The sequence below is a fragment of the Rattus norvegicus genome, chromosome 3 (assembly GCF_036323735.1).
Source record: "Rattus norvegicus strain BN/NHsdMcwi chromosome 3, GRCr8, whole genome shotgun sequence".
NCBI classification, from domain to species: Eukaryota; Metazoa; Chordata; class Mammalia; order Rodentia; family Muridae; genus Rattus; species Rattus norvegicus.
The window spans coordinates 155,050,946-155,122,745 of record NC_086021.1 but is presented as its reverse complement, the minus strand read 5'-3'; the positions used below and the strand labels follow the sequence as shown (position 1 = coordinate 155,122,745).

Below are 71,800 nucleotides of genomic sequence, written 5' to 3'. Positions count from 1 at the left end.
ATAGACCCAAGACTCCACCCTATGGGAGACCCTTGAGGAACATTCTAGAACCAGCCTTCATGTTATTCACTTGCAGAACCAGAGGATACCACCTCTTCCAAACCAATGCAGGCTTCCTTCTTACCATGCTTCTTTGCTTGGCTGTTACCCTCCATGCCCTGAGCAGCCCCACAGCTGTGCTAGGGTAAGGAAAATCCCTACAACCTGGGAGAAATCTCTGCTCTTAGAAAAGGATGCATCACCACAGGGCTGGCAAGACCTAACTGAAGAGTGCAGACATAGTGGGATTCAGAAGACCACACAGCCCGATGCAAGGCAGGTGCTCTACTGTCTGTCCCATGAGAAGCCCTCAGCCTAAATCCTGGCATTTGCTTTTATCCTGGGCCATGTCCAGCAGGAATGTCAGCATGCCACTGTGCCTAGACATGAGTCTACTGATCATAACATCAATTATAAATTGACCCCAGCACTTAGTAGACTAGGGAAAGGGATCACAAGTTCAAAGCCAGCCTGGGCCATGTAATAACACTCTGTCTCAAACAACCAAATAGGAAAAAAGATTAATTATGAACAACAGTCAGGCACCATGAAGAAAACAAGAGAATAAAAATTAGTAATATTGGCTTTACATTAAAAAAAAAAGCAAGATCAGTCACTTGAGTCAAATTAGCTAGTTTCAGGGTCAGTGGGAGATCTTGTCTCAAAAAGGCGGCTAGGGTGTTAAAGAAGAAACCTGGGACTAAACTTTGGTTTCTACACATACATACACATACGAACACACCTACATGTATACATACACCAACACATAAACATGCATATATGCATAAAGTTATAGTCACATATACCTGTAACTTTATCTCTAGGGATCAAACCCCTCTTACCTCTGTGTGCAGTAACACACGTGTGGTATGTACTCACAGACACACAAATATACACATGATTAAAAAAAAGAAACGATGAAGGGTTTGACTGATCTGCTGATTGTCCTGACTTAATCATTGACAGCCTCTGACCAGGAGAAAAGGAAGATGTAACACTAGGTCAGAGGATACAGCGATGTATCAGGAAAGAGGAAGCAGAAGAGGGGAACTGGAAAAGGGCCCCCATGATACCCCAGGGTAAGGCAGTAGTAACCCATGTTCTGGAAGAAAGGAAAAGCCAGGAAGGGCTCAAGAGAACCCAGGACGGGGAGGAGGAGCCTTGGAGGTATTACCAGGCCCAGTTCTCACAAAGAGAAAAGAGTTATCCAGGTGACAGTTTTAGAAGCACAGAGCCCAGGACAGTCATTCTGTGAGCCCATGATGATGGCAGGGCATGTGTGTCATAGCCAACCATCACATACCAAGGCATGAAGCAGAAGGAAGAGACAGATTAGGAGAGAACTGAAAGACATCCCCCTAAATTCACCTCCCATTCCACTAGCTCCATGGAGGACTTTGGGGAGCATGCCTTTGGGGTTCAGATCATAATCAGTCCACAGCGCTTTCCACGTCTTCACGCCCTTTCTGTGTTCACGGGCAGCCAGGATAGTCTCTAAGGACGTTCTGCCCTCCAAATACTTGTAGCCCTCAACTTGTCTTGCACACTGAAGCTCCATAACCCAGGAAAACGTCAGCCGCTTGTCATTATGGTGGGAGAACGGAAGGGAAGAGGCAACCCTGGCCATTGCCACATCTCCTGAGTCAAAAGCCAGTTAAGTAAGCAGAGAAGGAAGACTGAACAGCATGTAGCAGTGCACTGGATAATCTCGGAGCTCAAGAGGAACAGGCAGAAGGATCAAGGCCAGCCTCTGCTATGTAGAGAGTTCAAGATCAGCCTAGACTATATGAGGACTGATGGGAGGTTGGGAAGTGGAGTAGAGGGTGATTGCGCTGGCAATAGGAAGAGGGTGGCTGAACCAGTGAAGTGCCTGCAGTCCAAGCATGGCGACCTGAGTTTGAATACCATTCACATAAAAATTGCATATAGGGGCGTATATCTGGACCCCTGACAGTGGGGGAATGGAGACAGTAAGCGCCTAGGTCTTGCTGGCTAGTTAGCTAACCTAGCTCTAATCAGTAGTAGAACTCTGAGTACAATGAGGGAGCCTGACCACAAAAATCAAGATGAAGAGTGATAGAGGAAGATACTAGACATCGACCTCCGCCCTCTGCCCACCCATGTGCTCACATGAACACATGAACACACACCTGGGGAGGGGTGGCAATAAAGATAAGGGAGTCTGACAGAATGTTGTTCAATGCATGGAGTCTTTCTGAAAGCTCCGTTCTCAGAAGTGGATATAGTCACTTCTGTGTCTTTGTGTACTGTGTGTAAAGCTAAAAGTCATCTTAATATGTGGCTTCGGGCTAGTATGCCGGAGTGAGCTATCTACAGTGGTGGTCATGGAGTGTCTGTAACCTAATTTATTCTCAACCAGCCATTATTGCCAACGACACGAAGAAAGAGACATGCCCTGGGCTCACAAAAACTCAAGCGGTGTCTTCTTTATTTCTGTCTCCTATACTCAACTCTTGTCACCACAGTGAGAGCCAGCCACTACATGTGCCCTTTCAACAAGCTCTTACTCCAAACATGGCAGAGTCAGGCCAAGAGTCCTCACGAATCCCATAAGTTCCTCCTTTAAGAACAGGAGACATGGAGGAAACAGAAAAGGCCACCAGCCTCCCTCCAAAGTATAGGTAGGCTTCAGGGCCACCATGGGTAACCAATCCTGGCTCCTGCCAAGATGTAAACATAGATGTTCGCCTGCCTGAGCTGGACCAACACCAGAGTGACAGACGAGTCTTACCCTGAAGTCAGCTGCCTCACAGAGATACCAACACACACACACACACACACACACACACACACACACACACCCCGTGGATCCCACATCCTCTTCCTGGGAAAATGCCGGGCGTTTCCGTTGGAGTCACTAAGCATATGCACCTGAGAGGCTAGGCAGGAAACACAGACTTTATTTTATTTTATTCTGCAATTCTTGGATTTCAAAACCACAGAGAGTACTAGGAAAAGCAGAAACTCCGTTGGAGCAGCTTAAACTTTAAAGGCCATATTATCCAAGAAATAGCCTTCTTGGGGGAAGAAAACAAGGGCAAAACCACAGCAGATGAAACTCACGCGGACGAGATGCTTTCATAGACTCGCAGTCGCTGGCATTGTTCAGCCTGAATTGCCCATGTTTTCGCATTCACCGCAGACAATGAGTTCCTGTGACATTCTGGCATACATTATAGTGGGGGGGAATTTCAACCGGCTTTGTTTGTTCCATTTTCTGCTTTTAGACGTAATGGAAACGTTAGCGTGCTTAACACCCGTGGCCTCTCCTAGAGCCTCATTTCACTTTTCATAGTTATCCTGAGTCCTGGGGAGGGGAGACCATGCTTCCAGGCAAGAGGCGGTGCACGCTAAGGCATCAGCAAAGCTGGCCCGTGGCAGGTCCTCCGCGGGCTCACTCCTCCTCTGTGCTTTTCAAGACTTCCACAGCATATAGCCTCATTATGGTTACAATGATCTCAACTGTCCTTCAGAAAAGAATGCGAGGCTGTTGATGACGGGAACCAGTTCAAGGAAAGCCTCCCAGGAGTCCAGGACATAAAGATCACCTTGTTGAACCCCTTTTATATGCATTCAGTTACACCTGGTTTTAGAGCCCGCTCGCTCAGCTCCCTGGATGGGTTTCTCGTGCATTAACTGATAACTCGGTAAGTGTTTAATTTAGAGTTCATACCTTAGGTGAGAGCCACATAAATAAACTATTTCAACCCCGTGGAAAAAGAAAGAGGAGGTAGAAACACGGCTGCTTTTGAAAGCCCAGCGTGCAGGTCTAGAATGTGCACCCTGATGACCGTTCATGCTGCCTCTGTTGCCTGTTTTTCCCAAGAGGAACATGGGATTTTATAAGTCCTAAAGCTGCATTTTCCCTCCATGGACATTTATCCATTGTTTGTGTTGGTTAGCTCTGTCTCACTGTGCAAGAGCTGAGCAGAACGGTTTAGAAGGGTTAGAGGTGTGTTAGGCTCACAGTTTCGGAGAGTTCAGTCCACGATTGGCTGGTTAGTTTACCCTGGAATCTGTGATGAGGCAGGATATCATGGCCCAGAGTAAGTGGTGAAGCTATGTACCCTGTGGTAGCTGGTAGCCAGGAGGGAGGGAGGACGAGAAGGAAAGAGGGAGGGAGGGACGGAAGGAGGGAGGGAAAAGCTATCAGACATCAGTATCAATAACTTCTCATTGAGAAGGCCTTTCTTTAAAAGTCCCACCAGCTCCCAATAGCACCATTGTCTGGGAATCAAACTTCAATACATAAGCTGTTGAGGGACACAAAATCCAAGCCACAACACCTGTTAACAGAACCAAGACCTGCTCTGTTCCCCTTCTGTTAGTGTCAGCCATTTTTGTGTCCTAACAAATCCAACTAGAACCCCAAAAGGGAGGAGAGCCTTGAGAACCCTGAGACATTGATGTGTCTTCTGCTAAATCTAAGAGGAAAGAGAAGGGGGAAGGGAGAACAAAGCCCTCCTGATCTCCTGTGGGGACCTGAGATGCATGGATATAGACATGATGTAGGGCCACAGAACCCCAGGCTATACATACATACATACATACATACATACACACACACACATATATACATACATACATACATACATACACACATACACACATACACACATATATACATACATACACACATACATACACACATATATACATACATACATACATACACACATACACACATATATATATACATACATACATACATACATACATACATACATACATACGATAGTAGTCAAAAGAGATGGACCTTTACACCAAGCACTCATACTATTTTGATGTTAAAACACATTAAGCACAGATCATAAAATCTAGTCACATGAAATAAAATTAGTGGGCTGAAGAGATGGATCAGGAGTTAAGAGAGCTTGCTGCTCAATCATTAGGAACTGGAGTTCGAATCCCAACATCCATATTAAATGGCTCACAAACACCTGTCTTGCCAGCTCCAAGAGATCCTTTACTGGCCTTCACAGGCAGCCACACATATGTATGGATACACTTACACAAACCTATGTGTAGACACCACATAAACTTTTACATTAAAAATAAACAAATAAAAAAAATGCTCTACTCAGATGACACAAAAGTTTTGAGTGGCTCTCTGGCTTCTGAGAAGGACAGAATACACAATTCTCCCTTTGAATAGTGGTGAGGTAAGGCTTCCCGGGGTGGTAATGTGTCTGTAAAAGCCTTGGAAATGTACAGAGACTAACTTAAATCTGCTAGCCTCGTGGGAATCTTCATTGTAGCATTATAACAAGAAAATTATCATTTGTTTTGCATCTCTGCCACCAAGCACAGCACCTGACACAAAGTAAGTGCTCAATAATGCTTATAATTAAAATGCTTATTGTTTGTAATTATTATATTATACTGCATAAATTTATATATTAAAATTATAATTATATAATTAATATTAAATTATGTTATGTTGATATATAATATGTGATTAATTAGATAATCTTATATAGTAAATATAATTACAAAATTATAATTATATTGTTTAAAGTGTTTAGTGTTTATAATTAAAATGTTACTTACACATTATGTATTTATGTGCATATATACATGCTTGTGTGTGTGTGCATGTGTGCATGTGTGTGTGTGTGTGTGTACACAGACTTGTGACAGAAGTTAAAAATAGCTTGCCATGGACCCAGTCTATTGTCTTCACTGTTGTAGCAAATTTTTTTTCAGACTCCAGTCTCACTCTGTAGCCCAAGGCTAGCCTCAAATTCAAAATCCTCCTGCCTCAGCTTCTGAATCTGGACTTACAGGCACACACCATAACAGCAGGAGCTGTGTTGACGATACTAATGTTCCAAAGAAAAGCAGGTGCAGATACTCTGATTTCCAGGCAGTTTCCTGAACACACCTCCTGTGCCCTCACTAGGAGGATCTTACCAGATGGGTAAACCAGAGAGGTTTACGTGACTTGTGAAGGGCAATTAAACTTGAAGAATACTCTTTTAATTTGTTCAGGGTTCTGAAGAGAGTCTTGAGTAGCCCAGGCTAGCATCAAACTCCCTATGTAACTGAGAATGACTTCGAGTTCCTGATCCTCCCTCCTCCAACTCCCAACTGCTAGAATCACAGACCGAAGGCTACCACACCCAACTTCTTTCAGATCTTAGAAAAACAGATGTTGCTTTCAGATAACATCTCAACTATGGTACTAGACTTATTGCTATTGTAATAAAATACGTGAGATAACCAAGAGAGAAAGTGTGAGTTTGGGCTCCTTGAGTGCCAGGATTTCAGGCCATGGTTGTTTACCCCATTGCCGTGGCAAGAAAGCACACAGCTGTTGAGGCTCATGGTTCAGGAAAGCCATCCACCTTCTTCACCAGGTGCAAAAGACAAGGGAAAAGGCCAACCTCCCCAGTCCCTTCCAGGCACACTTGCAACACGTAAGGTCTCCCATTGATCCCCACCTCCCTCTGGTTCCACCACCTTCTGTAGTACCATGCTGAGAGCCAGGCCTTTCCTACACTGACAGTGGGCATTCAATATCCAAAGTGTAGCAGCTCCAGCCTCCCACAGCCTGAGAGCCAGCTTCCACCACGTCTCCCTGAACCAGCTGCAACCCTCAAGATGCAAATAGTGCGTGCAAAGGCCCTCTTTCTGGTTTCTTCTGGTATGCATTTCTTTCTTGGAGATGAGGTAGGAACGTGCCTCCCCGCACCCCACCCCCACCCCCAGTGCTGCCACAGATGTGTGTCCATGCCTCCTGATTCCCTTCCCTCTCTCTGCATCATGAGCTACTTGGCCTTGCCATCCTCTGCACTTAATTTGAGAATATTTGTTCAATTTGAGTGTGTTTTTGACCTGCCAGGTATCTGTGAAACAAAATAACTCCTACTGATAGCTTCTTATCAAGAGTAATTTAAAAACATCCATCATCGACCGCTGGATGTCAGAAGAAAGGTTGAGAGAAATTCCTCTTTCCCTAAATATGTTTTCTTTCTGACTCCTGTCAGCATCGTCGTCAATCCTGAAATTATAGTGTGCTATGGGAGACCTCAGAAATTGAGGCTTCAGAAATTGCTACAATGAGAACATACAAATCAGCCTGTGGTTCCCAGAAGCCCAGGACAAAATCAGCCCGGTAGATAGATAGATAGATAGAAGCCCCAGCTTGTGTGGGCAGCACTGCAGGCTTTGAGGGTTCATTAGCATTGGAGCACAAAATGAGTACCCTGGGGAGGCAGGGGCCCCTCCCTGCCAACCTAGCTTGAAGTTTAGCTGTAAATTAGTGACTCCTGGGCTCCATTGACATGCGGGCTGTTCTACCTGGCTCCTGACAATGATTAAGCAGGATGAGGGAGAAAGGGACAAACGGGCATTAATAACACCTGCTATTTAAACAACCCTGGGATTTTCATTAAGGGGAAGTTGAGGTTGTGTATTTTTAGTCCTTTCTGTCACTGAGCTAACAACTGGAGTCGCTAGTACACCTGTCAACAGAGAGCCAGGAGACAGAGATTGGAGGAAGTGGTGTGAGCATAGAGCACCAGCCCTAAAGGGAGGCTTGTGGTACACGGGTGGGCACTCTGCAGCAGGTAAAGGAAGAGTGGAGCATTTCTCTCTTGCACAAAAGCTCTCCTATTCTCCACCCACCATTCCCATCTTTGACATCCTAGTCTAGGAAGAAAGGGCTATAAATTAGTCTACCTGCTGCTGCTATAACACAGTATCTGAGGCAGGATAATGCATAAGAAAAAGAAGTTTGTTTAGCTCACAATTTTGGGAAAGGAAAGTCCAAATGGCATTGCATGGGTTCTGATGATGGGTGCCGAAAATGGCATGAGAGTTGTGGGAGCACCTGCTGAGGGAGCACCTTCTGAGGAAGAGGTCACATAGTAGACAAATCCAGGAGGGCACAGAGGGGTTGGTATTCCTCTTTCACAGCAACCATCTCTTGAGAACCAATCTGGGTTGTAAACGTAGCACATTAATCCCCCAATAACCTAATTACTGTAGATTTGACATTCCACCAACTCAACATTGCCACTCTGGGACCAAGCTCCCGTGAACCTTTTGGATCCCACTCGAGCCATATCTAGACAATAACAGAACCTAACAAACTCTGAAAAACTTGGAAGTGGATGGCAGGCATGGGCCAGCAAGTCTGATAAGTGACCAGGAGCTCTCCCCTGCCATGAGGTGGTACTACATGTCCAGATACTCCAGAGACAGTGGAGAGTGGGGACATTGTGTGATTTTTTCACCCAAGCAAGAAGGTTCTGAGATAAAGTTCCACCAAGAAGAGGAAGGAGGAGGAGGGGGGAGGAAGAAGAAAGGGAGAATAGGGATGAAGAAAAGAAGGGGAGAAGGAAGAAGATGAAGATGAGTATAAGAGGAGAGGGTAGGAAATCAAGGGAAGAATCCAACCCCACTCCTATTTATTCAAGCCTTCTTGTTATGTGAAAGGAAAAAACCCTAGTACAACTTCTGTGTTAGTTGCTGTTAAGTTGCTGTAATAAAACACCATGACCAAAGGCAACTTAAGGAATGGAGAGCTTATTTTGGCTTATGGTTCTAAAGGGATAAGGGTATATCATGGCAGAGAAACAAGGCATCAAGTAGCAAGCATGCGGTCAATGTAAGACCCTGGAGGCTCACATCCTCGACGGCAAACACAAAGCAGAGAGAGTGAACAAGGTGCGTGTGTTCCGCCTCTCAACCCCCAGTGATGGGCTTTTCCACAGTGTCTCCCCAAACCACCAGGTTGGAACCAAGTGTTTAAATACTCTAGACTTTGGGGGACAGTTCTCACTCAAACCACCGATATCTTCCTCTGAAACCAAGTATTGTAATTCTCACCTAAATTAAACCCTGGTGGGTCTACCAACATGCTTCAGTTAGACAACTAATGGAAGAATAACGAAGCCATTGAAAGAAATCTCCACGGTGACCACCATGAGACTGTCTTGTGTCCTCAACTGTAAGCACTTTCAACCAAAGGAAGGGGATTTGCAATTTCTAAGGGTGAAAGCAGGTGACATGGCCAGTAACAACAGGAGGGTTGTGATGACTGCCGGGTGGAATTTAAGACCCTGAGGTGAGTGGGTTCCTCCTTCACTGTGCCTGAAATAAAAGCAAGCCCTCTGGTTTGATGGAGGAGCCTGCTAATTGAAGCACCCTGTGGACAGTATAGACGTCAGGAGAGAGTCCTAAGGTAAAAAGAGGGCCCTCGCTCTCAAAATACTACTCAAGTTCTTCAGAAGGGCGTCCTGCTTCCATTCTCACTGAGGATCAAGGATGGCCAAGCTAGTATGGATGCAGAGGAATCCATAGACATGAGCCAACCTTCAGAAGACCTCTGAGACAGGGCATCATAGAGTTTTAAAAATATAGTTTTTTAAGTAAAAGATTTTTTATTGTTTAATTTGTAGTTGTTAGTGGTTTAAAAAAACTGCAGCATGAAGTTTAGTCTAACTGTGTTAGCAGTGAACAGCTCAGGGCGATGACGAAATCTACTGTGTTTTGCAGAAGACCTTCAGATTCTAGAAGGCTGAAACTCTGAGCCCATTCCCCCCCAACTCAACTCACAGCCACCATTCTGCCTTCTGCTCCTCCGAACTTAACTCCACTGGGCCCCTCAGGGAAATGGTGTGGCTTATCATATAGTTAAATGTCTTTGAGGTTTATCTTCTAGTAAACAATAAAATTTCCTTCTTGGCTTTAAAGACAGAATAATATTCCATTGAATTTATGGTTTCTCTCTTTTTTTTAAGGCCCAGTCTTACTACATACTCCTACTGCTCTCAAACTGATGATCCTTCTGACTGAACCTCCCCCTATACCTGGCTATATGCCATAGTTCCTATAAAGCTGTTACTTTGATCAAATCTAGAACTCTCTTACTTGATAAAAAGAAAAACAAGAACAACTATAGGCCTTCATCTAATTCTTCTGCTCAGGCATAATCATTCACAAGGAAAATACCTGGATACTCAACCAGACTCAACATTATATTTTAGTCATCACAGACCCAAGGTAGGGTGAGTACGGTAGTGAGAATACTGTGTTTGACAGCTATGAGGATGCTACACAACCCACCAGAGATCCCACAGCAATCAGCCAGCATTCCAAGGCCATATTTGAGATCACTAATGCCAACACTGTTTTCTATCCTTTCCATCAGGTTAAATGGATGCTGGCTATAGAAGATAGCTTTAAGAACATAGATGTAGGGCTGGAGAGATGGCTCAGTGATTAAGAGCACTGACTGCTCTTCCAGAGGTCCTGAGTTCAATTCCCAGCAACCACATGGTGGCTCACAACCATCTGTAATGGGATTTGATTCTCTCTTCTTGTGTGTCTGAAGACAGCTACAGTGTAATCATAAAACAAATAAATTTATTACAAAAGAACATGGATGTAATATCTAGAGGCCACAGGAAAGGTGCGGTCTGTTTCCCCATCCCTTAAGACAGCATAGTTTTTGTTTCCATTTGTGTGTAGTGTGTATGTATGTGTGAGTATCTCACATGTTTGAGAGTATATGTGTATTCATGTATGTGCACATGTACATGATGGGGGAGGGGCTGAGGTATTGGATGGCTCTTACATGTTATTCACTGAGGCATGATCTGTAGTCAGACACAGTGAGAGGTATATCCTAAATAGCTTGCTCTGAGGATCCCATGTCTCTGCCTGCTGAAATTGCAGGTGGGTTACCATACCCACCAAGCACTTACATGGGCTCTGGGGATCCAAACCGCAGTCCCCATGATGTTCTGAAAGCACTTTAATCACACAAGAGACCTTTCCTTCCTTGCCCACTCCAGGAATGCCCAAGATGTGGCCAGAATTTGTCACGGAGGGTAAGAGGTTGAAAGCTAGGTGGAGGAAGACACCGCAGCCAAAGAAAATGCCAAGAACAGCCATGGAAATGGGGTCATCTTGGACCTCACAGTCCAACTAATCCAGAGATGAATGCAGTATTAGTGCTTAAGAAAAAACAGCCAAGACCCTCAGGGGTAACCCCAAGAAGTGACAAATCCCTGAGGTCTTGCGTCGTCATGCATACATTAACATTTTACAGATTTATTTTAGTTTCCATTATGTGACTGTGTGTAGGTATGTACACATGGCTGTGAATACCCCTGGAGCTGAAGTTATAGGCAGTTGTGAGCTGCCCAGCGTGGATGCTGGAACTGATCTCAAGTCGTCAGCTAGAGCAGTCCACCCCTTTAACCGCTGGTCCAGCTCTCCAGATCACTGCGTTACATTTGTCGTGTGTATTACATATATTATATTACATAAAATCATATGTGTGGTAATTTGGGGGGGTTGGAAAGATGGAAAGCCATAAGCTGACCTTTACCAAGAAATGTAGTGAGCATCTTGTCACTAGTTTCTCTTCCTTCTACACTTGATTTACTTTTTACTTTAGTTGTGATATGTAACCCACGCAAGAAACCTGTTCTCTCAAAATGAATGTTAACATTTTGTCATTAATACTAACATGTGTGAATGCACATGTACCCTCATACACGTGACACATACACATGCACACAAGACACAGATTGAAACAAATATGCATAGTGCATTTCCCGCTTTGGCTAAGAAACACCAAACACAGAGCAGAAAAACCTGTTCTGCAGACACGAGCCTCTCTGCTTCGTTTGATTTGTGTGGTTGATCCGTACGTACCAGGCATGCGCTAGTTTAAAGAGTAAAGTGAGAGGTGGAGCTGAGTGGGAGAACCAGCTGCGTTACACACAAAACACCGAGCTCAACTTGTCGCATCACAAGACTAATTAATTAATTAACCAATTAATTAAACATGGAAAAGTGCCACTTAGCCTCCCACTTCAGAATCGGATCAAACTAGACCCACGAGGGGAGAGACCCACGCAGCCCCCACCTCTCCCTCAGGAGCTTTTGGCAGTTAAAAGCTTGCTGAAGGGACCCCCGTTGAAGGAATCAGAGAAAGAACTGGAAGAGCTTGAAGGGGCTCGAGACCCCATATGAACAACAATGCCAAGGAACCAGAGCTTCCAGGGACTAAGCCACTATCTAAAGATTATACATGGACTGACCCTGGACTCTGACCTCATAGGTAGCAATGAATATCCTAGTAAGAGCACCAGTGGAAGGGGAAGCCCTGGGTCCTGCTAAGACTGAACCCCCAGTGAACGTGATTGTTGGGGGGAGGGTGGCAATGGGGGGAGGATGGGGAGGGGAACACCCATACAGAAGGGGAGGGGGAGGGGCTAGGGGGATGTTGGCCCAGAAACCGGGAAAGGGAATAACACTCGAAATGTAAATAAGAAATACTCAAGTTAAAAAAAAAAAAAAAGCTTGCTGAAGGAGGGAGAGACGGTTGCTTTCCTGGTGGGATCGCTGGTAAGTTGCCCACCTCCCTGTAATGGCCCCTAATGATATTAGCGACCCTACTGAAGCTCACTGGGTATCAAAAGAAAAAAGACACAGAAGTAGAGGAAAGGGAGTCGGTGGGAGTGGGAAAGAGGAGAGGGTAGTAAAGGGATGAATGTGATCAAACTGCATTGCATACATGTGTATGTGAAAGCGTCATAAGGAAGTAGTTATTATGTATAATTAAAATATGCTAGCAGGGACCAGGGAGAAGTCTCAGCAGGTAAAGGTGCTTCCTATCAAGCTGACAGATGGCCTGAGTTTGATCCTCCTGACCCACATGGTAGAAGGAGAGAGCAGGCCCTCGAAAGCTGTTTTCTGTCTTCTACACGCAAACCATGACAAACACAGCCCATCTCACACACACACACACACACACACACACACACACACACACACAACCTGTGTTGGAGGAGGAGTGGACTGGATTCCTCTTACATTAAAATATCCCCTGGTCTCTCCAGAGGAGTCGTTCTATGTGTCTCCCTGGATCTTACTGACCAGTGTTTCTCTGACGCTCTTCTCTCTCTGGATGCTACTTCATTTTGTAACCAGCATGCTTTGTTTGTTTCGTGTCCTTTTCTTCCCTAGAGTGTGCATTTCATTTCCCCTTCACAAGAATGGCCCCGCTGACCTCAGAACACCTTGTCCTTGCCTCTCTTTCTGTCTCTGTGTGGTGCGTGCTGTCCCTCCTCACATCTGTAACTGGAGGGCCAGAAGATGGGTAGAACGTCCAGGCTGCCCTCTGCCCTCAGTTGTTAGCAGCTTTGTGATAAGACTTTACAAACTATGGACTCTGGATCAATGTTCAATCTGCTGCAAATTGAGAAAAATGCAGGCAAGGGAAGAAAAATAAATTCTTTCCATCTAAAGGAGAATTCGTGTGTTGTTAACTGCCCTTGTCCTTATTTTTAGTGCTTTTGATTGTAAAATAAAAAGTGCTGACCCTCAAAAGAAAAAAACATAAATCCATTGTACTGACCAAAGTCTCAGTGTCCTCATCCCATCAAAGGGACAAGATCGTGATACGGGAAGAACTGTTCAAGTGGCAACTGTGATGGGGGAGGGGAGAGAGAGGGAGGAGGGGAGGCACAGCCATGGAACAGAACACGCTTTGGGTAAAGAATGTCCCATACAGTATGGAGACCCACGCAAGGGAAAACATGTCCACCACCGTATGCAATCAACTTCCTTAACACAAAGCTGGCGTGTATCCTAGTCGACTTTTCTGTGATTTGGTGCTAGTCATATTAGCTTCTGCCTATATAGTCAGTGTTTGTAGGGCAGAGGCAGGAGAATTACTGCAAGTTCAGGGCTGGGTTGACCATAGTGAGTTCAAGGCTAGCTATAGCAGCATAGAAAGTCCCAGGCCAGCCAGCACTCTTTTAAAAAATTAAAAGGGTAAATTAGACTATTTATTACACATGCTATTATATTACTATATGTCTCATTTCAAACTTTGATTCTGAATAATGCATCTAGGGACTATGTTGTCCCCTGTGGGAGTCATTCTAGCATTTTCTAATGGAACGTCTCATGATAAGGGACATGTTGAGCATCTAACATGCACTGGACCGCAGAGACAGCTCAGCCATGAAGAACTGAGCTGTTCTTCCTATGGATGGAGGTCAGTCAGTCAGCTCACAGCCCATTGTAACTCCAGCTCAGGAATTACAGGATCTGACACCCGCCTCAGTCCTCCATAGGCTCTTGCACACATGTGACTTGCATACATACACATAAATATTTTCATTTTATAAAATAAATCTTGAATGTGCGTGGCTATTAACTCTTTGATATATAACCATTGCAACCGAGGAAACTACTCTTTAATTATTTTATTTGTAATCACTTGGGGTTTTCTTATTATCTGTTTATGTATTGAGACATGGTCTCAAACTGTTTATGTTTGAGTGGGGCTCAAACTAGCACACTCAAGAGATTTTCCCATCACGAACTCCGAAATGCTGTGGTACCAACACGTCCCACTGCACCCAGCTCAGGCTAGACTCAGTGATTTCCTGGCTTGTGGTTTTGCACTTGTCAGCACTGGACACTGATGGCAATGGCCCCTCCCACATTCTTCATCAGGCTCTGGTTCTTTAAATATTGTGAATATGTAATTGTCATTCAAAAAGGGATACCATATTCAGAATAAATAGAGAAACCAAAGCATCTCCAAAGCTCACACAATGTCATTCAGCGTGCGTCCAGCCCAGGAGATTCCACATCCATAAATGATGGGCAGGTATACTTTCCGAGCATGGAGCACTGTGGGACTTTGACTTCTTCTGTTCTAGATACCAGACACAAGTTTCCATGAGTGAAAGATAGGAAAACAATTTATCTTTTCCATCCCAACCCCTCTCCCTTACCCTCTTTTCTCTCTGTCACTCTCTCTCTCTTCTTCCTCACTCTCCTTCTTTCTGTGTCTCTATCTCTGTGTATGTCTCTGTGTCTGTGTGTCTATTTGTCTCTCTCCCTCCCTCTTGAGTTATCTCTGTCTGTTTCTATCTCTCTGTCTGCCTCTGCCTCTGTCTCTTCTGTCTCTCTGTGTTTATTTGTTTCTTTTCTGTGTGTGTGTCTCTGTCTCTCCCCCTCCCCATTCCTCCCTCTCTCCTCCCCCTCTCTCCTTTGGGAGAAGCACATGCTGATTATTACTGGTCTTGTTGTAAAGTCTCTTCCCTGCACACCATCCCGTATACACATGCTGTATTTTTATGACTACCCAAATGCAGGCCTTGACATGAACTCTGGGCTTGGACCAGATCTCTAGCCAGCACCTTAGGATTCCAAGTCATCTGAAACCCCACCTGGTAGGACAATGGCGTCTTCTATGCAGCACGTGGGAAACTACCTAAGATGAAGGTCTGGGTTCTTCATCATTCCAGTCTGCCTGTAAGAGAATAAAAATAATTATCAGAAAAACACAGTGAAAATGACAAAAGTTTTCTACTTGTATTTTTCACTTATTCTCCCATACGTTACATCCCAACCACAATTCCACTCCTTCCAGCCACACCCCCATCCCCTCTCCCAACAATCCACTCCTGTGTCCTGTTAGAGAAGGGCAGGCTTCCCAGAGATATCATCCAAACATGTCATATCAAGTTCCAGTAAAACTAGGCACCTCCCCTCATAATAAGGCTAGACAAGGCAACCCAATAGGAGGAAAGGGTCTCAAAAGCAGGCAAAATAATCAGAGATGCCCCCCCTTCACTGTTAGGAACCCCACAAGAAGACCAAGCTACACAACCATAATGAATATGCAGAGGACTTAGGTCAGACCCATGCAGGCTGAGTCTCTGTGAGGCCCCTGTGATGCCAGGTTAGTTAATTGTGTGGGTGTCCTTGTGTCCATGACTTCCGGCTCCTTGCTTCCGGTATTTGCTTCTATCAGTTGCTTGATGAAGCTCCTGCCTACAGGTTTAGCAGAATAACATTAGGAATCATTTCATTGGCTTGATTGATTGATTGATTGATTGATTGATTTCTGATTGTGTATACCCTACATCTCTGGGCTATCCAGCCTCTGGTTCCTGGCCCTCTAGGCAGTGTCAGAGGTGGGATCCCTCTGGTGGCATAGGTCTCAAGATGAACCACTCATTGCTTGGCCACTTTGACTAGTTTTCTACCTCACCCCCAAAATACCCAATTCCAGTTGTGTCTCCTAGTAAATACTCTCTCCCTCCATCTTCCCCAGCCCCACATGATCCCTCCTGCTCCCATCCCCACCTGCCTGCCCCCAGTCCACCCACAGTATCTATTCTATTTCCCCTTCCCAGGGAGATTCATGCATTTCCCTGTTTGGTCCCTCCTTGTTACTTAGCTTCTCTGGGTCTGTGGGTTGTAGCATGGCGATCCCTTACTTTCAGCTACTATCCACTTATCAGTGAGTACATACCGTGTTTGTCTTCCTGGGTCTGGGTTACCTCACTCATGATTAGTTCCATCCATTTACCTGCAAATGTCATGATGTCACTTTTTTAACAGCTGAGTGGTACTCCATTGTGTATATATGTGTGTGTATATTTTTATCTGTATGCATTTGTGGGGATATGAGTTAATGAGTACATAGTAGATGAAGTCTTCAGTGGATGTGTATTGTTTCAATGGACCCAGCCGTATCAAGGACTGATGTTTGAAGCCTACAGGAGAAACAAAGCCTTCAACTGGGATGAAGCTCAGAGGGTTGGCAAAGCCTTCTGTCTAAATGCAAATGCCTATAGCATAAGAACAAGTTTTTTTGCAAATGATTGGCCAATGTGTAAAAAAAATCTAACAATTAGCAGCCTCTTCCTCCCAGATCCTTACAGCCTGGTCTCCCACAAAGACTTCCTGCTATGACTAGCTAGCTACTCTGTCCTGTAGCAGACTAGCTAACCCTTCTCCCTGTGCTATACATAAAAGTCTGGCTGAGGTTCCAGGGTGTTGTGTAGTTGGTGCTGCCCCATCAGACTGTGCACAGCCCAACTTCTTCCAGTGTTTCTGTATGCGTGTCTCTGTGTCTGTCCTTTCTTCCTTCTCTTGCAACCTCAGTCATGTCTCCAGGTCTCAGGCCATGCAGGAGGCAGGATTAGTGTTTTGCCTACACATGTGTAAATACATTGCCTGTGTGCTTGGCGCCCTCAGAGGCCAAAGAAGTTTGATAGTTGTGAGCCACCATGTGAATGCTGGGAATTGAACCCCAGTCCTCTTCACGAGTAGCAAGTGCTTTTAACAGATGCATCAACTCTCCAGCCCGATTAAAGTTTTAGTTTTGGATTGATCAAGCAGAACATCACTGTTAGATACGTGCAGTACAAGTGAACCATGGGAAATCAAGAACTATAAAATTGGGCATGTTATTTTGCAGGTTTATAGAGATTACATAAACTTGTACTCATTCATTTGTTTCTGCAGCCAAACAAACAAACAAACAAACAGATGTGCATTCACTTAGTCTGCTAACTTTGTAATTCAGTAATAGAGAGCCTGGTATGTTTGAACCCCAGTTTTAAACTCCACTTCCACAGAAATAGATAATAATTAAATACTAATCAATACATTAACCATAGGAGTGGCTTTGGAGCTGGCTAGTGAGTGAACAGAAACAGAAGCAAAATAGAAAGAACTCAAACAAGTGAGCCGTAGAAATGTTGACTCTGAGGACTGTGCCAGTGAGAACTGACACAAAGAAAGGAAGGAAGGAGGGAAGAAGGTGCTCCCAGCAGCATGGAGAAGTGCTCCGGGAAGCTGGAGCATGGCATTCTTAGGTGGTAGCAGAAAGTCTAGTTCAGCTGTCAGTGGTGAAGTTGTACAGAAAGTGAGGTGTATGCATAAATGAACGTGGTCATCTCCAAAGACTTTCTAGCATGGAGGAAGGTAGCACTCAGTCTCTTCCTGCTTCTAGCAAAATGAGAGAAGAGGGCAGGGAGTGAGAGGAGGACTAAGGTGTGTGGCTCCTCCCTTACAAAGCCAGAGGTGGGTGGAACGATTCCTGTATGAGCTTAATGAAGACTTAGCCTCTGAGTTCTCCTTTTCACAAAACATTAAATTTAGTAAATGGTTTTTAGCACCTTGATAGGCTAGGAAATTTTCCTATCAGGATTTCTGAATTACCCTCCACAAAACGGGGTTTCCCTATAATATTTTTTAAGATTAAAAAAGATTTTAATTAAGGCTGCTAATTTGGTGACATGGCCCCTGGGCTAACCTTCCGATGAGACGGCTCTGTTCATAGATTCACCCCGTTATTCACTAGTGTTTAATGTCCTGCTATACAATCTGGACTTTTTGTAAATAATGAGTGTTTACCTTGTGTACTAGGGAATTTGTGTGTTGAGGTTTCGTTCATGATTTTAAAATGCGGTATATGTTTTATTGTAACTATGCAAGTGGCTGAAGAGAAATGAATTTTGATGGGCACATAGAACGAATGCAGTTCACTGCACTTGCCATACATGAAGTCACCTCAAGTCAGTCACTAGCAAAACTTATACTTTTATTTTTAAGAACAAAACTACACAAATTTGAAAGAATGGTATCAACAAACTTCCAGGTGCTCTCAATTTGATATTTTGCTAGTGCATATACATGTATACATATATTAAACCATGCATGTGTGCATACGTGGGCTTGCATATTTGTGTGCATGCATGTATACCTGCATGTGCATGCATGAGTATATGCATGTATGTGTATATGCCATGCATGTGTACATATCTGAATATACTTGTTTGTGGATATGTGAGTGCATGCATGTGTATGCACATGTTTATGCCATGAATGTACACATAGGTGGAGATATGCATGTATGGATGTGTGTATACATTTGCACATCACTGCATTAGTGTATGATGGATATGTATGCATGTGTATATGTTATACATGTGTGCATGTGTGTGGATGTTGCTTGCATGTATGTGTTCATACATATGAGAATATCATCTCAGAGGAAGACATAACTATAATGACCTTTGGCCCCTAGAGTGTCCACTGTGTGTTCCCTAAGCTCAAGAATCATCACAGTAATACAGGAAACAAATCTTCGATTTAGAAAATTGAATATTGATAGAGTAGTGTTCTGTGTAACAATATTAAATATATCTAATATTCTCTTCACCCTCCACCAGTTGCCCAACACTCTTTCCCAAAGTAATATTTTTTTGAATCCAGGATTGTATTTTTGTCCATGTTAATCTGGACAACTGAGAGCGTAGGATGCCTTGTGTGGGGCTGTGCCCCTTGAGTGTCCTTGCACTCTCCCTGTGCCTTGTCCTCTCTGCTCCACGGCCCCACCAACACACTGCACCGGACCTTCCTTGGCAATGAAAAGTATCCCAGAGGGCTCATCTCCTGCCTTAAGGACCCTGGGGATAAAGCCAGGTCCAAGTAGCACCCAGACTAGGAAGCCTGCTCCGTGGTGACTGAGCTCATCGCCCTCCCTTAGAGGATCCCAGAGATCCCGGGGCCTTGAGCTTCGATTCTGGAGCAGAAATTACTTCTTGGGATAAATTCTTAGTAAGCTATTTCCTGCTTAGTAGGATAAAAAAGATCCTGTTTAAACGATTAAAAAAGTAAATTAAAGCAAGATAAATCAAACAGAAACAAAGGCAGCTAATTGGATTTCAAATGAATAACAGAATCACACTGGAGAAAAGAAAATCCTCAAATTTAAAAAAAAATAAGCAAGTAAATAAAGCCAGGCATGGTGGCACACACCTGAAAACCCGGTACTCAGGAGACTCAGGCAAGAAGATAATGAATTTGAGGCCAGGACCCTGGAGACAGTTCAGAGGATAGAACTGCCAAGCTTGACAAACTAAGTTTAATCCCTGGGAGAAATGGGTGGAAGAAGAGAACTCACTCCAGAAAGACGTCCTCTACCTCCACACATGCACTGTGGTGCAGATGTACTCACATGCACATGTGTGCCTGTGCAGACATACAAAATGGATCAGCTAACTAATTAAAAATGTAATTTTTAAGACCTTTAAAAAAAGAGTTTGTGGAAGCCGAGAATATGTTATCAGACTCTACTTCTAAAAGCAGATATGCAAATGAATTAAACCCAGGAGCCACATGCAGTGTTTCATTCTTAGGCTGAAAGCGGCACAACAGGGAGGCTGAGGGTGTAGGCAGTGACGCATGCCCTTAGCCTCACGACGAAGGCCTTGGGTGGCGGTGTGCACTGCTGTCTTGAGGCCCAAGAGCAGAACAGAGGGTGAAGTGAGAAACAGTCAGCTCGGGTGGTGGTGTCAGAAAGAGAATGCGCCATCCAGAATGAACTTCACTCTTTTCATGGATGGATGGATGGGGAGGAGGGAGTTTACTGCTTGAAAGGACCTAGAAGCTACAGGTTTCCAGTACCTAGGACTGTCTAGATAGATGCCTTTGTGCAGGAAAACACAGGGACTTGTATATGCTGTCCTCTCCTGGGAAAGTATGAAAGGGTTGTGAGTACTGTGCCAGGACACACAAAGGAATGCTCAAAAAATATTGGGGGTGGGGCTAGAGAGATGTCTCAGTGATTACGAGAGCACATTGCTCTTCTGGAGGACCTAAGTTAATATCCAGCACCCACAACATCATGTAATCCCAGCTCCAGAGAATCCAGTGCTCTAGCATGCACACACACACATACACACACACACACACCACAACATACACACACACACACACACATGTTTAATAATAAGTCTTTTTAATTTTTTTTTTAAGTCAAGGATTGGGGAGAGGAATGACGGTCAATGCCAAAAGGCATATTCCTGAAAACAATCTCAGGCAATTGAAGTGACAATGTCCGTGTTAGGTTCTAATCCCTCAGATAAATTAGGATTCATGAGCTCACATACACACTGGTTAATTACATCTTAGAAAAGGTGCTGTCAATAAAATAGCCCACAAGTCCCTACAGAAGGGCCCTTCAGGTAGAAGACTTCCCTAAGCTGTGAGGAACAGCAAAAGCTTTTCTTTCCCAATGGGTCCCGTGTGGGACAGGATGGAGAACCACAGTGTACAGCCTGAGACCAGGGTTCACACTACAGCCTGCCTCATTTCTGGTACAGAGGATACCAGGATCCATTGCCTGGGAACAAGAAAGAGGCAAGCCCAGAGTGTGTTGTCTCTGCACACCATGCCTGTCAGTTTTCTGCTGCTGACTGGTCGGTCACCAGTGAGTGAAGGAACAAGACAGATAATCCGGGTGCAAGTGAGTGGATCCTCCACTTAGGGTCAACACAGGACGCCATTCCCCAAGAGCTCATGGTCTTCTGGGCTCACTAGCACTGGGCAATAGGGATTCCTTGTGGTTATAGGATTGAAGCCTCCAACCAGGGTCTTCCACGGAGGCCTCCACTCCTTCTGGAAGCTCTTGGTTCCTGGCTACATGGTCCTCCATATGCTTGTACCAGCCGCTCCTGACCAGCTCCAGAGTATTTCCAAATGTACCACTCGCTCTCAGATCATGTGAGTAGGTCAGACCTGCTCACATAATCTGCCAATGATAACGTCAAGGTTAGACAACTGGAGAGTGAATCACAGGAGTTCACAACCCTCCCCACAGTCACATACAATGTGGCAGCCACTGTGATGCTGCTACCACCACCGGGATGACAGGAAGAATTCAGTCCTGCTATGGATAACTCCAGTATAGACAATGAGAGTGACCTATGCTCTAAAACTTTAATCTGTTGCTTAAAATTCATTTAAACAATTGAAAACAGCAACAGGATTTTCAGACATTTGTCTCAAGAATATATATTTAAAAACTACATGCTGATATATACATAATGGGTAATGTCTGCAATGCCAATCATAAAATTCAAGACCAACTAAACACCTCACATTTAGGGAAGTGGAGGAGTAAGTTACAGAGTTAAGTTACGTGTAATGCTAGACCTGTATTGCTTACACAGAAAGGCACCCTAAAGTCAGACAGAAAAGTGGCTACAGTGCAATGCTACGGAATGGCCTCCCTTCGTTATATTTAAATTATAAATAAGTATACCCGTGCATTTAAAATGCCAAAGCTGCACAAGTCAAGCCGTCGCTGGTTTAGATCTCTCTGGGCAAGTATTATAGAGGTAGGTACCTTCACCACAGTGTTCTAATTACTTCCAACATTTAATTGTCTTCTAATGACTTGCAGAATATTATCTTCCTTATGCTTTGAGAAAGAGCAGGGAAGCCCAGAGCAGAGCCCATCAGTTGAGCGTCTTTCAATCAGGCTTTGGGCTCTAGGCTCAACCGGAGCACCTAGAAAGAAAAGAGTAGGGGACCTTTTCTCTTTCTGTCATTAAAATGGCACTGCAATCCTTTTTCTCTCCATCTTCAACTTTTCATAGCAAGGGGGAAAAAAAACATTTCACGCCCCCTTGTCTAATAATACTAAATTGAATGTCTTTTGGGAAAAGAAAATTTGAGTTGCCTGCTGATGAGTGACAAGTCCAGAAACTTAAAAGGCACAGAGCTTTGGGACACGTGGAATCCGGCAAAGTAGAGCCAGAGAGCGTAATATGCATTTCTAGAACAATACAGCAATAACCGCGGGTTAAAGCACCACCGTTCACGCGCCACAAATGTATTACTCGCATATTAGTTTCTGATTCATTTACTTTCAAAATTTGCTTATTCCTTCTGTTAAGACATTGCAGAAAACCATCAGCCAGCTCATCTTTAAGAAAATGCACACTGGCTCTTGTGTCAGACTGATTTCTCCATGTGTCATTGCGGTTAAGTTATTCTACACCCAACAGCTAATACTCTGAAATAATAACAGATTTCAGCCTTGCTAGAGTATTAGCTTCCAACATGTGGCTGTCTTTGCATGTTGAGAATTAATACAACCACCAGGAGCCTCTCGTTTGTTCGCCTCCCAAGTTCTCACGCACAGGCTTAGGTGCCTGTCAATCAGCCGCACTTCATCCAAATAATTCCACGTCGTAGTCATATTTTAGAAATGCCAACTTGAAGAAAGAAAGGATGTTCTTCATGGCTGCTGCAAGCAACAGGAAGTGAAATTCAGGCAAGCTTCGGGGAGCTCCTCACAGGAAGCCCAGTCATTGTCTCTGCTGCTGCCTACCCAGGAACTCATCACTGAAGGTCACTGTGGGAACCGAGCCTTCTGGAAAAACTTGGGACTTCTCTCAACTCCACCAAGATGGTGAAGTGCTTTCTTGGAACTGCAGTAGTCCATAGGCCATCCCTGACAATGGTGTGTGCCATTCAGCCAGATTGGAAAGTAACAACAGTCCCTGGGCACCATCGGTGCCACCCAGACCTGTGTGCTCTGGGCTCTGCTCTGCTCTGCTCAGGGTGGGTATAAAGGGCTGGTGGCCCAGCTTACAACTGGTGTTGTGTGCACAGTGCCTTCTGAGAAGTTTGAGAACAATGAGATTTCCTGCTTCTCCCTGTGTCTGTCTGTGTCTGTGTCTGTGTCTGTGTCTGTCTGTCTGTCTGTCTGTCTCTCTCTCTCTCTCTCTCTCTCTCTCTCTCTCTCTCTCTCTGTGTGTGTGTGTGTGTGTGTGTGTGTATGTGTGTGTGTGTGTGTGTGTTTGTGTATACCCAGAGTTTAACTGTTTGGCTGGGCTGGCTTGCCTTCAAGTTCTGTTCCAGCTCAGAGATTATAGGCACACACCACTAGGCCCAGTCTACATGGGTGCTGGAGATCTGAATTCAAGTCTTTATTTTCACTTTGCCAACTGATCTATGTCCCAATCCTCCTGCCTGTTTCTGCTGTGTACCGTCCCATTTTGCACATCTGTGTTGTCCATGCCTGAAACAAGCACCAGTTTCAGCTGAAATTTCTGAGTTTGGGGCTGACGATGGCTTAGTCAGCACATGGATTAAAAAAAAAGTCAGAGAATTCAGAAATGCCATTCATCTCTAGAACATATGGCCTTGACAATATGAACCCACCTTGCAAAAAAGCCAGGTCTTCATCAGGCTAGTGAACTTCCAGCCAGTTTGAGAAACCATTTGGAAACCAGAAAATCTCCAAGGGTCTCGAGCAGGATTTTCACCTGAAGCCTGTCTGGGCAGCGGATGACCGACGTGGTTGAATTTGAGACCAACAGATCACATTCTTCATCTTATAATGGCCAAGATGGGTATGTCAGTTGACTGTTAAGCCATTAAAGAAAGGGAGTCCTCAGCCCCCATGTAGAAATGAGAATGAAAGACATATGAAGCACATGACCGTAAACATCTTGGTCTCGGTGACTAGAACCAGCAAGGTGTACATTCCCTTGACTGCTCACATTTTGATCCTTACCCTCTGACGAATATGGATGGCTGCCATCAAAAATAGTGTTCTCATGAGACCTTTTAACAGACAGAAGAGACACCCTTGGCTGGCTTGGAGCGTGGCTGGTGAGAAGCTGTACCTACATCCATGAAATTGTAAACACTTGGTCCCTGGTAGGGAAAGCTGCCATCAGGCATCCCCTGGGCAATAAGCAGTTTCTTTTGTGTGTTTGGGAGCTGCCGCAGTGTGAGGATCCAAATTCACAAATGATGCTGTGGGCTAGCTTAGCGGCGGGGCATGCGCCTTACAAGTGAGTTAAATACGCCGTACTGCATTAGCTTTCCGAGAAAACCCCTTGGTGGGGACACATGGGCACACAGCACACTTCTGGAAAGTCTGAGACTGGCCATCAGTGACCTGAGAGAGCAGCATTGAGCAGAGGACCCATGAACTCAGAGCAAACAGATGAAATGGCTCTCAGGTCGCATGCTGTCACTCAGCTCTGGGCGTGGTCATTCCTACTGTCTCTTGGGATTCCTCTTCTGTGCACTGCCCCACCTGCTTAGTTCTTCTACAGATTCCCTGCTTTCAAATCAGCTCTTCTCCTTCAGGTCCACAGCTCTGTCTTATATCACGGGGCCTCCCCAGATCTTACAGTACCCAGGCCAGCTCTTGCCTCATCTAAATGTAAATTCCCTCCTGTATCCCATGGTCAAAGTATCCCCACTTGAGCTTAATCCTGAGGGGCCTGTGTCCACAATAAACACACACACACACACACACACACACACACACACACACACACACACACGATGCTGTTCTTTTGAGAAAAATTCAGAGAAATGGCATACTAATGCTGATGATAAAAAAAAAGGCTCCCCCTGTAAAACTCTAAAGAGCCTAGCTGTTGTGAGACAGTGCCAAGCAGGCACTGGCAGAAGGCAGAGAGAGAGTGGTCAACCTTCCTCTTCTGCAGATGCCTGTGGTTCTAAGTGCGGACTCAGTGCGAGGCCAGGGATTGCCGGCTGTGGGAGGCAGCTCTTGCAAAGGCTATGAAAAGGCTTTGGAACTCTGTAAGACATGCTGGTTCACCTCTTGGAAGATCACTTTCAAAGTGCGTGGCTGACCAGCAGTGGGTAAACCCAAAGGCTCTGTACTTTTGTGTGGAAGTGCTATAAGCAAAGGATTTTAATCCCGTAGCTCTTCTGAGAAACAAAGAAGAACTCTCCTAAGGGTTCAGAAATTGGAACTTGGGTACTTTGCTAGTACAGTATTTATTGGGATAAAATTTGGGGAACAACTTAATGGCCATTATCAGAAGTCAAGAAAATTTAAAGTCCAGTCACGGTGGCACTCAGAACTCAGGAAGCAGAGACCTTCTAGTTCAAGGCCAGCCCAATCTGCATAGGGATTTCCAGGGTAATCAGGGCTACATAGAGAAAACTCACCTCAAAAAAAGTCAATTAATTACAATTACAAAAAAAGAAGAAAGGTTATGGTGCATTGAGAAGAAGAATGGGAGGAGGAGGAGAGGGACAATAAGAAGGTAAAAGCCACAGAAAGATCTTCACGATCTTCATCTAGCCCTAAATGAAAGAGCCATCCAAGAACTGGGGACAGCTCTGCGGTGCATGAGCAAGGGGCTTAGAGTCAACACCGAGAGAGGGAAGAGGAGGAAGGGAGAGGGAGGAGGAGAGAAGTTAAGAAAGAAGGAAGAAAAGAGGGAAGAAAGGGTATCATACAACATGTGTACAGTATGATAAGTCTATCATATAGAGAGAATATATTATATAGTCAATGTATATGAACATATATACATTATGTGTTTAGTTATAGATTCAATGTTATTCATGCAGGATTTTGCAGAAAGAGGAAAGCGATCTGTTGCGTGTAGTTTTAAAAGCTTCCACCTTAGCCCAGGACCTCAGCCGCACCACAACCCATTTCCAGCTCCCTTTTGTTCCACTCGGCTTAGCTCCGGATCGATAGCCACCAGCCCTAACCCGGTTTCCCTTTGACTCTGTGGATAAAAAACACACAGACAGCTTTGTTACTGTAACTTGCCTGCTAGGCACAATTGCTGGGCGCAGATCTCTCCTGCCTGGAAATTCGTGCTCTTACCAATTTATTATCTTCATCTCCCTTCGCCCTAAACTTAGTGGCTTATATCAGCTATCCCCTGCCATTGACCTGTAGTGAAGGCCTCAGGCCCTAGCTGCCCCCAAGGCCTTACATGATTGCTGCCTTCTCCTTCCTGCAAAACGTAGCAGAAAAAGGCACTTCTCTTTCCCTATGTCTCCCTTTCCTCTTGGGACCTGGAAGTCCTTCCTGTACTTTCCACCCAACAATGGGCTCCTGGCCTTCTTTATTGACAAATCAAGGACCAGTTAGGGAACTAGACCTTAGTATCAGAAACTCCCCTTACAGCTATCGATTTGGGGAGGGAAAGTAATAGATAAAAAAAAGTCTGAAAATATCTAAACAGACAATTTTATTTCTTCCAAAGACCAATTGGGAAGAGACATCCTAGGTATGTCTGGCTCCAGCAGGACTCTAACCAACTGTAACTAAATTAACCAGAAGTCCATCCAGTTGCAGGACACCATCTCTAAGAGGACAGCAAAGGTCCTGCCATAAAGCTGCACTTGTACCCTTTGGGGAAAACCCAGGCCCCTCCCTGACATCAGGATACTGCAGGTGCCATGTTCTTCTTATCCATGGAGCCTACAGTCACTGCAGAAATTGTAAGCAACTGGCACCTCTTACCCCCACTCCTGTTCCCCTTCCTACTCCTTCTTCCTTTTCTTCTGTACCCACTCCTCTTTTTCTGCCCTCTTCCTTCATTGTCTTCCAGATCGGGACTCACTTGCAGCTCATGCTGGTCTTGAACTTGTACTAACAGCCTCCCAGCTCCTAGGATTACAGAAGTGCACCATCACTCAGCTCCTAGACTACTTCTCTAAATGTTCTAGGTTTTTTTTTTTTTTCAGAGCTGGGGACCGAACCCAGGGCCTTGCGCTTCCTAGGCAAGCGCTCTACCACTGAGCTAAATCCCCAACAATGTTCTAGGTTTTTTAGTACACACACACACACACACACACACACACACACACATACACACACACGGTAATGTAAAATAAATAAATAAATACTAAAAGAATATTACCAAAATGGAATAAAGTGAATTTTTAATCCAAAATTCCACTATAGTTATTATTTGTGGGTTTTTAAAATATTATTTGTTTATGTGTATATGTCTATGTAAGCGTATACCCTGTACATGGGCAATCATAAATGCCAGCTAATATTATAGCATTTATGGGCTGTCCAATGTGGGTGCTGAGAAGTGAACTCTGGTCCTCTGGAAAAGGAGGAAGCTCTCATAACTACCAAACCATCATTTTAGCCCTCTTCTTTTGTGGTCCTGATTGATAAAGGAAAAATTTTCAAGATGCTGAACATTTAAAACTAGTTTATGCTCATAAGCTTCAGAAAATACAAGGATGACATTTAATTTTTTACTTATTAATGTTTTGTTTTTAAGATGGGATCTCCTTAAATTGCCCAGGCTAGGCATAACTTGGAGTCCTCCCACTTCAATCTCCTGAGAAACCGGGACTCCCAGTTACTGACAATAAATAGATTTTAAAAGACTATCCAAATTAGGCACAGATACCTGTAATCAAGCCTAAGACTTGGGAGGCAGAGACAGGAAGATCAGAAGTTCAAGGCCAACTTCTCTTGAGACCAATCTGCAAAAGGAATGGGCAGAGAAGGAAGTGAATGATGAAGAAAGAAAAGGGGAGCTGGGTAGGGAAGAAGGAAGAAAGAAGGAAAGAAAGAAAATCAGAGATGAGGAAAGGGGGGAAAAAGGAATATAGCTTGCGTAGCATGCACAAGGCCCCGGGTTCAATTCCCAGCACTGCACAAACCAGGCACAGTAACTGATGCCCATAATCCTAGCACACAGGATCTGGAAGCAGAAGGATCAGTGTCTGTCAAGCAGCCCTCAAATGAGTGGCCTTTCCTTCTAACCTCACCTGAAGGAGCAACTAAGTCGTACTCTCTTCCTGCTTATACTTACTAAAAAAAAGTACTCAAAACTTACTAGTTACCCTACCCTACCCCCCCACACACAAAAAAAACCACCCACAGGGAAAGGGGAAAGTAAATGCATTTCAAGCGTCTTCAAAAGCTCAAGATAGAGTCAACTAGCACCATCCTTCTTAGTACAAGTAAAACAAACTCTCCAGTTCAGTTAAGGACCAGAGTGTGAGTCTATCAGTAGGGATAGATACTGCATTCACAAAACCCAGCAGCATTCTTGTCCCCTCCAGCACACCATATGTAACCACTTCTGGGAGTCCAAGTAGAAGAATTCTAGATAATGGTGTGTGTCATGCTCTTGTTGTACATAGGGCTCATCTGTTCTTGGCCACAAGTGCCTGTGGGAAGTCAGTGACTGTCACGAGACTGCTTTCGTGTAAACACCATTGGCTCGCACCTAAACCTAGACCTCTTGATTCCATAGACGTGGGCCAAGGGAAGAGGTGTGTTCAACATCTGGCTGCAGACAACTGCAGGGCTCTGACAATGAAGTGGTATTTCCCCCAGAATGGAAACACGTGCTCTGGAGAATAAACAAACCTCTGAATGCTATCTGTAACAGCTCCATCTGCTGGTTCCCAGATAATGTTACAGATCTGACAGGTGGCCATCGATCATATTGATCCAATAATAAACACTGCATTATAATGGAAGGTCTGTCGTTTTTCTTCTCGATTCAGCCAGAACTGTGCCTGGGCCAGACACCAGCCAGCATACACAAACAGTGACTGAGGATGCCAAAATAGAAAAGAAGGGCTGCTTTGGGGGATGCTCTAGATAAATATAGAACTCTCCAGAATAAACGGCATCATAAAGGGACAGTGAGGCCCCTTCTGTCCCCCATTGTGGCATTAGACAATAGTCCTTCCTCTTCTGTCCCTCAGGTTTTCCTCCCACACGATGAGAGTAATGACACTTGTAACTCTGGTCCAAGTGTTGCTAAGAGGATTACTGTAATGAGCCCTTGCTTGGTATGCTATGAGCTCCTGAGAGCTACGAGCCTATCAAGACGAAGACAGAGCTTTGTAATTACATCTCAATATTCAATTGGAGGTTACTAGTAAGCCTAAAATTTTCCATTAATTCAGTGAGAAATATATATCTATCACAGTGTGGGCAGAGCTCTAACAGGCCCAGTCCACAGCTGGGAGCACAGTACCAGGCAACTTTGTTGTTGTCTCCAAGCTGTCGCTAAACATGTGCCTATTTTCCTGATGGAATTTGTCTGACTCAGCTGTCTGTCAGTTTAACTAATACCCAAGAAAAATGATCTTACAGAGAGAAAAGTTTTAGAAGTTGCCAACTGTGGTCCCACAGACAGACCCATTGCTGGGCAGGGCACTGGATGGCCATGTTGGAAACAGAAGTCAACTGCTCACCTAATGGCTGTGAAGTAATTGTAGGCAAAATGGAAGAAGAGGAAGGGGCTATGTTCCCACCGACCCCTTCCAGGACACACTGCAATGGCCTGAAGACCTCTCCACAGGCCCCGCCTCTTTTCTTCTATCTCATTTCATCTTCTTGTTATAGTTATTTTGCTCAGCCCATAGGATGAGTTTTGTTGTAATATTTTCATATATATTGTTACACTGTTATTTGTTCTGCTCTTTCCCCACCATTCCACCTCTACCCATCTCCTCTGTCCCCTTCTCTCTCCCAAGCAATCCCCCTGCTTTCATAACACTCATATTCCATACCCACTTTTATCCCTCATGTCTCCCTTTAAATGTTTTCTTCCCCTCCTGAAGCTCCATGTTTAACTTTCAGGGGGTGCAGAACAGAAGTCAACATCAGATGTCTTCACATATGAGAAAAACATGTGACTGTTTTTCTTTCTGAACTTGGCCTATTTGATTGACATGATTTCTATGTTTGGTTTTTTTGTTTGTTTTTTTGTTTTGTTTTGTTTTTTTTTTTGCAAATGTCAAAACTTCACTCTTCTGTGAAAATGAATGAAAGTCTGTTGTGCATGTGCACCACACTGTCCTTATCCTCCAGCTCTTGTTGGAAATCTAGGCTGAAGTCCATAGTTTTGCTGTTATGACTAGTAAGCTATAAGCATATTTTGTAAGTGTCTCTGTGGTATACTAAGGTCAGATACTTAGGGTACATACCAGGAGTCTAATTCCTATTAGTTTTTTGAGGAACCAACATACTGATTCCAAGCCCCATTACCTTAAAGATCCACTTCTCAATGGTGCCACTACAGGGAACAAATCTTCAGCACCTGAACATCTGGGGGACAATGAAGATCCAAAACAGGTCAAGCATGGTGATGCACATCTGTAATGCCAGCACTTGGGAGGCTGAGATACGAAGATGGTGAATTCAAGACTACCATAGACTACATAATGTGGTGCTGTCTCAAAAAGACACAACTTAAAAAACAGAAAATCCAAATCAGTGGTTCTCAATCTGTGGGTCATAACCACTTTGGGGTCACATAATTTTATGGTTGGGAGGTCACCACAACCTAAGATATGAAAGTGTTGCAGCATTAGGAAGGTTGAGAATCGCTGATCCAAACAACAGTAAGATTACCATCTTCCATTACTAAGGAGAGACACCATGACCAAGGCAACTCTTATAAAGGACACATTTAATTGGGGGTTGGCTCACAGGTTCAGAGGTTCAGTCCATTATCATCATGGCAGGAAGCATGACAGTGTCCAGGCAGATATGGTGCTGGGGAAGAAGCCAAAAGATCTACATCTTGATCTAAAGGCAGCCAGGAAGAAGACTGTCTTCCAGGCAGCTTGGAGAAGGATCTCAAAGTTCATCCCCACAGTGGCACGCTTTCTTAGACAAAGCCACACCTTCTCCAACAAAGCTACATTTCCTAACAGTGCCACTCCCTGTGACAAGCATACCCAAAACACCATAATTAATATGCAAATTCTTTCATCCACTTAAAAGTTGTAGCTTTCTAAATGCATATGGAATACTGTACAGACAAACCCAAAACCTTTACACTCAGAGGCCAGCACTGACATTAGACTAAATATGACATTTTACACTCCATGATCCTTAACACTTTCATCCCATCCAAAGCATTTTAGGTTGAACTGTGGCCCCTAGAGAGAGATAGGCTGGAGTCCCTATCCCTGAGCTTTGGGACACAACCTTACAGAGGTAAACAAGTGGGATGTTACCAAGATGAGTGTGATGGATCTCTTTACTTGGAAAAGCAGAAGGGCCGAGCTGAAGCTTAGCTCTGGAGCACCTGGTTAGCATGCAGAAGGCCCTGGGTTTGATCACCAGTGCCTCAATTCCAGGGTCTGGGAAAGGGGACCATTCAGATGTGCCAAGTGGAAGAGACATGGGAAGAACACAGTCATTTGTAAGCTAAAGACAGAATCCTGAAACAGACTCTTCCCTTCTTGCATTCAGAAGGAACCAACCTGCTAGCATATGGGTTTGGGGCTTTCAGCCTTCAGACTATAAATGATTGTTTAAGCCGCTCAATTTATGGTATACGTTACTCAGTTCTAGCAAACTCATAGACCAAGTAAGCACAAAACCTTAGTAAAAATAATTTCTGAAGCTAATGACTGGGTTATCTTTTCAAGAGACAAGATCAAAGACACTGTCGTTCCTCTACAACTGTCCAAATGACCTATTTCTTCACAGGCAAAGTCCTTAACCATACAAACACTTCATCCATGATGCCAGTAGTGTGGCTCAGTGGTAGAACGTGCATATGGTTGCTGTATCAACACGCCGCCCTGCAGTAAAGAAAAACAGTCCAAACAATTTAAAGTCTTAAACTCAACAAGATTTACAAATGTTCTGATGATCTCTAAATCGACAAGAGACGAGAGTGGCGGAAGAAACCTTTTCTTCACTGCCAAGCCTTTTATCAAATTCGCCTCCATGGTTTCCCATTGAAATTGAAAACTGTCAAAGAATCACTGAGATTTATGATGAGGGTTCTTCCCCCCCAACAGCAGCATCAGCACCAGCTACAATTTGACAACCATGATCTAGATGACAATTTTGTGATTGGTCCCAAATGTAATTTTTTTTCTTCCTCTGATGCTGTAATTGCTCAGACCTTATCATTTCCTTTATTGTGATATCAGCTATGATATTCCCACATACACACACCCAAAAAAATATCACTCAAAACGCTAAACTCACTAGGGTCAGATAAATATAACTTCACCAAGAAAACCCTAGGGGGCTCAAAAGCTAACTTATAATTCAACCAGTAGATTGCCCATCACCTGTGGGAAGCTCTCTGGATGAAGTGTAATGATGTTTAATTTCCTACCTTCTTCCCCTCATCCCTTACATATAAAAGGATCAGGGGCTGTAAACAGATGATTGTTTCAGAAAACACCCATTGCACTTGGTCCCTGTGCCTTTCTGTATTTTGCTTCCAATGATACAAGGATGGCCAGATGCCTTCAAAGGAACATAGGCTGCTTCTTTCTCTCTGATTTATAAATGCCAGGCAATATGCCTTCCTTTGGTAAGGTCTCCCTTGGTGGGGAACACTCCCCAGGCCCCACCCACCCTCACCTTCCCTCACCTCATTGCCACAAGATGAACAAATGACAGAGGAGTGAGCAGGGTGTTGTTTATGGTTCATGAAGTGAGGAAGGTACACAGTGCACCTGAGGGCAACCATTGTTGTAAGAAACAAGACCCAATCTCTAGACTACTCTGAGCCTAGAACACCTAACTGTGGGACTCCTGCCCTGTTACCTCTTGTCTGTCAGAGAACTATGCTATCCAGACAGAAATTTCTGAGCAGAAACCAAGGAATAAGGCTGGTCTTTAGTATGCAAATATTAAATATGCAATGCTTCTACGGCTGAGGGGATGGCTCAAAGGTAGAGCATGTGCTAAGTACGAACATGGTGTTCAGTTGCAATAACCCTGTAAGCCGGAGGCACTGAAAATGATGTGACTGCCCGTTTTAGAGCTCACATTCCTACTCCATGCACCTTTTTACTAGAAAACAATAAAGTGTCTCATGGAACAGGACTTTCTTTAGTCCTGAATGCTGAGACAATGTCCCCCACTGCTGTCAAAAGAATGCATTGAAGAAAACTACAGGAGAAAACAAAATGAAAAGGAACGGGAGATAGCCGGGCATGGTGGTCCACAGCTTTAATCCCAGCACTCAGGAGATAGGGAGGGGCAAGGGGAGTTCTGGGAGCTTCGGGGCACCCTGGTCCAGAAAGTGAATTCCAGGATAGCCATGGCTGTTACACACGGAAACCCTGTTTCAAATGAGAGGGGGTCTGGGGGGTGAGGAGTTTAGTATAGCTCGACAAGCCTGCGATCACATCATAAAGAAGGCTGATCAGTAGTTCAAGGCCAGCCTAGGCTACATAGATCTCTTTTTAAGAGGTAGGGAAAGGGAGAGATGTGAGTGGTGGAGGGTAGGGAGAGGTAAAGAAACAGGAATGGAGGCATGCTGAAAAGCAGTGTGGAAGCAGTTGATGGTTCTAGAACATCTACACAGAGGCAAAGAGCACTGGCCCAACAGCATGGAGTCATTCACTTAAATGAATTACTCAGGGATCACTAACTCCCATGGGCTGGCGTGGCAGCCAGCTATAGATAGAAGTGACTTGCCTCCTTTCGAGACATTGTGGTGCCCCACCTGAGGTGTCCTTACACCATATGTGGAGCATGCTTGTATTCATGCTTTGGGACTGACGCTCAGCTTGTGGCTGTACAGAGGGAGCATAGTAATACAACTGGGAGAAGCAATCTAACAAGGCCAGAGTATAGCATAGTCTACCAATGCCCTGGGTTCTCCAAAGTCAATGACAAGTTGGATAGGAGAAAAGCAGTCGGCAAGGAAATAGTGTAACACGTTTAAAAAGAATAAAGACATTAACAAAGCTTTCAGGCCTGGTACATAGCTCGGGGCTGTAAACCTACTATATAGCCTAGAAGCACAACGTCCTATGGTCAATACCTAGTATCAGTTAAAAACAAAAGCTCAAACACAAGAAGTTTTAACAAAAGTTAAAAACAAGAGCTCAAAATTGAGCTCTGTGGTAGATGTGGTGGATGGTTCAATGCCCAGCACCAGGAAAGGCTCCACTACAGTACACAACCCTGGAGTAAGTCCTAGATCTGAGAAAACTTGACTGTTATAAAAATAGATTTCGTTTTCAGTAAAATGTAGGCGCTGTAAATAAGGAATAAATATCAGACAATACTATGCCGTTGATACTATTGATGTTCTGAAGTGTGGTACTACTACTGTGGCTTTCTCTTGAAGAAGATCCATTTTTGGGATCCAGTGGGGAATATGCAGGACACCTGAAATTTTAATGCTGAGTAGTTCTGCAAAGATAAGGTGCATTTAGGATAGTAAGTGTTTATGGCAACATTTTAATAGAGGTTGACTCCAGCAGGGAAGCAGACAGGTGGGCATCCTGCTAGAGTTTCAACTTCCTGTGTTCTTGAAAGCATTTGGAATAAGTGGACTAGGAGGCTTTGAGGCAGGAAGATTATAACTCCGGGATCATCATGGGCCACATGGTGAAACTTTGTTTCAAAACTAGTCAGAATAAAGGTGGGAAGATGATAAACTATGTTCAGAATCCCTTGTTCTCCCCCAGCCTCTACCGGCTCCTCGTATTTTCTATCCCAGGTGAAGAAAAGAGATGTTGACCTTTTTAAGCATCTTTGTTAAGACAAAATTCGTGAACCCTACATTCTATCTGTGCTGTGTGTGCAGTTTGTCAGCTGTGATAGATTTGCAGCATTCTGCACCCATCACCAGAGTCCATTTTAGGAATGTTAGGTCACATCTACAATTCTCCATCCCATTATAGCTCACCACTAACCTAGCTCCATTTCCAAATGCACTGGAATTTTACTTTTCGAAAACTTGGCACATGCTCCCAACTCTTTCACTCAACAACCCATTTTGTGCTGCGTTTGATTCCTATGGTTCTCTGCAGGAAATAAGGGAGAGCCGGGACCCTGCTTGACCTCTGGAGCCTAGGAGCCTCCTAAGAATGACTTCTGCCTTCTGCTTCCTAACTCTGCTAAAAGATCTGTGGGAGGAAAAGAAGCAGGTATGCCCTCAGAGAACTCCAGTGTGTTTGTGAACTGAGATAATACCTTTGGACTTAAAATAAAGAAAAAAAAACGACAATTGTATAGCTAAATGTGGTGGTGTGATTCCCACAGGAGGCTCAAGTCCACCCTGGGCTACATCAGACTATGCCTCAAGAAGAAACAAAACCCACAGAACCAACCAGCCAGCCAAATATTACTAACCATGGTTCTCTCAGTGAGATATGTTTGCTCTTCCCAGGCATTGAATTGCTACACCGCCAGTCTCACCAAGGAAGGGTGCCTTGTGTGGGCAACAGAAATGGTGTCCAGAGATGCTCTCATGGAGGTGAAGGGTCTGAGAAAGACTCAGGAGTCAGGAGGTACAACAGATGTACCTGCAAAGTCAAGGATGCACAACGGGTGAATGTTCTCTTGTAAATTCTGAGAACTGTTCCCTCCCAGAGAACTATATGAGGTCTCAGGACTGACACTTTAGAGAATTTTGTGGGAAAGAACTTCTCCAATATGAAAATTCTGTGAAGTTCAAGTCCTTGGATCAGACAGGAACATTTCCAAAATCATAAGAGCATTAGAAAGTTCAGACTTTGGCCAAAGTTTCTGGTGGTCCATGCCTTTAATCCCAACACTCGGGAGACACAGGCAGGAGGTTTTCTATGAATTGGAGGCCAGCCTAGTCTACAGAATGAGTTCTGAGATGGCTATGGCTACAGATAGAAACCCTGTCTCAGGGGGCAGGGAAGGGGATCAGAAGTGGGTGAATCCTGCTTAGTGAAGCTATGCTTTCAATGGTTTCTGAAGAAGCACAGGACCCTTGAGGGGGAAGCAAGGAAGCAGTGGTATTTCATCTGCAGCCCACCCCTCGCCGCATCTTTTCTGTAGCAAACTCTTTGTCAACAATTACGTGGGTGGTGCTTTGGTGCATTGGCTATTTCTAAATGGGGCTTGCCACTGTGGGGATAAGATGAAGCCTGGCTGATAAACTTGGTGCCGCATGTCTCTCAGCCTGACTTCTTCACGGAGCCCAACAAACACCAAGCTTCTAAGTTCCCCTGTACACAGCCTCGGAAGACAGCCTCACAGATGATACTGGTGGGAGAGACTTATCACAGCACACACCCATCCCCACAAGGCATCTGATGAAAAGGCCTGCTGTCAACCCCTTTTATCAAATGTTGGACATACCGCAGGAAGTTCACCCAAAGAAATAATTCATCACAAATTCTAGGGTCTATATGCTGGAAGGTGGTGAAAAAAACAAAGATTCTGTATTTCAGTTTTTAAACATGAGTAGCAACTTCAAATCCAAGGAGACTGACTACATCCCAGTGGTACAGTGCTGGCCTCCTAGTTTAGGCAAGACCTGGATTAGACACTCAAAATGATTTTTTAAAATTTAAAAATTAATCACAGTACTAATTTTCTAACCTCAACTATCCCTGAAGGCCTGACAGTCCATTTAGATTTTTTTCTACAGTAACTAGAGAGTTCAGGATGCTAAGGCCCAAGGGTATTATCAATGTTTGTGTCCAGGTGGGTTTTCTAGTTCCCTTGTGACCTGTTGAATGATACACACACACACACACACACACACCCTTTCTTTCTCTCCCTCCCACCCCCTTTCAGTAGCATCATTTCCCACCCTTAACAGCCACCTAAGGATAGTTATCGGGGAACACAATGGCGGGGTACCTTGTAATAGTGAAGTCAGATGTTTATGTTTTTCCCTGCAGTAGGGTAACATTTCTCATCTCTTATTTTCTGTGGCCAGGAGGAAGATGCCATTCAGAGAACCCCAGGTGTTTTGAAGATGAGAAGGAAGGTGGGAGGCCTGGCTCAGTGCTTATTAACCACAGAGAGAGCTGGGTTCACCTCAAGAAAGATTCAAATAATGGCCAGGAGAGACAATGACTCTTAATGAATCCATGTGAGGGAAGTGTGAGGTGACCAGCTTGGGGACAGCAGTCTGCAAACTGCCTCCTGAAGGAGAAAAGCAAGACAATTGTTTTCTATTATGGTCCAATAGTACAATATATTCTTGCCTTTCCTGAAGCACACGAAGCTGGCTGGATTTCACATGCAGCTGCCTGTGTGGCTTCCTAGGAGGGCCTTAGCTGCCTGGACTTTAAATACAGCCTGGACTTGAGACACTGCAGTCCATGAGGAAGGAGGAGTCTCAGTTCTCCCTCCAGGTGAGCTGCCCCTTCCTAGGCTTCAGATCCTGATTCCCACCCCCTAACCAATTTCTCCCTAGGTCTGGGACCCTCACACTTATTCCATCTACGTGAGGGAGTGAGCAAGCCCAACTTTCCTAAGTCAGACCTAGGTGTCATGGACTTTCTGGAAGGAAAAAAAACAAAAAACAAAAAAACAGAAAAACTCCCAGACTTGAGGGATGGGGAGGGGGACAAGAGAGAGGAAACAGAAGGGGGTTTCTGAGGAGGGTTGGGGAGTGAGATTGACTAATCCTGCACAGGTGGCACCTTGGCACAAATACTTCCTGGGCTGCAGAGAGCTGAACACCTTTCCCGGGAAGACTTAACACTCCTTAATCTGGGCAGGGTAGTGCACCAGGGGAGGAGACAGGAGCGGAGGGCCAGAGGTCTGTGACCTCCTACGAAGTGCTATCTGCCTTGGACCCGCGTATCTAGAGTAAATGCGCTTTCACACATAAATAACGTGCCACATCTGGCTCTTTGGTTTTATGGCGTCTTAGCGACCAAGCAATTTATAGATTGTTAACCAGCAGCCAGGGCTCGCCAGGAGCTACACCGCGCCGGGCACTGATGGGTACAGAGGAGGGGCGAGTACAAGGAAAGACTGTGGGCCCGGGTCTCCAGAAGGACGCCACGGAGAAATCCCACCTCGGATTGGGGTAGAAGGGGCCATCGCAGGGTGGAAGGTGGAAACCCCCTCCCTCCCAAACCGGCCATGTGGCAGCTGAAAGAGCCATCGAAGCCCAAGTGTGTTTGCGCTCATACCCAATTTATTACCGCTGAACATATGGCCAATATTTTGACTCACGTCAGTCGGGCTAGAAAAACAAACAGAGCGCTGCGCGGGGGAGCGGCCCCTCCGCTGAGGCTGCGACGGCCGCGGGGCCCGGAGCGGGCGAGTGAGCGCGGCTGGAGCCCCAGCCCGAAGCTGGGAGGAGGGCGCTCGCCCGCAGCGCCACAACCCCGGCTCCTCAGCGGCAGGCCACAGTACCCGAAGCCGGGAACAGCAAGCTAGCCGAGGCGGCGAGACCGCGCCGCCGCTCTCCAGGTGAGCCTCCTGCTCGCGAACGTCCTGCATGCATGCATGCTCCTGGGGCGACCGCAGAGGCGATCTAGCAGCGACCCGGCTGCGGACGATGCCGGGAGCCCCCTTCCCCTTCCGGGACCCACTATGGTCTTCTGGGGCTGACGGGCGCTGGGGCCGGTCTTTGCTACCGCCGGGACGGGACCACATCCAGGGCAGGGACCTTGCTACGCCTCTGAACCAAGCCTCTGAACTACTAGGCGACCCACTCGTCCATCTGTGGACTCGAGACCTGGCTCTGTCCCCGAGTCTCGGAGACGGAAAGCAGCAGGTGGGCAGATCCAGGCATCTTAGCCTTCCAAGGACTTGGCTGGTCACCAGGGGAAGGAGGATCTCGGGAAGGGGCAGCCTCCTATACCCCCACCCCCCACCCCGGTCGCATCTGTCGTTGAGAAAAGTTTTACCTGCCACAGACTCCAGGTGTTCCCGCAGCCGCACCAGACAGCACGTGGGGTTGCCTTGGGGGCTGGGGGTACCTGGGCCGCTGCAGGAGACCCCCCAGCTTCGTGGGCAGGAGCGGAGCACACAGCCACCCCCGCCCACGTCGAGCCCAGCAGACCCTCGGGCCCCGCCCGGGAGGTCTGCTGTAGGGGGAAGGGCGCAGCGGGAGGGGGCGTCCCGGTAGGTGGAGGACTAGATAAAGGCGGGTGTTGAATCGCCGCGGTGCTGTCCCTGCAGCGCAGGGAGTGGGAGGCGGAGCGGGCGCGTCCAGCGCCTGGCCAACCTCCTCCCCACCCCCCGGGGCTCTTCGACTTTGCTGGCTGCAGTAAGGAAGGACGCGCCGCGGGCCCCCACCTTTGAGGGGTGAGTCTCCCCGTGTGCGCCGCTGGTGACTCACGATTCAGCTTGGTAAGCAGAGACCAGAATCCCAAGGAATTTGGAGATGGCGCCTAATGAGAAAGGAAGGTTCCTTCTGGGGCGGAACTGGCACGCGAGTGGCTCTGGGAGCCGCAATGAGCTGGAGGGTGAGCGGCGGGAGTCAGAGTCAATGACCCGCAGGGCTGGGGGCTGGAGCTGTAGACCGTGATCACCGGGGGAGGCGACGAAAACCTGCTGCTTGAAACATTTGTGTCTCCTGGGCCTCACCGGTCTCTGGACAATTCTCATTTGAGACAGTAGAGATCGCCAGAGGATCAGAAATGAACCTTGGTGGGGCCTGTTAAAGTCAGGGTGTCTGCTGGAAGACCCCTCCACTGATCCTACCAAGCCCTCCCCTCTCCAGCACGCAGACTCACAAACAGGCCTTTCTAAGCCTCTCGCGCCTCCTCCACTTTGGTGGCACTCGGGATGGAGAGGGGAGTGCTTCCTAGGAAACCTTTGGTACCCAGGTTGGGGGGGGGGGGGATAAGACAGTGACTCAGACTCCCTTTCTGTGCTCTGTGCCGGAGGCCTCCGCGGGTGCGTGCCTGTCTTATCCAGCACTTAGCTCCGACTGAGAGCGTGCCTTCCTCTCGCACGGGTGACTGCGTTGCCCATCAACCTGCCTGGTCTGCCTTGAAGTGCTGAATGCTAACCGGTTGTGAGAAGCAGCTTGGTCCCCAAAGTCTGTGGTAATGATTCTGTCACGTGTTAAGAGAAGTAAATTCAGATTAGAAAGTGCTTTCAGCGCCTTGCTTCCCTGAGAAACCCGAATCTCCCGCATTGGAGTCGCCTTTATCAAGGGCAGGTCGGGTTTGGCTGGAAGAACGTTCCTGAAGGCAATAGTGATGACGCGTAATCTCATTGTGCCATATTTAATCATTAGAGCTGTGCTAACGAATAAAGCAAAGGGGTTCGCCCGCGGGGACGTGTCGTTTGGTTTCCTAATAAGCGATGGTAATGGGTTGGCTGGAACGAGGCGCCTTTGGCCGGAGGGGGGCTTAAAGCTACGTTTTTAAAGAAAATATTGGAGGGAGGCCCGTTCCATTTTGTAGTCTGCCCGGAGCCACATTTCGTGTTCAATTTAACATCCATGAAAGTTAAACGGCTTTTCTCGCCTCTTAGTTTATTGGATGCATTTTCAAAGATCTCATTAAAGTGCATTTATCAAAGTCCTAACATATACCCTCGGGGTCTTACGCCCACACAATGAGGCTGATTAATACAAGAAATTCCAATTTCTGTGACAATTTACATCTTAGGGAAATACTCCCTTTGGTGGGGGCAGATAACTGGTAAAGTGTTGTATATTTTGCCTCGAAAACGAAAAGGAGGGCTGCATCTCTTAGCTATATTCTCCTGCAACCACATTTACCTGCTTGGGGATCCCAGGTTGATCTTTTTTCTCACTGCCACTCTAAGGGGAAGGAGTCCAGCACTTCCTACAACATAATTGGAGCTCAGTTCCTGGGCTTGGAAAACTCGATTCCACCTTCTTGATGACTTATGGGACTCTGGTTAGTACTCTTCATCCTTCTGTTCCTGCTGCTAAAGAATTAATGCCATGGGATGTGTCAAAGACAGGAAGGAAGGAAGGAAGGAAGGAAGGAAGGAAGGAAGGAAGGAAGGAAGGAAGGAAGGAAGGAAGGAAAATTCACCTCAAGTTTGAACCCAAGTAGACTGTTTTCTTTAAACCAGTCTCTATGACTGGCCCTTCTCTCTATATGACTGATGAGGTCAGGTTCTTCCCTGCTAGACGTCTGGCCTCCCTGCAGTGTCCACAGAGCTTCTATCTGTGCACTGGTCCCAGGGGCAAAGGTACAAGTCAACCAACTGAAGCTAGAGCGGACTTTCCATGATCCACGACTCCCCCGCCCCCACCCCAACTTCATTTTCTGGGTTTGGAAGGGAACTGGGTGGTATTGGGCTACAGTGTCTGAATTTCTTTCATGTGGGATGGCAGAGCTGACACCCCAACCTCTTGTAACCCCAGCTCTTGCCAAACCTCCCTGGGGCCTGTTTGGGAGGATGTCTTTTTTTTTTTTAAAGGATGATCTTTATGACCGCTCACAGGAATCAGAATGGGAGCCATTTTCCATGTCCCTCTATTTAGAGTGCATACTACTCTCCGCCTCCAAACAGAGGATAAAATAAACCTTTCTCCGACAAAACCTTTGTGTGGGCGCCGTAAATCCTCACTGGAACAGTAAGGTGCGGCGCTTTGTTTCGAGAGTGAAAGAAGACAAACGCTTGTACCTTTGCACTAACCAGACAATAAACTAATCCACTTGAAGGTTGTTGTCTGAGCTGGGGTGTGCGGGGGGCCTGACATACTTTACCAGCGAGGGGGGTTCTTTTCAACCCCTTTCATTCCAAAAGAGAAGAAAGAAAGAAAGAAAAAGGAAGAAAAATAATAAAAGAAATGAAGTCAAAGAAATAGTGTTTCCAAATAAAGGGAAGAGACCTTGTATTTTCCATGATTGGAAGTGCTTTGTAGGTGTGGAGGATGAAGGGTGCCCGAGGATAGCTGAGGCTTTTGGACTCTTCAAGGTCGCCTGCTCCCTTTGGATCCTGCGCTCAAGATTCCCACCCTCATCCCCGCCCCCTAGGACTTCATCTGTCTTTTTCTTCCCCTGAAGAATGCACCTACCTAGAAAGCTTTCACCAGTTGAAAAGGGGAGGAGATGTGAACTCAAAAATCCCGAGAGGCCAACCAGGCCCAGCCGAAATGGAGCAGTAGGGGTAGAATGTCACGCAAGGATGGCTGTTTCATCCATAGGTACACGGAGGCTCGTGCCAAAAGGAAGAAAGTGCCGAAGCCTCTTTGGACTTTCCTTAGAGTGTTTGCTCCAGTTTAGAACTCACCCCCTCCCCAACAGGGGGCGTAAAGCCACGGGGGCGGAAATGAGAGAGGCCCTGAAAGCAGGTCACAGGTAGGCGGCCCCTTGCTCCCGAGCGCAGAAAAGTGCACAAGTGTTTGAGCTACCTGGAAAGTAAACAGGTAAACAGCGGCCAACTTAGAGGACCACTTGTCCTGGAGTGGGGCCACTTAGCCTGTGTACATTCTCCTCCCCTTCTGGGCCTCCAGCGATTGTTCAGCTCTGCGGCCGCGCTCTCCAGCCGCCTGAGCCTGGTGCTTCAGTCTGTTCCAGGGCTCAGCAACAGAAGCCGGATGAGCCCTCACCCCCCCACTCCACACCCCTCCCCCCGCCTCGCGCCCCCAAACAACCCAAGGAAGGTTCTTCAGTAGCTTCCAGGGAGAGGGGGGCCTTCCTCCTGTCGCCCGCTGGTAACTCACCGCGTCCCTTCTAAGGGTTGGGAAGCTGAAAGGCTGAATATAAAGACCAAGGGACTGTTGAAGCAGAGCTCCAGATGTCAGGTTGACTCAGGGGACGTGTATGCAGTTCCACCAGTGATGTCAAACAGGTCTCCCTCTAGCCCAGGGTAGCTCCGTGTAGAACTTTAGCGCCCACTTCAGCTCCCTAAGTTTGTAACATCTGGAGAAGGCCCATTGGAGCGAGACTCCCAGGCCGACCTACTACTACTACTGCAGCTGAGCCCAAACACAAACTTGGCGGCACTCAAAACGCTGTCTTCTCCTGGCCTCGAGACAGAGCCTGGAAAGAGCTTACTAAAGAATTCCGCGTGGACAATACTAGCTCAGGACCTTGCAGAGACGAAACTGCTGCCAGCACAAGCAGGCACTCACATACCCTGAACTGGCAGAATCAGCATGGCGGGGCATTGATACCAGACTCTTCTAAGAGGGAAGGAGCATGAGACTGGGTCCTCTCATCCTGGTGGACCTGTAAGATTTCGCCAGGAAGATGGTCCAAAGGCCTAGTTGTGACTCTCTCTCTCTCTCTCTCTCTCTCTCTCTCTCTCTCTCTCTCTCTCTCTCTCTCTCTCTCTCAGGCCTTTTTGGTGTCCTTAGAATACAACTGCTTGTTTAATTTGGTTAGAAATTCCTTTGCCTCTGACCGGTCCTTTTTTTTTTTTTTTTTTTTTTTTTTTTTTGACTCCAAGCCCAGCCCGTGAAGTCTAGAGGACGCTGGTGCTCTATCTAGGCCGGAGACTAGTCTTTGCCTCCAGCTGTGCATGTGCCGGCCTTCCCACCTCTGCAAGCTACCCCTGAGGGACTTACATTTTATGATCTCCTAACAAGTCCGGTTTCTCCCCATCAATTACGAGCGTCCCAGCGGGCTTCCTTCGTCTTTTCAATTGCAAATGTTAACGCTTTGGAAGCAGATGAGGAAACCCCTGGGGCCACGAAAGGGTGACTAACAGAACTCCCCGGTCCTCGAATGAGCGTATTGCTGTGGTGCCTTGCTGCGGAAGGCTAGGCCTGAGTTTCTCTTGCCCTCCTAGCCCAACTTCCCAGTGTCCCCAGACTTTCAAAGGTGGTATAAGAGGTGAGGGTGGAGCTGGACAAGAGCCAGGTGGCTTCCTGGGTCCGCAGGGCAAGGATGGGCCCTCAGGTAATCCAGAAAAAGAGCCTGTGGGCTGAGCTACCTTATGGTCTGCTTTAGTTGAGACCCAACAGTAAGTGTCCTGACAGCCCCGGCCTCAGTGAACTGGGGCTGAGGGGCATCTGTCTCAAAGCACCCAGGCAAGCACTCCCTTCCCACCATTAATTCCCAGAATTCCCTGAGGAAAACAAACAATTCTCTAGTGCACTGTGCTGGGAAGGGGGCATGATCAATAGCCCCTGATTGCTTCCAAGAAGAAAGGCCCACTGTGTCTAGGGAAAGCCAGAGAGTAAAGTTGGAAACTATGGAGTGCTAGGTAGTTCTAACAAGGAAATAGGCAGGCTCTATGTAGCTCCCAGAGGAACACCCACACATCAAAGACTTAAAGGTGACTCGGAGATTGATAACAAGCAGCCCCTTTTCCACCCACTTCAAGAATTGGCCTTCGACAACCAAGCTGTCCTCTGGCCCCACATCACACCCCCATAGAGGCTCCCCTGATCCTTAAAGAAGTTCCCTCCTCTAAAATGGAGAATAGGAGGAACAAAGGGAGAAAAAAAAATCTTCCTGCAATGCTTGAGTTGAGAAACTATTTCTCCTCAGTATTTATTTAGCCACCAAGTAATAATGGTGTAGCAAGCCCCATTTGCCCCTGGATCCAAATTGGGTGCCACCCCCCACTTCTGGAAAGCTGACTCCCCACACACATACACACTGCCAGGCAGGGAGCCCCAGCCTGAAAGGAGGGAGGGGGAGGCAACAGGCACTAAAGCTGAGAAAGAAGCTGGAAAAATAGAAGGGGGGAAAAGAGACAGAAAGTAATGAGTTTGAGAAACACGTTTCAAACCAGATACTAATTCTTGCAGGGGGAAAAAGGAGGAAGAAAGGAGAAAAGAAAAGTAGGAGAGAGAGGAATGGGGAACCTCGACATGAAGGGGTTTCCTTAATATTGTGGACGGATTCAGAAATGAATGAAGAGATAGTCCATTGAAAGGGGTTGAATGCCATGACAACTAGGGACAACCTTAGATTTATTCCAAACAGTTAGGACACATTGAAAGAGAGCGTCAATCATGTATTATTTCGCCACTGAAATAAATGCAAAAACCGGGCCTGGACAAAGGCTTCCAACGGGAGCGGGACATTTGTCTACATTTCCCTCATTGTCCGCAGCTTAGCAATCGGTTTGTATTTGTGTTTGCCCGGGTCCGACCACCCAGGACGCGCCGACGTGGGGCTCGCTCCAACCTGGGCCATTGTCACCCACGTCACATACTGGGGGCGAGGCAGCAGAGAGTTGCAGAAAGCCGCTGAGCAGCTCGGAGTGAGGCGCTGTCACAAGGCTCTAGCAACCCGGGGGTGGTGGGGGCGCCGCCGCGGCCCAAGCAGCTGTGCGCTTGGAGGACTGGGCGCCTGAGCGCTCTGCTTCGACTGGACTGAGGCAACCCAAACAAGGACAGTTAGAGAGAAAAGTAAAAAGAATCAGCCTGGCTTTCTCTGCCGCCCCCACGCCCCACTCCAGGCAAAGTCCACTCCTGACGCTAAGTCGGGGCTAACAAGTGAGGCTAGCAAACTTGCAGCCTCGTACCTCTTAAGTTAAATAGGATGACGGGTGTGTAAGATACAGCGTTTTCCTTCCCGTCTCAGCGAGAAGTTCAGTTGCTAGGTTTGAAAAAGGTTGTTGGAAAGTTCACACTAACCTAATATCAACTGGAAGCCTGGAGCTCGCCCTTCCAGCGCACTCCCGGAGAAGAACAAAAACTAGAGAAACTAAAACGTTTGCACGAAAGAGACAAACTCAAAGACAACGCAACAACATCCGCTAGCCCTTCAACCTCTTCTCCGTGGCTTTCTGGGTCTTCACCGGGATAGGAGCAGGCGCGCCGCACACACACACACACACACACACACACACACACACACACACACACACACACAAAATACCGCCTCTCTCTCCTCCCGCCGGTCCACCTTTAGCTGAAGGTTGGAAGGGTAGAAGGCCTGGGAGGTTAGGATAATAAAAAGGTAGCAGGGGACCAGGCTCTTCCCTTCGCCAGCTGGAACTAAGCTGAGGCCAGAGGCGCTCAGGCGCAGGTCCGAACCCTGCACTGCTAGAGTCGCAGGCTCCCGCCCCTCCCTTCCCTAGACCGCCCGCAGAGCAGAAAGTGGAGGGCCTGTCTCCTTCCTCCGCTTGGAAATTGGGGGCTGGGGGGGGGGTGTAAATGAGTCTTTAGCAAATAAAAGGCGACCGGAGGGGGGTGGTCCTCAGTGGTAGCTCTGGCAAGTCCAAGCCTATTCCTCTCCTGGGTTTCCAGCTCTTTCGCCGTTAACTAGAATCAATTACTTGACTTGTCATTTCTAGTACTCATCCTTAAGCTTCAACCAAAATATTGACCTAGGAGGCTTACAGAAGTTGGGCTCTTGCCATTTGAACCGGATCTTGTTTAGGGAACCACCAGCGATGGGAAGGAGAGATTTCAGCGGCTCAGCCTTCACCCCCTCCCCCCTTTCCAAAGGCACCACAAATCGCTAATTTCTGACTAGCTGGGGGGCTGGGGGGGCACTTGTGCACGGGGCGTAGAGAGGTAGGAAACTGTGAATGAATGCTAAAAAGGAGTCTTTGCCCCCTCCTTTCTGTTTTGTTTTCTTTCTCAACACCCCCCCCCCCAAGATGCTCTTTCAAGTGTGTGGACTCGCGAGCGACGCGGTGGTCCTTTGTATGTAAATACTGAGGGAGGAAAAAAAAGCTCTCCCCATCTTTGCAATTAATTGACACGTTACACCTCTCATCTTGCTCTAGAGGGCCGTTGGCTGGGAGCGCAGAGCTCCCCAAAACCCACAATTTCACATCTGCAAATACTGTCTTCATCCACTTGACTCCCAAGACCCGCCCACACGTGGCCAACCTTTGCGGTTTTAATGTCTCTTCCCCCCCTTTTTTTTCACCCCTCTCTCGCTCCCTCGATCCCCTCCCTCTTTTCCTCCCTCCCTCTTTCTCCCCCTCCCCCCTCCCCAGGTTCGTGAGTGGAGCCCAGCCTTATATGGACTGATCGCTCGGGCAATGGCCCATTTTTTCCTCGCCACCAGCCGCCACCGCGCGCGGAGCGGCCGCCGGAGCCGGAGCTGACGGCACCTTGGCACCTCTCCTGGAGTTACAAACTGAGGCCGCGCGGCGCTGGGCCCGCAGGCCGCCAGTCACAGCCTACATTTCTGCGTGCTTTCCGAGAAGAGAGAGGCGCCGGGTGGGCTTTATTATTTTTCCCTCTTCCCTTTTCCCACAGTGTCCTCTCATTTTAAATAATAATTATCCCAATAATTAAAACCCATCCCCCTCCCTCCCCTATTCCTTCCCTTAACCCCTCCCCCCCCCGCCGGGGCTGGGGAGAGCCACGAATTGACCAAGTGAGGCTACAACTTTGTGGCATAAATTGCGGGGTCCGGAACCATGTCGCTGACCAACACAAAGACGGGGTTTTCAGTCAAGGACATCTTGGACCTTCCGGACACCAACGATGAAGAAGGCTCGGTGGCCGAAGGGCCGGAGGAGGAGAACGAAGGGCCGGAGCCGGCCAAGAGGGCCGGGCCGCTAGGGCAGAGCGCCTTGGATGCTGTGCAGAGCCTGCCCCTTAAGAGTCCTTTCTACGACAGCAGCGACAACCCCTACACTCGCTGGCTGGCCAGCACCGAGGGCCTCCAATACTCCCGTAAGTAGCGAAACTTGGCCACAACGGTTGTGGCTGCGTTCATTGCTGAGGCCGTAACCCGGGTGGACGCTGGGAGTTAAGGGGAAGAAGCCATTTAATGTCCAAATCCCACTCCGGATCCCTAGATTTTGAAACATTTGCTTAGCATGTCCTTTCCCCTCCTCGATAGATATCCCTCCCCAGTCCCTGAAAAATACTTGATGTCATGTATTTTCCACGGGAGAAATTAAAGGAAAGAACAAGAGAGACGCTTTCCAAAAGCTGGTTAGAGATGTCAACCGGACTTACGGCTCCGGGCAGAGTACCCTGGACTTGGATGGCCCAGAGGAATTAGCTTTGCTCCCTGGAGCAGGGATCCCCGGTCAGAGTTCGGCTAGCAGTAGAGGGTGGAGGAGGCTTTGGGTATAATAATAGTTGATCCCTGCCCCTGCATGATTGTAAACAACAACAACAACAACAACATAACTGTGTGTGCTGTTCGCGGCGCCTGTGAGTGTGCGTGTGCGTGTGTGTGTGTGTGTGTGTGTGTGTGTGTGTGTGTGTGTGTGTCCGGCCAGAAAGCCCGAAAGCAAAAGCGAAAGCCCCCCAAACCTGCTTTACCCCGCCAAGCCCATCAATGCTGGGATTGTGAGGTTTTCCTTTTAAAAATCTGCCCACGTCTCTCCAGAGAGGAAACGGTTTAAGGGGGCCAGCGCCCTTAACCCTCAATGACCGTCCACACTCTTCTTCTCACTAAATTCTCCCGAATAGTGGGAACCCCTAGAAACTTGTGCCTCGGAGCCCCCGCTGTGCAGACTCTCCTCTGAACCCTAGAGGACCCCGGCGGCGAACTCGGGCGGGGATTACTGCAAAGGCAGAGGGTCTGGGCTGGTCCAGCGGGCCAAGGGCCCACGGAAGATCCCTGGGACTCCGGGTGGCCCAGGTGGCACTTGGCCTCCAGGCGCCTGATGCGCTTCTCTCCCCTCACCCCCTCTACTCAGTGCACGGACTGGCGGCGAGCGCTCCCCCCCAAGACTCGAGCTCCAAGTCCCCAGAGCCCTCGGCTGACGAGTCACCGGACAATGACAAGGAGACCCAGGGCGGCGGGGGGGACGCAGGCAAGAAGCGGAAGCGCCGAGTGCTCTTCTCCAAAGCGCAGACCTACGAGCTGGAGCGGCGCTTCCGGCAGCAGCGGTACCTGTCGGCGCCCGAGCGCGAGCACCTGGCCAGCCTCATCCGTCTCACGCCCACGCAGGTCAAGATCTGGTTCCAAAACCATCGCTACAAGATGAAACGTGCCCGGGCTGAGAAAGGTATGGAGGTGACGCCTCTACCCTCGCCGCGCCGTGTGGCAGTGCCGGTCTTGGTCAGGGACGGCAAACCGTGCCACGCGCTCAAAGCCCAGGACCTGGCAGCTGCCACCTTCCAGGCAGGCATCCCCTTTTCCGCCTACAGCGCGCAGTCGCTGCAGCACATGCAATACAACGCCCAGTACAGCTCGGCCAGCACCCCCCAGTACCCGACAGCACACCCCCTGGTCCAGGCCCAGCAGTGGACTTGGTGAGCGCCGCCCCTCCAAGACTGGAGGCCTTAGGCCCTGGCCCCACCCCAGCGGCGGCGGTGGCGAGGAGGACTCGATCCTTACCACGGTTGTTATTATTATTATTATAATTATTATAGAGTCGGACTCTCGGCTCGGTTGAGGAGGCACCGGGAGGTTGCCTGTGCCTCCTCGAGTGGCAGATTCCATCGACTCTGCCCCACCGCTCTCTCCTTTGAACTTTTGGAGAGGGTAGAACTCTAAGCCGTGTTTACAGAATGTTTGTGCAGCTTCGCTTCTTTGCCTCTCCCTGAGGGGACCAAACCATCCCAACGTTAACGTTGTCACTTGAAAAGAGAAAGGACCAGCCAGCCCCCACCCTCACCCACCCCGCACTGCTTTCGTGAATTTTGTAAACTATGTTTGTGTGAGTAGCGATATTGTCAGCCTTCTAAAGCAAGTGGAGAACACTTTAAAATATAGAGGATTTCTTTTTTTATAAGAAAATGCTAAATATTTATGGCCATGTACACGTTCTGACAACTGGTGGCAAATCTCGCTCTTCGTTGTAAATATCGCTAGTGATCATCGTTGCCAAATGACGTTCTGGATGGGCCTGTGTCGCCGTCCGGCCTGACTCTCTCTGTCGTTTGTTTTGGGTGGGTTATGTTTGAGTTGCATCGGTTTTTTAATTTTTATTTTATTTTTAATTTGTTCAGTGCAAACATTTTTTCCACTATGAAAAAGGGAAATATGTGTAGGGAAAGGACCCCCGGACCCCTTTCCGTATTCTGGGCCCCGGAGCTTGGAACTCAGCAGTTCCGTGTGGTTTCCCCAAGAGCGCCGGGCGCTGAAAGCTTTCGATTTTTTAAATAAGAATTTTAATAAAAATCCTGTGTTTAAAAAAACAAACAAACAAACACAAAAACAAGCCCAGTTCTTCCGTTTGTTACTTTATCTCCCTGCCGGGGTCGGTCAACTTTAAGTTTGGAGCCTGGGCCGCCTGTACTCGGGGCTAGTGCTGGCGTTTCCTCTCTCAGCCCAGTGGCCACGGGTTACCGGTCCGTGGAGGAGCGCACGGGATAGGCCTCAGGCGGGCAGACCTGTCAGAGTCAGTGCAGGAGCAGGGGCAGCTTGGCCTTCAGCCTGCCAGTCAGCGGTCCTTGTTGGCCCTGGAGTTCTCGGGCTTCTGTGAGCTCTCTGAATCCTCAACAGGGGGAGGGAAAGTGACTTTGGGTAACTCCAAACAAGGAGAGCAAGCCCCCCTCACTCGCCCAAATCTACGAGTGGCTCCTTCAGTCTGAAAAGCTGTTGAAACCACTACACTTGATAGCTATCACTTAATTTACCTCTGGCTGAGGGGATTGGGGGGTGGGGGACGCGTCGTCTGAGGTTGAGTCTGATGGCTTTCTCTTTGCACCACTTTCTCAATATCTGCGTACCAAGTTGAGGCCTAGTTGATCTCTTTCAAGGCCTGAGCGCCAGGATGAAGGGTGGGAGAGCTAACATTAGGGTTTCTGGGGGTTTGCCTGTCGATAGAAACTAGCTGGGTCCTGGGCACAGAAGCAGATTTTGCTGGTCCTTCCTCCAGGGGTCAGGAAGTAGAGGTACTGGTTATCCTAGGCAAGCCAGCCTTCCCATTACTGATGCCCCATCTTTTCCACCCCTCTGGCCTGGCAGTGGGTCCTGTGGAGCTGTACAGTTCTTGGTTTCTTGGTCATGGCTCTGGGTGAATGTTTAGAAAGTAGAAGCTGGGAGTCCAGTGTAACTCCCGCCACCAGGGCCCAGGTAGGAGGACAGGCAAAGGCACACAGTCCACAGAGATTGCAATCTTTCCCTCCTCCACTGAGATCTGACTTGTGGCTTGAAGCTGGAGCACACAGGTCGGTCCTGCGGGCTAGCATCTCAGGGGGCACAGGCCTTTCTATTCCGTCTCACCGTTGCTTAGTGAGTCAGAGCCCAGCAATCTCTAAGATGCCAGGAGGTTGGAAGCCAGTCTATTTGTATCTAATGTCTGTGTCCTCCAGAGGTCCAGCATTGAGGATAGAAGGTAAGGAGGCAGCTGGCCGGGCAAAGGGAGCCATTCCAGTTGATTTTCTCTCCCATCCAGTTAGTGATCAGATTTAATTCAATATCTAAAGCAAACATGATTATCCTTGTGACCAAATTGGGACAACACACCCAGGACCGTGATTAACCTTTGCACACACACCCCATCACTGAGGGCACTGAGTCTTTCTAATGCCCCCCTACAGGTCCTTTCCCATCAACTCTGGGAAGGGGACAGTTTTCCCTAAATACTGAAAAGTCTCCCTTTGTTCTGCCCACAAGCTTGGAAACTGTGGGTTTTTGTTTTGCTGTTTGTAAAAGCCAGAGAATTCACTGCCTATGTTTGCTGTGCAATACAAAAGGCAGATGCCCAACCTGCCCTGGAACCAACCACTCTCTATCCTATGTGCAACTTCTCCTAAGCCCCAGGCCTCTGTGGCTGTCGGGAGGTCTGTTAGGCAGCCCAGGAAGGATGAGTGTCCGGTGTTCAGGGTTCAGGCTTCCTGCCACAAACAATCACAAGAGATCTCAGACCTTTACCGGAGTGTTAAGGCCCAAACTCTTGCAGGTTTCCACTGCCTGGCAGGTTGAGGCCTGTGCACAGGACCGCACTCTCAGTATGTCTGCTCAGGAGTCCTTGGAGGTGGGCTGTGCGCCTGCCCTTCTCTGTCCTCGGGTCCCCAAGGAGTCAATAAAAGCGCCCGTGGAGCCCTGTGTGGCCCTAACCCTAGCGCCCTGGGAGCGCACCCCGCGCAGGGTCCGCTTAGGCAGTCTATCTTCGCCCAATCTACAGAGGGCCGCACAAAACCGCACAATGGGAAAGCTGGGAGCTGGAGATGTTAGAGGCGTGCATATTAAAAAGGGACAGAGAAAAGATCGCAGGGGACAGAGAGGGGAAGAGAGAGAAGCCCCCCCCAGCCCCCCACCCGCACCATTCAGCGCGCTTATCACGGGCAGTGAATCCCGGAGTCAGGCAGAAGTCTCCTTGGGGTTTTGTTGAGCCTGTCACTGGGTCCCTTTGTGATCCGCGGACTCCATGCTGGATTCCATATGGCCAGCTGGGCCGAGGGAGCGCGAGGAGGGACCCGCACAAAACCCAAATTGTGTCCGGCTTTCAAACCCTGTATTGTTGTCTGTGAAAGGAAGACGCATTAAAAATTCGTGCTATATCTATTGGGGAGGAGGATGGAGGAGGGGGAAAAAAGCCACCCTGTCTTTGATGGTTTCAGAGGGCGCTTGCCCCGCCTAGGCCCCATGACACAGAGTCAGTCTCTCTCTCTCTCTCTCTCTCTCTCTCTCTCTCTCTCTCTCTCTCTCTCTCCACACACACACACACACACACACACACACACACACACACACACACGGTTTAGGTTCCTGGGCTAGGTTCTGCTGCCAGGGTGTCCGGTGCTGAAGCCACTGGACAGGCCCCGGGGTGCTCAGGAGCTGGTTGATACCCTGGTTCTTCTAGGGCTTATGGGCTTCGGGATATATGTAAACCATATATGCTCATGCACCCATGAACCGATAGTCAAAGGGACCGTCTATATACTTCTGGAAAGGCCCAAGAGGATAAGAAACCAGCGGGCTGCTCAGCCTAGCTAGACTGTAGCCACAGCCAGTCTCAGGCACCTTGCACCAGGCAGAGAATCACTTGATTACCAAAGCTAGCTGGGGGCGAGGGGGGGCAATCCTTACTTGAACTACAGCTGGCATCTTAGTGCCAGGGAAAACCAGTTCAGAAACTTATCCCACAGCCCTCACCCTTCACCTGAAGAGACTTCTTCCATAATTCTCAATGTCTCCTTCAGAGAGTAATGCTTAGAATGCACCCGGTGTGGCCCTCCCTAAGCAGTCTGAGTGCAACCTCTCCAAACACCACCCATGCAAGCAACACGTTTTCTAACCAAAAAGTGTTCAGACTGCCTTGTGGAAATGAAATAGAAGCTAGATCTGGTTCTCTACAGAAAGCGGGACCACTGTGAGCGAGCGCCGCCAAACTGGTGAAAATGTCCAGTTACCTCCAATTCTGTCCCCTTTGGTGTTTTGAAATGCCATCATGTAGATGACTCCATAGAGTGAACACTCCCTTCCAATAGTCCCCATGCCGGCCAGGGAAATAACTTATTTTCCTTACCTATTGACTGTTGGGCTTAGTTGAGACCTGGCATGGATTTCTCCAGCCCTTTCAAGAGCCTGGTCATTGAAAAGCTAATCCAATATTTGCCAAGAGTAAGGACATTTCTCAAACGTATTTATTAGGGCTCATCGTTGAGTGATCACTTGGACGGAAGGCAAGGGTGTTCCCGGAAGGAACCTTAAGGTGTCCTAGACCCCCTCCAGGGAGGGCTGGTTCCTCTCCACTTTGAACTTAGAGCTGGGTGCAAACTTGAGGGCTGCTGGCGTCCCTTTCCCAGTCTTAAGTGGCATTGGATTAGACGTTGTGTTGGGTGGTATTTCAGGAAATATGTACTTGTGGCTTCCCGAGAGGCCAGGCACAGTGACACTCTAAACCTCGTCGATATATCATCTTTTATCCAGGATCTGCAAATAAACCCTGATCTCCTCGGAGCATTATAGCTGCTATCTCGCTGAGGAAGCGATCTGAGTTTTATTGCTTTCACCATCACCCCAACACACACACACACACACACACACACACACACACACACACACACACACACACGGAGCACGGACTCTGGATTTTAAAAGCCTCTATTTTTTCCCTCCCAGGACATCATTATTAAAAGAGGCGAATAGGTCTCAGCGCCGCCATCAGAGCAAATGCGGAAAAGCGGTCTTGCAAGTGAACGTTTCCTCTGCTTAGCGAACCACGTGGGGTGGGGAAAACTAGAATTTTTTGTGTGAGGCCGCTAGGAGGCGCCCGAGCGCTTTTCTCTTTAAGCGACCCACCGAATCCCTCTGTCCCTGGAACGCACCCGGATGCAGTGATATTCCCATAGGCCTCCGTCTGCCAGCTACTACGGGAAGTCAGGCTCGAAACTAGGGTTAGTGTCCGACCATGGGAGCAGGTGTTCTATCTACTGCATATCCGGGTGGTCTGGCGTCCTCACCATTGAGGGAACAGCACCATTGAGCACCCTGCTTTTCCTAGGTTATTGTCCTCCTGTCCCTCCATTTCCGCGCTCTTTGCAGTCCCCACCCTCACAGACCTCAGCAAAGTGGTCCCTTGAGCCAGGAGTGTGCTGAGCCTTAGGAATTCCCATTTATACCACCCAGGCGCCATCCCCACGATCCTGAACTGTCTCGGGCCATTTTAGATGACTGCGGGGAAGGCGGCTCATTAAGAGTGTAATGGATGGTGTCCAAGTTTTTGGAGAGTCCAGAGAAATTCTGACTTCGGTCCAACCTTACCCCTTTCGCGGGAGGTATTAGAACGAAGAAACCATCTTTTGGCCAGCGTATAATTTGCCCTCCAGCTGCTCCTGTTCATCTTTCAAATCCAGTTAAGTTGTGGCGCATCTTACAGTCCAGAAAGGCTTTTAGAGACGCTCCTCGGTCAAAGCCTGGCCTTGCATACTACAGGAGCGGGTTTTACCACCAGGGGGACACGCCTCATGGACGCTTAGGGGGGGTTTTAAACGGGAGGCAGGAACACCCCATCCTCTAAAAGTCCTCCAACTCCGTGCCAGGACCTAAATTTCACAGAGGCAGCGGTGGGAGGGGGAATTCAAAATTAAAGAGGTCTAGGAAGGAGTCTGGATGCCTTCCACCTTCGCCCACACCCGGGTGCCTTTCCAAGAAGTTGGAAGTACAGCAGTAGACTGGGAGCCAAGAAGATTATATTCCTCAGCTTCTCCCCAATCATTGAAAATCACTGCCCCCTCAAACAAACAAAACAAAACAAAACAAGCGAACAAACAAACAAACATGAAATCAACCCACCTTGTAGCTCCAGACACTGATCTCTTATCGAGGCTGCGGTACCCGTAGTGTCCGCAGGGTGGCGCAATTGGATAAGAAAAGACTTTCGGGTCGGCCGACAGACTCAGTCCTGGGAGCACAATTTGGACATCTGTGGATTTGAGGGATGTCTGGGTAGAGTCCCTTTACAGTAGGACTGCAGTGCCAAAGAAAGAATTGCAATTCTTTGGCTTTATGCTTGTCCCCTGGAGTGTGATTTAGAGGCTGATGGCATCCAGCCTTTTTCTTTCATCCGCTTTGTGGATGTCAAACGTCTCTTGTTACTCTCACCACCACAATGAAGACATATATTCCCACCTCTCCAAAATGTTTCCTGTGCCGGGAAAATGTAATTTATTCTAATAAAAAATAACCTGACACTTGTTGGTAATCAACTGGAAGCCAATAGAAGGGATCTCTTCCTCTCCGTTTTTCTTTATCTGTGGTGATTTGGAGCCTTCATAAAGTGCTAAGAGCAAACAGCAGGTCTCTGGTGTCACCACCGTCTACCTCTTGCGAAGCCAACCCCCCAGGTACCTCTCCGACATCACCTCATCTGATGTGAGCACTGGGTTTCAGAGAGGTTATGCTTCCAACACACATGAACCAAGAAAAAAAGCCCTGGGGGCGGGGGACACAACTTCAGAAGCTTTCCACCCCATTTCCAGTGAAGCCTGGGCAAGACTGGGGAGAAAAGCTCCTTCTGTTCTGCAGAATTGTCTTAGAGTCATCAGCCAGACTCTTGCTAGCAGACACACACAGGTCCCAGAGTCCTTTGGATATCATCTGGAACAATTTCTCAAGCCCCATTAATGGGGTGTGGGTAGCACAATCTGGACCAGTAAAGGCGGATGGACGTCAGTCCCCAAAACACGGACACCAAACTTTAACGGAGGAGGGGCTAAGGGCTCTCTCCAAGGGTCACACCCTGAGCTGTCTTGGTCCCATGACCTTCCATCTTGCTGTCTTTGACACTAACAACCTCCTCATCTTCATTCCCAGAGTAACAGAAGTATCATAAACAGACTTTTCAACACCAGCAAGGTCTCCCCCCCTCTCCTCCTCTCTCTCTCTTGCTCCTCCTCCTCCTCCTCCTTCTTCTCTCTCTCTTCCTCCTCCTCCTCCTCTTCCTCCTCCTCTCTCTCTCTTCCTCCTCCTCCTCCTCCTTCTTCTTCTCTCTCTCTCCTCCTCCTCCTCCCTCTCTCTCTTCCTCCTCCTCCTTCTTCTTCTCTCTCTCTCTCCTCCTCCTCCTTCTTCTCTTCCTCCTCCTCCTTCTCTCTCTCTCTCTCTCTCTCTCTCTCTCTCTCTCTCTCTAATTAAATGCTTATCTTTTATTTAGTGAGGTAAAGAGAAAAGGTAACATGTTCTTTGGGGTATAATTGTGCTGACCATACATCAGAGGAATGGCCCCATCTGTATATGCCAGAAGCTGGATCATTTCTGTAGAATGGACATCATAGGGGAGCGAGGTTTGTAAGGAAGAGTTTTGTAGAGGTACCCCAGGTACCTAAAACTCTGAGAGGCACAGGGAGAATGTTCTGGATGAGAACAAGTGTCTGCCACATCCCGGGGGGGGGGGATTAGCTTCCCACTACCAGCACCTCTAAGTCTGTGCCTTACAAAAGAGCAAAGGGGGCTATCTATCTCCGGGGCACGGGCCAGTGCCAAAAAGTGCACCAATTCCAGCCAATTGCAGGTACTAGTATTGAATCAAAAGCCCAGCATTCTTGTCCCTTGTAAATGACTGTGAGCCATGTGCCACAGAAGTCCCGAGTGGCATGGACCCCAGCAGCCCTCAGAGGCAGTCTGTTTGTGACGCTGTGTGTATAAACTTATACTCTTCCTTCCATGGTCTGCTTGCTTGTCTCTTTTACCTTCACTGTGGGCTTGATGCTGGCCTCTCAGGGGCCATTAGCTAGCTGTAACTCATTGTAGCCTATTGCCATATTCTCCTGCGGAGTGGGCATCCACCACATGTGTTAGAGGCTGGAAAGTGAGGGAATGGTAATCCCAGGCAAATGTGATGAGGGGAATAGAGACAAGCTGCTGGTTGGTCTCTCTAGTGTCCTGCACTCAGCCAGTCTTGTGCAGATGTAAAATCAGGGTCTTGTTCCCTCGAGACCAGTGACCTGTTTGTTCAGTCATCAGCTCCCGGCTTCTCCAATGCCCTCAGCTCCTATACCTTTCTCCCAAGAGAGAGGCTGTGAGTGGGTCTGCAGGCACCCTCTAGTCTGCAGGGCACGCACCACTGGTCATCAGAACACCTGATGTGCAGGTGACATCTCTAAGACTACCCTGGGTGGTCACTTTTGATAGCAACCAGAAAGGCAACTTCGCTCCTCAGAAGAGCTGTGCACTCCACATTAGTAAGGTCTTGAAGAATTAACCTATGGAATCTTAACAATGTGAGTGACTATAAAAAAAAAGAGAGAGGGGGGACTATAAAAAGACATAGAAAGGGTGTGTATAATCTTTTAAGTATTTATTTTGTCTCATCTGTGTTAGTGTTTTGCCTGTGCGTGTGTGTTTGTGCACTGTGTGCATGCCCAGTGCTCACAGAAGTCAGAAGAGTTCTTCAAGTATCCCTGGAACTGGAGTTGAGGATGCTTGTGACCTACCACGTGGGCCCTGGGAACTGAATCTGGGTCCTCTGCAAGAGCGACAAGCGCTCCTAACCACTGAAAATATCTCCAGGCCCTGGAAAGAGAGACCTTGATGAGGTAAGTTGGCTAAGACTGGTCATCTGTTGGGCATGAGGTCGCATGGGCAGGAGGGAGCCCAGGAGAGGAGACACTATCTACCAGCTTGGGAAAGTCCCTGGGACTTTGATCCCAGGCTTGCAGCCTCCACAGAGCGAGAAATCATTTTCTTCACAAAAGCACCTGGTCTTCATGCTCCAGCCCTCATGAACCCTACACGGGAGCTCCTGCAGATCTGCCCTGCCCATGGATCTGCCTTATCTACCTCAGACTTCCTTGTGTTGTTTTTGTTTTTAAAATAATTTTGCACTTATCTTCGATGATTTTATAACCTATATGATACATATGGTCTTATTTACACACACCTCTTTTCCTCCCACCCCCTTTCCCTGCCTTCAGAAACCTCCTCAACACATCTCTCATTTACTTTCACAGTTTTAAAAAAAAGGATTCATTAGGGTGAGTTTCATTAGGGTGGCTTGCATGTTCGTGGGTGTGGGATTATTTACTGGGTCACGGGCAACTTAGTACCTTAGATTTTTTTTTCTTTACCTGCACACTGTTTGTTGGAAAGGGAGAGGCGGTAGCCTGGTGGAGGAAACATGGACTGAGACCCACAGAGCAAGGTTGTCTGTCTGAATCTTCTGACTGCCTCCAAATCCTCACTTCCTCCATACCTGCTGCCCTACTTAGCCCCTGGCCTCGTCCATATCTTATTTTCTACATAATCTTTGACACTTCCTCCATATTCTCTCACCTCTGCCCTATTGACTTGCCTCCTCCATGACCTCTCTCCCCGTCTATATCCTCCCTCCTTTGTACCCAAGGAACACATGCTCTTACTGCTGCAGGGCTAGCCTGCTGCTTCTGGGCATCCAGAAGAAGCAGGTTATCTCTTCTCTCCAGAACTCCCAAAGCACCAGGAAAGCCTACCGATTTGGGGGCTCAGTCAAGCAGTTCTGCTCAAATGTACAGCTCCAAAATACCACACGGAGGAAGTCCATTGAGAGAGCTCTTGCCAGCAACCTTGAGAAGCTTGCCAAGATGGAGGTGGGCCACTTCAGCTGCCCAGGTGGCTCTGCAGGGCACCAGGGCTTCGCCTGCAGAAACCCTGTTTTGGGCTCTGCTAAGTATGGAACCGTTGCCCTCACTGTGAAGAGCATTTCTGAGCAGTGCGGCACCAGTCCGCCTACTCGGTTGAGTTTGCCTGTGAGATTATGGCAAAGTCCAGGCCCAGCCACCAGCTTCCATCCTACTGTAAGAGCTCCCCACACCTTTTCTTTCCCCAGGGCTGGGACGCATCAGTGGACTTCAGGAGCAGATGGGAGCACACAGAAACCTGTCGAACACCCCAGTCCACCTGGGTAGCTTGATTTTGTGCCTTGGGAACAGGTGCCTTAGGCTTTCACACCAGGATTCCCTGTTCCTTCCCCTGACTTCTTGGGAAACGATCGCTTCCCAAGTTCTCTGATGTCCTCTTCTTCCTTCTCACTTCAGCGTTTCTCCACACCATGGACTCTGGAGATAACAAGCTAGCATCCCTTTGAGTCATTCAGCCACCCTGCCCAAAGCCCATCTAGCCCAGGTATTCTCAGAATCCCAGTGCTAGCTCCTAACAGTATGTGCCTTGGGTATTCCATGAAGCAGCTGCTGTGAGCCAAGGGTTGCAACTGGAGAGGCGGAGGAAGAGGCTTCCATGAGTCCCTAAGTCTATCATCAGGTATCTGGTGTACTCCAGAGTCAGGTGTTCTCCTCAAAACCTCATGCTTTTGAGACAGGAAAGAATGAAACTGTGCCCATGGAAGGAGATTAAATTCCAACTGGAAAAGCCTGGAGGCACAGGTGTGTCCCTGATGGCTGGGGGCGGGGAGTAGGCTGTGCTATCACCCCATCTGTGACATCCTCCTCCTATTTCTCTGGCTCTCTCTTTTGCCTTCTGTTCTAACTTATGTCTAAGTGTTAGACCTACCCACACCTTACCTCATCCAATTAGTGGCCACACGGGTGGGTCTTCTTTCTCTGTTTGAGTCGTGGTCTCACTACCCAGCTTAGCCTTTGTGTTGGTTTGGATGTGTTTGGCTCATGGGAAGTGTGCCTTGTTGGAGAAGTATGTCACTGTGGGGGCGGGCTTTGAGGTCTCCTCCTACACTCAGGCTCTGCCCAGTGTGGAGAAGAGCCTCCTTTGGGCTACTAGTTTACACATAGGTGAGTCTGTATCCATTCTTGCCTCTCCGGGCCCCAAATCACAGTTTCTCAAACTTGAGAGTATCAATAATCACTTGGCATTCTTACAGGGAAGATTCCATGTTTATAGCTCTCAAATCCTGTGTTTATTCTGATCCTGCAGAGTGCTGGTGCTGCTGGCGCGTAGGTAGAGCTGGACTCTAGGTCAAGGGCCTAGACTCAACTCTGGGGTTCTTGTCAGGGCAGCCTCTTGTGAAGCTATCAGTATGACGTCTGCTCAGATGCTTAACTACAACCCTCCCTCCAGTTGGGAAGTAAGCTGAGAACCATATGAGTGAAAAGTAATCTCAAACCTGCCAACTTGAAGTAAATCTAGGGGTTGTAGCATCGTTTATAATGACTTTCTTTGATTTTTCAGATGAGAGACTGAAGCCTTGAGAGGGAAACCATCTGTGCCCAGGAGAGGGGAGTCTGATAGCTGGGCTTCTTTGCTCTCCTCTCAATGACGTTCTCACAGGGATATCTGCCAGGCACACCACATGAGTTACCTTGGCGTCCCCAACACTAAGAACAGGTCACTGTCATGAATACTTAAGAGAGCACAAAGCACCAGAAGCTCATTCTGACAACAGAAGATGCCACCATCCATGTGTAACTTTGGACAAGTTAGTTAGTTACACTCTGAAACTAGGGCCCCTCTGGTTCACAAACAAAACCTAAGGCTCTGTGATATGGTGGCATGTACCTGTTATCCCAGCACTCGGGAGACCAAGGCAGGAGAATTGTGAGTGCAAGGCTGTCTAACTTAGGGTTTTATTGCTGTGAAGAGACATCCTGACCAAGGCAACATTAACACAAGGGAAGACATTTAATTGGGGGCTGTCTTATAGTTCGGAGGTTCAGTCCATTATCATCATGGCAGGAAGCATGGCGGTATGCAGGGAGACATGGTGCTGGAACAGGAACTAAGAGTTCTACATCCAAAGGCAGCCAGGAGCCTCTGTCTTCCTCAGGCATCCGGAAGGAGGCTCTTCTCCACACTGGGCAGAGCCTGAGTGTAGGAGGAGACCTCAAAACCCACCCCTACAGTGACATACTTCTCCAATAAGGCACACTTTCCATGAGCCAAGCACATTCAAACCACACAAAGGCTAAGCTGGGTAGTGAGACACCCCCACCCGACTCAAACAGAGAAGGAGAGATCCACCCTTTGTGGCCATTAATTGGATGAGATGAATGTGCGCTAGGTCTAACACTTAGACATAAGTTAGAGCAGAAGGCAAGAGACAGCCAGAGAAATAGGCCCAGACCAGACTCTCTCCTGCTTCCTACCCCTTCTGCCAACTCAGGAATGATTTAGAAAAGAAACTTCACTGGGTATGTCCTAGGATCTCCTTAGAAGGCATGATTTTGGAAGGCAAGGATGCCTTCTACGTTCGAGGAGCTATAATATCAGAAGTCCCTTAGGCTGCATGCAGCATGGTGAAACAGTAGAACAGTGTTTGCCTGAGGTAGTGCATTAGTTTAATGGGCATACGGGCCAGGATTAGGGGCAAAGATGGACTACAGCATTTGCTCTTAGATTAACCCTTCCCTACTCCCCGTTCATTCCCTTCTGTGGGCAGAATGACATTTCATAAAATCAGGCATGATATCAGCAACAGGAGAAAATAATTTAACAAGACAAATTGAAACGCCACTCGATGCAGACATGCTTTTAAAGTTTCCCACCCTGATCTCATGCAATTAGACAAAGCAATTATGAACGCCATCATCAAGCGCCCTTCCTAGCCCTGCTGATACAATGAAAAGCTCTAATGGAGACTTGGTCCCTCAGGCTGGAGAGGCAGCCTGTGTGGGGGTGTTGGGGAGTGGATGTTGAAACAATTACCACCGCTGGGTTAATTAATCAAACGGGCAAACATGATAAAAAAAATCCACCTTGCAGCAAAAGCCCAGCAAGTTCAAATGCAGGGGATGCGAACTGCGGAAGGTGATTTGCACCCCTCTGCACCTCTCTTTTAATGATGGCAAAGTTGGAGGCTTCTGCTCTGACCTATGAGGAGGGAAAGCAGTGAAGGCAGAGCTGCCCAATGGTTTCCTGGTGATTGGAGCAGGGGCTGTAGTGTTGCTTCCATGGGAAAGAGCACTTGCTGTGCGACTGTGAGGACCTGAGTTCTAATCTCCAGCACCCATCTAAATAGTTGACCTTGAGCCATTTGTTAACAAAAAGAAAGCATCTGTTTGCAACAGCTTCAAAAAATTACTTAAAGGAAATCTAACCAGGGAAGTGAAAGATTCCGCAATGAGTTTTAAGACATTGAAAACAGAAATGTAAGAAGACACAGGAGATGGAAAGATCTCTCATGTCCCCAGTCAGAACTGATCTTGTGAAAGTGGCTATACTACCAAAAGAATCTACAGGTCAACTCCATCTCCATTAAGTTCCTGTGATGTTCTTCACAGAACTAGAGGAAAGCACCCCTAACTTACTTATGAAAGCCCAAAAGACCACGGATATTCTGGCAAGGCAGTCCTAAGCAGGAGAGCACTGACCTTGAACTTCTGCAGAACCACAGTGGCCTACCGCATGTATGAGCACAAAAGAAGACATTGGGACCAACAGAACATAAGGCCCAGAAGTAACACTATACAGTGATGGCCACCTAACTTTTGACAAAGGTATCAAAACCACACACTAGACAACTTAGCCAACAGTGCTGACCAACCTGAATACCTACCTGCATAGTGAAATTAGACCCATATCTCCATCCTCCATAAAAATATATACAAAGTGGATCAGATAGCTTAATGCAAAATGTTGAACATTCCAAGGGAAAAGAGAGAGTATACCTCACAGTGAAAGTTCAGGTCAGAACTTTCTGAATAGGATTAAGTAGCAAAGGAAATAGGCCCCAAGAACTGACAAACTGACCTGATTGTAATTTCAAAAGCCTCTGCAAAGCAAAAACAGAATGAAAACTACTGATAGAGTGAAGCGACAACCTTCAAAACAGAAGAAAGTCTCTGCCAACTGGACTTCAGGCAGGGAATTAATGTACAGTGTATAGAAAGAACTACCAACATCAAACACCCAGAAAGCTGCCTGTCAATAAGTGAAGTGAACAGACAGCTCTCAGCCTGGGTAGATGCTCCAAGCCGTGGCATCACTGTTGCAGTTGAAAGGGGAGGGTGGTCCTCACCACATGCCCCACTAACACTGTGCTGCCCCCATGTGCTAAACTTTTTTAAAAAAGAAAGGCCCACCAACATTTCATGAAGAGCCACTAGAATTTACAAGAAAGGAAGAATTGGGACTGGACTCTTCCTTGAGAGAAGGCAAATGTTTTTGAGAGAGGGAGCTTGGTGTGGTGACATACACCTTTAATTCCAACATTTGGGACACAGAAGCAGGCAGATCTCTGAGTTTGAGGCAGTCTGGTCTGCAGAGCAGATTTCAGAACACAGAGTTACACAAACAAAACAAAACAAAACAAAACAAAAACTAAAAAAGGAGAGGACTAGAGAGCCAATATGGGGGACCGAATGACTTATCATGTCCTTTAAAGCACATAAAATTCTCATCTAGATTTCTACTCCTGTTTCTTTCATATTTCTCATTTCCCCAAGAAATCTCTGAGATGTCAGGAAGAATGGTGTCATTTAGTTAATTTAGATGTAAGAATCTGTGATATCAACCCTCCGAGGTCTTGGCATTTCAGAGAGAAAATGAAGAGTTTAATTTTGATGGATTCTATTCAAGGTTGTAATATGTTAGACCATAACATCACACAACAGAGCAAGCTCTGTGTCTCTGGACACTACTGTTTTAGGGGCTTTATTACACCACTCACCATGTTGATTTGGGTCGTATATTATCTGTAAAACACTCAGCCTATCAACAAAACATCAACTAAATGCCTGCCCAAGTGTGGCTTTGCCCTCATGGTAACGTCAGAATTAGACTTCTAATGGTAAGTTTAGGGGTACAAGATCAAGTATTCGCAAGAGAAGATGGTGCTTTGTGAGTGGGCAGTGTGGGAAGATGGTGCTTTGTGAGTGGGCAGTGTGGGAAGATGGTGCTTTGTGAGTGGGCATTCTGCCTTGCAGGCCACAATGCACTGCTTCTGTCACACTCTATCAAAGAAGCCAGAGTTTGTCCTGACTCAAGGGTACATGACAGGCCCACATTTCACAGTCTGAATATGTCCCCCAAATTTTGTATCTTGGAATAAAACATGCCACATGACAGTATTAAGGTGTGGCATTTTAGGAGTTGACTAAGCCACGAGGCCTCTGTGATTGGTCCTCACAAGAGGGCTTTATAAAGTTTTATACTCTTCCACATCATGGGGACATGGTTACTGTTAACGTCTGGAGGACACAGCAACAAAACTCCATCTTACAAGCATAGACAAGTGCAGATACTAACTTTAGAATGTCTTCACTTTGGACTTCCCAGCTAGAACGGAGAGAAACTAATTGATTCTTCGTAAAAATGACTCAGTCATGGGCTTGGTTACAGAATCCAAACTGAAGGATATATAAGTGATTTCTGGTCACTTATAAAGCAGCCATAATGGGTTGCTTTCCAGAAACTGAAGCCTACTTCTGCCACATGTTTATTTCCCATGACAATTTTCCAGATAGCCATGTAGATGATGCTCTGGATATATTCAAATTGTTCTTAAACCTAGGGTACTTAGGACCCACTGGAGAGCTTGTAACACACACACACACACACACACACACACCACCCCACCCCTCTGCCCACACATCTCTCTCCTGACCTAGTGACTGCCAGTCCTCTACCCCCAGCTCAGTCTGTTTGTTATTAGTTTCCTTTACTGTGTGTGTGTGTGTGTGTGTGCACAATAAATGTGTGTGCATATACTTGTAAATGTATGTACATAATAAATATGTGTATGCATGCTTCTGTCATGTACATGGAGGGCTGAGGTTGACAGAGGGAGTCTTGAACATCTCTCCACCTTATTGAGGCAGGGCCTCCCAGTTGAACCCAAACCTCGCCAATACAGCTAGACTAGCTCACAAGCTTGCTCTGGTGATCCACTGCCTGTCTTCTAAGCCTTGTAAGCAGGCTGCCATACTCACCAGCATTCTTGTGGGTGCCTGGAATCCAAACTCTAGCCCTTCAGTGGTACACACACACACACACACACACACACACACACACACACACACATATGCAAAACACTCATATACATAAAATACATAATACAAAAATACATAAAAGTATTTTTAAAAAGAAAATTTCTCACAGAAATTTCTACAGATCAGTCCGATGGAAGCACTTTCTCAGTTGAGGCTCGTTCTTCCTGGATGACTCTAGCTTGTGTCAAGTTTACAAAAATCTAGCCATCACAGCAGGCAGTGTCTCTCAGAGTCAGATTCCTTGCATAGAGGTCCCAAGAGGTCTTTCATAGAACTGTGAAAGTGAAGTCTTTAAAAAAAAAAAGATTTATTTACTTATTTATTATATATACAGTGTTCTGCCTGCATGTGTGCCAGCGGGTCAGAAGAGGGCACCGGATCTCATGGATGGTTGTGAATCACCATGTGGTTGCTGAGAATTGAACTCAGGACTTCCGGAAGAGCAGTCAGTATTCTTAACCTCTGACCCATCTCTCCAGCCACCAAAAGTGGCGTTTGAGTTACAACAAGAGACCAGGATGTTGGAGATGATGGAACCATGGGGTTTCTGCAGAAGAAAGCTCCAGTCACAGAGTGGAGCCAGACGAAGAGAAAGTAATATCCACTACAGGTAGCACCAGTGGAAAGATGGACATCCCATGGCCATTGGAGCCTACAGGATCCCATCAAGTCACCTAGACAGAGACATTCTATGGAACTTTGTAGTTGCCCTTTATGGGTTCAGTCTTGCTCAAATCTGGTCTTTCCTTGCAATGTCCTTGGTTTCACTATTGGAAAGGAGTGCTCCATCTGGACCATTTCACACTGGAAGCATATAACTTGTTTTTTTTTGTTTAAAATGGGTTAGATTCACAGTTGAGAGTTTTGAGTCTCAGAAGATACTCTATAACTTAAAACACTTAAAATTTTAAAGCTTTGCATTATTTTGTGTGTATGAGTGTGTGCCTGTATGCATGCATATGTATCGTGCATGTGCCTGGTGCCTGTGGAGGTCAGAAGAGGGTGTTGGATCCTGGAGTTACAGATGATTGTGAGGCACTATGTGGCTGTTAGGAATTGAACCTGGGTCCTACACAAGAACAAAAAGTGCTCTTAACTCTTAACTCCAGATCGTTTTACATTTTTGAACCAGTACTTACATTTCTGAACAATTTGGAGCTGTTAACATTCTGAGGACTTTCAGAGATGGACTAAGTGTATTTTTCATTATGAAATGAAAATAAGGCTTTGGGACCAGGAGTGTAATGTTATCATATAAAATGATATAATTGGTGCCAAGTTGACAAGGGGTAGGCTTCTAATGGTTATTCTTAATTGTCAACTAGAGAGAACGTAGAATCACCTAGGAGACAAGGATTTGAACGTGTCTCTGGGGACATCGCTAGAGAGGTTTGATGAGAAAACAAGTGGGGTACCAGTACTCATCTCCCTTCCTAGGCACAGTGCTACTAGCCACCTCACTACCGGCATGACTTCTGCACAATAATCAACTGTACCTCAAGCCACGAGCCCGAATACACTCTTCCCTCCTTAAATGGTTCCTGTTGCAACTTCATCACAACAACACAAAAGTAATCCAGCACTAGAGATGCTGCCCCTAAGATTATTAAGGCTGACGTTAGTCTTTCACGTCCTGGAACTTGGGACTCTGAAAACATAGAAATGAGGATCCATCATTGGTAGAGAGTGAGATGTAAGGATCGTTAGAATTAATGCCAGATAACTACATGTGGAAGGTTAATGGTCTGGTGTCCTGGAAGGCGCTTAACCTCATTCGTATCTTCAACTTCTCTCCTTCACAAAGGTTTTTCTCTCAGTGCACCTGGGCAGGTGGCTCAGTGGTAGAGAGGTTACCTAGCATGCAGAAGTTTGCTTGAGTTTCATCCCAAATACTTGGTAAGGATTTAAGTTAGTTGTGTTGCTTTGGAGAAGAAATTAATTATTCTGGGCCCCGTCTTTAGAAAAAAGCAGACTTGTCATATATGGAGAAACAAAAATGAGGTAGAGAGGATTAATGAAACTCCATGCAAGCAACGTCAAATGATCACCAGAGAGAGTTTTGTATAACGTACAAATCTCCAAGGAGTGTGAAGGAAAACAATGAGAGGAAAGAATGTTTTATAAGGGTCTTGGACACATTTGTCAATATTTCTGAAGAGAATGACTCCTGAAGGGACCGGAAGACACAGAGCAAACAACTGACTCTCATTCTGAAGCTCTCTGGGTTCCTTAAGATTCACACCAACTTGGGTATGGAGGAAAGAGGTTCATTGTGGATAACAAAAAATGCACCTCTCACCCCTGCCACTCTGCAAATTCCAAAGTTTTAAACTAAACTCTATGCCAGGAACTACATACAAGTACAAAATACTTATTTGTTATATCTCAAATCTACTATGAATATCATCACTTTGTGAATAGTCTAGCTTATGTGCTTTGTTAGACAGTGCATAATTCAGGTGGTATATATGTGAGTGGAGCTGCTACATTTCTAAAATTCCAGAGGAATTTGTGAGTGATTAAAATGTCACATATGCAATAGAATATATTTTAAATTTTAGCTTGAGCAGGGGGAATTGCTGTGTATTCCAGGCTACTGTGACCTACAGCGTGAGATCCTATCTCAGAAAAAAAAGGTTGCTTTAAAAATATAAAGTTCCTAAAACATTAGCCATTGTGCCAAATATGGTTTATGACATTCACATCATTTTTCTCAAAAAAAGCAAACAGATTTCTAAATTAAAGCCTGAAGTTTCTTCTGGGTTGCCTGTCTACTTTATGTGCAAATTTTACTTTCACTAACTTTGGGAGTTTGGGAGCAGTCTATGTTTTATGGACAAGAATGTGACCTGTCTTAGTGAGCATTGCATGTGAGCTTGAGAGGAATGTGCATATTCGGTTGAGGTTGGAGTGACCAGTTATGTCCATTAGACCCAGCTGGTTGACATGTTTAGTTCAGCTATATCCTATTGGTTTTCTGTCCATTAAAGCCGTCCAGTTCTGAGATAACTCCTGAAGTACCCAGCTATGCTGGTGTGCTCCTCTGTTTCTGCAAACTTACTAGCTGTTGTTCCACGGCATTTGACAACCTTGTGAGGCACATGTATGCTAAGGATTCCTATGTCTGCTTACGGAATTGACCTCTATGTAATTTCATAATGTTCTTCTTCTTCTTCAAAGGTTTATTCTTACTTTATGTGTTTGTTTTCATGTAGAACTGTACCACATGGCATGCCTGGTGCCCATGGAGACCAGAAAGGTGTAAGGTACTGGAAACTGGAGTTTCAGACAGTTGTGAGATACCATGTAGATACTGGGAACCAAACCCATCCTTGAGAGGGTCAGCCAGTGCTCTTAATCACTGAGCCACCTCCCCAGTCCAAATCCTAGATAATATTCATTCATTTATTTTTATACTCCAGATTTTATTCCCCTCCTGGTCCACCCACCGCCAAGGGTTCCACATCTCATACCTCCTCCCCACTCCCCTGCACTCCCCCCACACCCCTGTCTCCACAAGGAAGTGCCCACCCCACCAGACCTCTAAACTTCCTGGGGCCTCCAGTCTCTTGAGAGTTAGGTACATCTTCTGTGAACCCGGACCAGTTCAGAGGGTCTGCTGCCTGACTGGTGATCCAGTGTCTAAGAGATCTCAGGGGTCCAGGCTTATTGAGACTGCTGGTCCTTCTACAGGGTTGCCCTCCTCCTTAGCTTCCTCCAGCTTTTCTCTAATTCAACCAGAGGGGTCAGCAGCTTCTGTTCATTGGTTGGGTGCACATATCTGCATCTGACTCTTTCAGCTGCTTGTTGGGTCTTTTGGAGAGCAGTCATGGTAGGTCCCTTTTTGTGAACACCCCATAACTTCAGTAATGATGTCAAGTCTTGAGGCCTCCTCTTGAGCTGGATCCCACTTTGGGTCTCTCACTGGACCTTCTTTTCCTCAGGCTCTTCTCCATTTCATCCCTGCATTTCTTTCAGACAGGAAGAATTATGGGTCAGAGTTTTGGCTGTGGGAGAGCAACCCCATCCCTCACATGATGCCCTGTCTTTCTGCTGGAGGTGGATTCAATAAGTTCCCTCTCCCCACTGTAGGGCCTTTCATCTAGGATTTCCCCCTTTGAGTCCTGAGAGTCTCTCACTCCCCAGGTCTCTAGTACATTCTAGAGGGTCTTCCCAACCTCCTTCCTCCCGAGGTCACCTGTTTCCATTCTTTCTGCTGGCCCTCAGGGCTTCAGTCCTTTACCCCCACCTAATACCAGATCATGTTCTCCTCTTCCCCCCAACCTATTCCCATTCCCTCCCCTGTCCTCCCCTCCCTCCTCCCCTTGTGGTAGCTTTCTTCTCTCTCCCAAGTGGAACTGAGGCGTCCTCACTTGGGCCCTTCAGCTTGTTGACCTTTTTGAGATCTGTGGCTAATATCCACTTATTAGTGAGACCATACCGTGCATGTCCTTTTGGGTCCAAGTTACCTCACTCAGGATGACACTTTCTAGTTCCATCCATTTGGCCTGCAAAACTCAGAATGTCCTCATGATTAACAGCTGAGTAATTATGTAAGTGAACCACATTTTCTGAATCCATTCTTCTGTAGTGGGACATCTGGTTTGTTTCCAGCTTCTGGCTATCATAAATAAGGTCTCTATGAACATAGTGGAACATGTGCCCCTGTGGCATGGTGGGGCATCTTTGGGGTTTATTCCCAAGAGAGGTATTTCTGGATCTTTAGGTAGGTCTATTTCCAATTTCCGGTCGAACCTCCAAATTGATTTCCAGGGTGGCTAAAACCCAGAATAATGAAAACAATTCTTAGCAAGAAAAGAACTTCTGGGGGAATCACCATCCCTGACCTCAAGCTTTACTACAGAGCAATAGTCATAAACACTGCATGGTACAGAGACAGGCAGGTAGACCAGTGGAATAGAATTGAAGACCCAGAAATAGAACCACACACTTATGCACACTTGATCTTTGACAAAGGAGCCAAAATATACAATGGAAAAAAGAAAGCATCTTCAATAAATGGTGCTGGTCTAACTGGTTGTCTGTATGTAGAAAAATGAAAATAGACCCATATTTTTCACCATGCACAAAACTCAAGTACAAGTGGATCAAGGACCTCAACATAAAGTCAGATACACTGAATCTAATAGAAGAGAAAGTGGGAAAGAGCTTTGAACTCATTGACACGGGGAAATTTCCTAAACAGAACTCCAATGGCTCACGCTCTAAGATCAAGAATTTATAAGTGGGACCTCATGAAACTGCAAAGTCTCTGTAAGGTGAAAGACATAGTCAATAAGACAAATCAGCATCCTACAGATTGGGAAAAAAATCTTCACTAACCCTATATCTCCTAGAGGGCTAATATCCAAAATATATAAAGAACTCAAGAAGCTTACCACCAAAAAAACTAAACAACCCAATCGAAAAATGGGGTGAAGAACTAAACCGAGAATTCACAACAGAGGAATCTCCAGTGGCTGATAAGCACCCAAAGAAATGTTCAAAGTCCTTAGTGATCAGGGAAATGCAAATCAAAACAACCCTGAGATTCCACCTCACACCAGTCAAAATGGCTAAGATCAAAACCTCAGGTGACAGCACATGTTGGCAAGGGTGTGGAAAAAGAGGAACACCCCTCCATTGCTGGTGGGATTACAAATTGGTGCAAATTACATAACATTTCTTATTCTGAAATTTCTCTGTCTGAAATCCGTGTAACTATTGTCAGTTTCTTTCTGTCAGAGTTAGCATGGTGTTTCTCTTTCAGCTCTTCAGTTTTAATCTACATGTGTCTTTACATTCAAGGTTGGTTTCTTACATGTGGCGTATTCTTCTGATCCACTCCGATTCTATCTTCCAACTGCTGCATGTGGCCCATTAATATCCATAGTTGACTGATATAATTGAATTAATATCTACATACTTTCACTCTTGTATTGTCTGTGATGGTTAATTTAAGTGTTAACTTCTTTAAGGAATAACTCTCTGGTAAAGCATCAGTTCTAGGTATTTCTGTTTGGGTATTTCTAAAGAAATTGGCACTAGTCTATAGATTAAGCCAGATGTGACCTTACTAATATACTGACAGCCCAAATGCTTTTTTTTTTTTTAACAAAAAAGCAAACAGCAGAAGAAAGGTAGATTTACTTCCTTCTGGAATGAGAATACCTATTTTCCCCTCCCCTCAGACATGAAAACTCTAGGTCTTTGAATACCAGGACTATGCCACTAAACCCTAGTTCCTGAGGACTTGGGTCTCAGGTTCAATTACCAGTTTCTCTGGTTCTCTAGTTTAAAGATGGCACATGCTGGAAATTCCCAGTTTATAATCACATGGACCAATTGCCATACTTATGCCTGCCTGTCTGTCTGCCCGACAGCCTACTGGCTATTTCTTCACAGAATACTGACTAAAACACTGTTCTTGTTCTTTGTCATTTTTGTTTTCTGCTCTTTTTCTGCCTCTTTTGCTCTTTATTGAACATCCCAGATAATTCTATTTTCTCTAATTAATAATCAGTTTTAGTTCTTCTTTGCTTTTGTCGGGGGCTGCTCTATACTGTTTATAA

The 71,800-nt window shown here is 46.8% G+C and overlaps 1 protein-coding gene and 1 long non-coding RNA gene across 4 annotated transcripts in view; one reads left to right on the top strand and one right to left on the bottom strand.

Moving 5' to 3' along the window:
• The window catches only part of LOC108350489 (uncharacterized), a 12,909-nt gene extending 6,175 nt beyond the window's left edge, over positions 1 to 6,734 (bottom strand). The window contains exon 1 of the long non-coding RNA XR_001837289.3: positions 1 to 6,734. This exon is cut by the window's left edge and continues 4,927 nt beyond it. This is a non-coding gene — a long non-coding RNA (uncharacterized LOC108350489).
• Positions 6,735 to 39,046: 32,312 nt separating this feature from the next.
• Positions 39,047 to 50,125, top strand: Nkx2-2 (NK2 homeobox 2). 3 transcript variants are annotated; one of them, XM_039105602.2, is made up of 3 exons: positions 39,047 to 39,451; positions 46,991 to 47,678; positions 48,659 to 50,125. In XM_039105602.2, the coding sequence occupies exons 2-3, from the start codon at positions 47,420 to 47,422 to the stop codon at positions 49,219 to 49,221; spliced, it is 822 nt and encodes a 273-aa protein (XP_038961530.1). In that variant the 5' UTR covers positions 39,047 to 39,451; positions 46,991 to 47,419; the 3' UTR covers positions 49,222 to 50,125. The 3 variants fall into 3 exon arrangements, with proteins under 3 accessions (XP_038961530.1, XP_017447440.1, NP_001178833.1); XM_017591951.3 differs by having other exon boundaries at positions 39,276 to 39,496; NM_001191904.1 differs by lacking the exon at positions 39,047 to 39,451 and having other exon boundaries at positions 47,124 to 47,678; positions 48,659 to 49,496.
• Positions 50,126 to 71,800: the final 21,675 nt, after the last annotated feature.

What these genes read in the sequence shown, in the direction of transcription:
- Nkx2-2 (XM_039105602.2), top strand. Translation starts at nt 47,420, where the DNA reads ATGTCGCTGACCAACACAAAGACGGGGTTTTCAGTCAAGGACATCTTG. An exon ending in CGAGGGCCTCCAATACTCCC is followed by an intron (nt 47,679 to 48,658) that starts GTAAGTAGCGAA and finishes CCCTCTACTCAG; the next exon opens with TGCACGGACTGGCGGCGAGC.